Consider the following 72,089-nt stretch of genomic DNA (forward strand, 5'->3'; position numbering starts at 1 on the left):
CAGGTCTAGAACAATAAACCCAGGTTTTTAAACCTAGTATAACAAGCCTTCTGCCGGATCCCTAGTAGGAACGTTTGTTTGCATCATGTGCATTTGACTTTGGAGACTCAACACAGGGGTTGGGTCTGTCTAGGACAGGTGTACCCAAATGAAATAGACCATCCTGATGCATCTTACGTGCTACTTGCGCATCTGTTTGTTTCGGCTTGCATGTTGATCGACTTCTAGAACAGAGGAAGAAAATAAAAAGTCTTTTTTTAAACCCCAATTTTCAAAAAATCCAAAAAAAAAAATATTTTCCATTACTTTCTTCTTTAGAAACTAATTGTTTTTAAAAAAATATATATATATATACAAAAATATTTTCTTTTACTGCTTCTTTAGACCCTAATTGTTTTTATTAAAAATATATATATATATATATATATATATATATATATATATATATATATATATATATATATATATATATATATACACACACACACACACACAATTTCTTCCAAATATCCAAAAAATATTTTCATTCTTCTTTCAAAATTGAAAAGAAAATTCAAAATTCAAAAATATTTCATTTAAAAGCATTTCTTTCGTAAGAAGGGTCCAACTTCATTTTTGTAAAAGTAGCCCAAAAAGAACAATTTTTTTTTGTTTTGATTGTAAATAAGAAGATGATGTCATTCTTGTCTAAAATAGTTGAATATCCCCAAAAGGGCGCCGGAAGGCCGTTTTTGCAAGAACAACCACCTTTAGTAGTTTTTTTAAAGGTTTTGGCTGTTTAGCAAACACAGCCTTAAAATCTTCTTCCCCGAAGTGCTGAAAGGCCGTATTTGCAAAGCCGGATTCTTCATGAATTTTTTTTTAAAAAAATAAAAAATAAAAAAATAGTGATAACCTTTTCTTGAGTCAAAATGAGTCATAACCTTTTAAATTAAATCACCCTAATAAATGTGCAGGATGAGCACAGATGAAAACGAACCCTTCGCAGCTCTTGAAGAGATCCCCTTACAGCTCCACATGTGGTGGAATGACCTAGGAAAAGGTAGCCGAGGAACTGTGATAAAAGTTTTGGGTGGTCTTGTCGGACTTTTTAACATCAAGCCAAGATTGGACGTGATTGAAGCCTTGATACCTTTTTGGGATCCGACTCGCAATGTGTTTCGCTTTTCTGATTTTGAGCTCACACCCACGCTAGAGGAAATTGCGGGTTACGACGGCCTTAGCGGAAACCTTAGAAGTCGGTACCCGGTGTCACCGAGACCAGTATCTCCTCACAAGTTTCTGGATATGTTGAGTATTAGCCGGGATATTCAGGATGGGAATTTATCTGGAGGGTTTTGCACTTTCCAGTTCTTGTACCAACGCTATGGAAATCCCCATGGTTTCGAAGCACCGAATACTGGTCTGACCCATGCCGAAAATAAAGATAAATGGGAGGCAAGGCGGGGTTTAGTTTTTATAGTAGCATTCCTGGGTGTTATAATATGTCCACGAAAAGACGACAACATAGAATTGGGCCTCATGGGAATAATGGATGTCACAATAAAGAAAGCTAATGGCACATTAGTTCCCCTGATCTTATCTGAGATTTACCGAGCTTTGACCATCTGTCAAGAAGGGGGAAAATTCTTCCAAGGCTGCAACTTACTGCTACAACTGTGGATACTGGAACATCTCTGCCACCGCGTCGGGTATATGAACTACGACATGACCGGTTTGGATTGCATCGAAGAATTTGAAAGCCGAGTGGCGGGGGTTGAATTTCCAGAGGGTACCGAAGCTTGGTTTGCCCACTTGAGTTCTTTAACTTCGGATAAAATTGAGTGGACGTTCGGATGGCTCCCTGCCACCGAAGTCATATACATGTCAGCTAAAGTGTGCTACTTTCTCCTAATGGGCATCCGGAGCATCCAACCATATACTCCTCACAGGGTTTTGCGCCAACTAGGAAGATTTCAAACCGTCCCCCATGACGAAGATTTGAGTGTACATGTCGTCGAATTGGGCCCAAAGGCTGTATTTCCAGAAGGAAGAGTTCGCCAAGTTTGGAATGAGTGCAGATTTATCGAACCCAAGACTATGGTGCGGGATCTAGCTAGAGGTGAGGTGGACCCCAATTATATGGTTTGGTTTGGCAAAAGATTTCAAATTCCTCGAGAGCCCGAGAGACCTGCTAAGAGACCTCATGTCCAACAATTCACTAATGACTCATAGGAGCAGTGGGGCTGGTTGGCAAAAGAAGAAAGCTATAGGGCTAAGATAAGTAAATTAGAGGGACAAATCAGGGACCTCAAATTTGGCCACAGTATCCAAGCTGCCGCAGATGAAGGGGAAAAGAAAAGCAACTCAGGAAAACGAAGCTCTCAAAGCTCAAATCCATAAAATGAGAATAGCTGCTAGAAACCCGGAAAGAAGCCAGGCAGATGAAAGGCTTATAAGCGGTTTGAGAAAGAAAGTACTTGAGTGTCAATATGACCTAGAAAAATCTGAGGCTAGTCTAACAAAAGTCCGAGCACGATTGGCAGAGAATGCAGAAGGGCGGGCAGAGATTGAGCGACAAATGAAAAGAAAATATGAGGGGACAATCGCCAATTTAAAGAGAAAGCTAATCACCCTTGAAAATGAGGCGGACAAACAGGCCAGGAATTTTAAAGCCGATAGGGAACATTGTTATGCTTTGATAGCCCAAATGGACGAAGATATGCAATAATTGCGGAATCAAAATCATCATGACACTCAAGTGTTGGAAGCCCAGAATCAGCAAATCGGGCGTTTATTTCAGGAAAAGGGTATTGTCCGAGAGAGGGTTAGAGCCATTGCCGACTACATCGTCATGAAATGCCACGCATGTGAGGATATGACTCAGACCACTTTCTTCGCTGCTGTAATGACATTTGTCCGCCAGATAATGAGTGATTTGAAGCGGCTTCAAGGGGATCTTGCACGTAGGCCCGTGAGACCGAATGATGTCCCACGGGCCCCAGGAGTCGAAGCATTGATGTATTCATGATTTTTCACTTATTGAGTCTACATTTTGGAAATTATTTTTTTAGTCTGTTGGTAGTTTTAAAATTCCAAGAAAATGAATAGTTTGAAGTCTTTTGTAATAGAAAGTTTAGGAGTTTTATTAATGAAAATTTGAAATTCCCAAAAAATTGTTTCTTTATTTTTCGCACTTGTTTTTCTTGAAATACGTAATGATCTAATTCACGCGGCGTCGTGATACGTAGGCAATCCTCATCGGATCCGGTCACGATTTTTGTAAATAACTCAAATAAGAGAGGGATGTGAAAAAGAGAGCCAAAGAAAAACCAAAAGAAAAACGAAAAAAAAGGGCAAGGAAAGAGAGGAAAGAAAAGAGTGGAAAAAGGGAATAAAAGGAGAAGTACAAAAGCCAAAAGTGGAAAGAAAAAGAAAATTGGGAAAATAAGCAGAGCCGGGATGAAACATGCAGCCGTTGCGAAACATGTAGAAACACATTTAACTGTATAGGTGCATCACACCCCAACGTGCGATTTCCTATGTGTTAATTGCTTCAGACTAACTGGTTTGTTGTTTACTATTGTAAAGGTTCTATAGTAAGGTGGTTGGTTTTGTGGTAGTCTGGCTTCACATTCATACTTCACAAGGTCAAAAGGAAGCGTTGAAATGTCTTCTCCTCTGCCAACAGTTCCTATTCCAGAGGATAGTTCGATCTCGGCCATCCCAACTTCTGAGTCAGCAACGGCTGAAGAAAATAGAATTCTGCGTCTCTGTATGATGGAAATGTGGGACGCTTGGGCCAATGGAAAAGAACTGCCAAGTGCGATCCCTGGATTCCCTGAGCTTTTTCCCAGGGCAAGTGGGACCTCCAACATCCCCATAAGTTATCCAAATACCCCACTAGGATATCCTACCATTTCAGCCCACTTTGCTGGAACACCTTCTGAGTCTCGCCCCCAGGTGTTAGCTTTAAGTGCAGCTTCAAACATATTCACCGCGTCACCTTGTTCAGCTAAAGAATTCGATTCGCTTTGCTGATGCTCGACTCATTAGTTAAGCTCACTGTTAATTGCTTTTGTCTGGGTTTGTTTAATCCTAATATACTTACTGCTGAGTTTTAATGGATAATTGGATAGTTTTGAGTCAAGATCACACTGTGGTTGAAGTTCAGTCCAGAATTTAGGAAGTTGAATTGGTTATAGCTGCAGTTTTAATGTAGATTTTAGAGTTTAGTTTGGGATTTGAAAACCTAAAAAGGGTTTAGATTAAGTGGACTGCCAGTTGAGTATGTAGTGAACCATTAAATTAATGAATAATTTAATCAAAAGAGGGAATCTATAGTGCAAATACATCCTGGCTGACATCTTTAAGGTGGGAAGTCAGATGTAGGATGAGTTTTAATAATAAAAGTTGAGAATGCACATGAAATAGGTAGTGAAACCTGTTGTACAGTAGGATATGCATTACTTTTTGAAATTCAGGAGATTGTTAAATAAGAAAACTCATGCCTAGACAACAAAAGGTGGAAAGGACATATTAGGAACTATACTTTAAGTCTGGGCAGCCTGTTTATTTTGAAGGGGGAGGGCTCCTCTTTTCAAAAAGGCCTATAAAAATCAAACAAGAGGAGAACCCTGAAAAGGAGAACTTCAGCCATAAAAGATTCCTATTGAAAAGTCTCTCTCACTTTTCTCAAAAAAAAAATTTGAAATCTGCATTTGACATTCAAATACACAAAAAATAAAAAATAAAAATTCAAAAAAAAACCCTTCAAAACCAAACAGAAAATGAAAAATATCAGAAAACTACAAAAATAGAGTACTGTTGCATTAAAGTATTAGATCAGTTGCAGGTTAATTGTTTCATTCTGATTCCTACTGATTCTAAGGTTCGAATTCGAGCTATTTTGGGTATTAGTCAAACTGTATTGGGTAGTTTACTGGCAGAGGTAGTTCTGGGTGAAATTTCAAGTTTGCTTGGTTTTAATCGAGTCTAATTTGAGCATTCAGTTGGTCTTCTTCTCTCATTTCTGGGTCATCGAGGTTGTTCTAGAGTCGAATCTGACCCTGTGCTGCTTGAATTTGGGTTAGTGTGGCCTGCTAGTTACTGCTGTTGATACTTCATTCTCATTTTTCATATTTCCAGGTACACATTCGAATTAAGCTTTGATGTAGCTTTGACTTGAAAGATGAAAATGGAAATATTCATGCCTTGGCCTCCACATCTATGCTCATGTAGCTTACCCTGTACATGTGTTTCAAAATAGATATTAGTTGATGTGTAATTACTTAATATAGCTTAGTTTCGATTGGTATTGGTTGGGATGGTATACTGTATAATTAGAATTGTTTTGGACCGTTAATGGACTATCTAGTTGCTGAACTTTATTTAGTTAATAGCCTTAATAACGTCATTTTGTGATTAGTTTAATTGAAAGCTTTAGCAACAGAATCAACTGGTTCTAGATCTGCATTTTGAAATTAATCATTAAACAGTCGAGTAGTGGACTAATTTCAATTCATTTGTAGTTAGTCTTGGACTGTCCTGGGCTGGCGTAATTGGAAATTTGTGTCAATACAGCTGCTTAGTATAGCTTTTAGTATGATTCAAGTTCATTTAGCATTGGATACCTTATTCATAAACAGTGAGTCATAATTTAATTTGTGCTTAAAGGAATCCATCATTAACTCATGTAGTTTGTTAGTTTAATAGCATGAAGTTGAGTTTTAACTTGGATTGCCGAGTTTATACAACTATATACGTTGTGAATTCAAAAGCACTAGATACATCTCATCTCTGAAATAATACACGCTGCATTTGCATGTTGAAAGGCCATCTCATCCCCACCCCTTTATAAATGAAATTAATGTTCACGTTTACATATATGTGCACTGTTAAATGAATTGAATGGTCTGAGTGTCCATTGATTGAGGACTAGCATCAATTTGATTTAAAAAAGGGTTATTTGGGCATAAAACACTGGCATGCCTCGAAAATTGAAACCGTTGTCATGTTTCTGGGCTCACTATGGGCTCAAACCGTCCAGCCCCCTTATGAACACAATATGGGCTGTCTTGAACGAGTTGCTAAAATGATATATTTTTATTTATTTAGTTATTGGGCCTGGCTGATCTGAAATGGATTTATAAGGATTTGGCCCTTTCAAATAGGCTAAATAATTAGGGTTTCTTCTTTTATTATTAGAGACAAATTAAATAGAAAATCGTAGTTTGCTTTAGGTTGGCCTTCAAAAATAAAAAAAAAATGAAGAGACGAGCCTCGCCAAATAATAAAAAAATGCAAATTGCGGGGCCCTCAATAATTGGCCATAATAAAATACTTAGAATTCGGAATGACCGTTTAGCGAATTTCACGGCCTTCCCCAAAAATAATAATACGCTAGCCTCTTTAGGCGCGTTCTTAATAATATTACCTCCTTAAACTCGGGTGCACATTTATGTGACCCAAATCCAAATCTCAACGGAGTCGAAATGTGTCAACAACCACGGGTGCATTGATTGCGACGTGGTTCGAGACGCGTTTTCACGACGTTGCAATTCTATTAAAAATAATAATAAAAGCGGTTTAAAGTTAATAAAGTACATAAGTTATAACATGTATTAAAATCAGATATTTAGCCATTACAACAATTTAAGCGATCGTGCTAGCACCACGGGATCCGTGGGTGCCTAACACCTTCCCTCGGGTCAACAGAATTCCTTACTTAGAATTTTTGGTTCACAGACTTCATTTGGAAAGTCGAATATTTTCCTCGAATTGGGTCAAGATAAACCGGTGACTTGGGACACCAAAAGTCAAATCTATCCCAAGTGGCGACTCTGAGATAAATAAATAATCCCATTTCGAATAATGTCACTTAAATTAGAAAAAACTCCCTTGTGCATTATCCTTCGGGGTAGGTGCGCAAAAAGGAGGTGTGACAAATATGGAGAAAAAAAAATTAATGAGAAAACTATAGTACCTATATGAACGACGCCCCAAATATGTGATGAGTAATACAATTTACGGTTCTGGAGGAATTCTTGATTTTTAAAAGAAAGTTAAAAAAAAAAGAATAAAAGGTAATTGGAGCAAGTAACAAAAGAAAGTTAAAAGAAAAAAGGTAAAACAAAGTTAGAACCAAAAGAATAAAAGTAGTAGTATTTGATAAACAAAAGTCGCCAGAAAAAACTTAAAGAGCAAAATAGAGACCTGATAATTGGAGCAAAAGAAAGTTAGTGCTTGATAAATGGAGGAAAAAGTCTAGCTAGGAGCGTGAGATTCGATCTCTCGACCATAGGCTTTTAGAGCCCTTCAACACCCATCATAACCAAAGTACCCACCAAGTCTTTTGTTATTTGGGTGCTTGCTATTTTATTATATCCCTTTTATTAAATTCTCTATATAATTATACGTGTTCGGGGTCGAGGTTAATGGGTGCCCGAGCACCCTATTTTTATATATGTAGATCCGCCCCTGGATGTTATTGTTTGTTGCTTTATTTTTATCGGTCCTTAAGCCAAGGGTGCATCGAAAATAACCTCTCTGCCTTTATAGGATAGGGATAAGACTGCGTACACATGACCCTTCCCACATATGAAATTAAGCTGGGTTTGACGTTGTTGTTATTGGGTGTCGGGTATTTGCTTTGAGGCCTGACTTATTCGGATTCGTATTACGTAAACAAATTAAAGGGAAAACGTCTCATATCAGAATTTTTTCTATTCCCGAAATCTTGTGTTATCCATTATTACAAACGTGTAAATTGTAATGTTATTGTAGGAATCTTTAATTTTAGTTCGTGAAAATGCCACAAAATCATCTAACCTCACAAAAATGCTTTTAGATGTATTTTCTTGAAAGTTTTTTGTCTATCAAGATAAAATCTTTTCTTGTACTGCATGTTGGAGATATAGTCAAATCTTTCTATAACAGCCTCGTTTGTTCTGGATATTTTGGTTGTTATAGCGAAATATTATTATAGATAACATATATTATTACATAATATAAAAGTTGGTTTCGAAAAAAGCTTAGCTTTTATAGTAAAGTGTTGTTATATAGGAATGCTATTATAGAGAGTTTGAATGTATTTATTTTGAAGGCCTATGGTTCGAAGAATTCTCAATAATTCATTTTTCTATGGAAAAATGAAATGATAATACATATTACCCTATATGGTACTTCTTCCCGTTAGAATAATACAGGTTCGTTAATGATGATTAAATTGGTATATTTTCATAATTAAAGACATCATATTTGAGTCTATCAAATTTTACTACCTAAGATCCATTTCCGATGTTATTAAATTTGTTTAGCTACAAGATATTATTTTTTCATACTCTATAACTATTTGTCAGCAATCAAGAATAGAAAAGACGAAACTATCAATAAAAATATTAATGCTTCCGATGCCTAAATTTCAAACAAGTGAAGTCGGGTGTATGAATTTTCACTAACCATATTTCTTCACTCAAACTCATTTTAGGTCAAAATTATACAACATAAAAATAAATATATTAGAATTTTTCTACTAATATAAAAGTTTCTAATGTGGCTAAAAGACTCTCATTAAAATTTAATTTTTTAATTGGATTTATTTTATTTGAAATTTATAACAAAAGTCAATGAAAGAATAAGATATTTGTTTTGTCCATTTATTAAATTTAGATGTAGCTAATAAACATCCGGATCCGTGGCGCAATGGTAGCGCGTCTGACTCCAGATCAGAAGGTTGCGTGTTCGATTCACGTCGGGTTCAATCCCCCGATCCAAATCGGATCCTCCATTTTTTATTCTTTTTTTTTTAACTATTCCTTCACATTTTTTTTTTATTATTATTATTATTATTATTTATTATATATATTATATTTTTTAGCTATTGCTTTCACTGGTTCGGACGTGAATAAAGCAGGGAAAAACTGGAAAATTTTGGATTTTTTCGCCTTGTATCTAAAATTCACTATCCTATTAGCTTATGTTTTAGAGTTATAACATGTTTTATTTTGAGTGATTCAAGCAAAACTCTCATGTGAAAAAATTTGCAGAATCTTATGATTAGATTAGTTTTATTTTTCGTGTATATAAGTTTTATGCATTGACAGCTTAAAAAAAAAATTACAGTAGTAGGTCAGTTAAAAGACAAATATTAATCGGCAACCTTAAGAAATATGGAAAGCAATCTTATATAATAGGTGAAATACGTCGATACATCGATAATTTAAACTCATATTCTATTCTCCTCCTTGATTTATTTCCAACTGAAGAACCATATATTACTACATTAGTATTAGTACTAATCATAAACAGCTTAGAGGATTAAAACTTAATTATTAACTAAAGTAGGAGAAGAAACACCAAGCAGCAAGCCAATTAAGCTGACTATATTCCTTATGGTGGTGTGGTAATACCTGCAAATTTAGAGTAAGTAGTTAACAACAAAAGAAAAAATAAACGAATTTCAGCTACAACAATTATAGTCAATCAAATTATCGAGAACTTTTCAAGAAACATGCAAAATCTTGGCGTAACTAATAAAATTGTTGTCATGTGACCAAGAGGTCACGGGTTCGAGCCGTAAAAATAGTCTCTTACAGAATTACATGGTAAAACTGCATATAATAGATCTTTGTGGTCTGGCTCTTCCCCCGACCCCGCACATAACGGAAGCTTAGTGACCAAACTTTTTTTTTTAACTATTGAAGGACTTCTTAGAATATCAAAGTAAAGCTGAGCAATATTTAATCTTTACTTGTTGTAACAGTAACATTAAATCCTTAATTCTATTCGAAGATCTCAAAATTATGCTCTAGTTCAAGGAAAAGTTCGCAAAATTCCATTTCCATAAATAAAATATATATATATATATATATATATATATATATATATATATATATATATATATAACTAACAACATAGAATAAATATAATGATTGATAGATAAATGAGAGACTTTCTCAAGATTCTAATTTATCCAATAAAATAACAATAATAAATCTCACACTTAGGATTTAGAGAGGGTAAAGTGTACGCAGACCTTACCATATCCTATGAAGATAGAGAGACTGTTTCCGATAGACTCTCAACTCAATAAAGAAAATATATAAAATAAGCAGAAATAAAAAGTAGTAACAACGGAAGATAAGAAATAACAAGACAAATATGGAGATATGAGGCTAAGAAACAAATAAATACACAAAACAATTGCAAAATAAGATGATAAAATAGCAGAAGCAAAAGAAACAACATAATAGTAAAAGAAACCTACAGATAAGAAGATACTAAATCTAACTCATCCACTTGAGATTAACTTTATACATACAAAATATATACTGATTAAGTCGAAACATATATTTAAATCCTGAATTCATCTCTAACAGAAGAGAGACGAAACAGAAAAAAAGATTAACTTACTTCCACACTTGAATTTTCGAGGGACTCTTCGACCACAACCTTCAACAAGACGAATAGCACGACTGATATCAATAAGAGCAGCCAATTTAGGAGTAATAACACTACAAACACATTCAATATGAGTAACCCTAACACGTTCACAACACATAGGAGAAGGAAGTTTTCCATACAAAACAGGTTTACAAGAATTTATACCAATTCGTCTCTCTTCTTTACATGCTGTTTCACTCAATTTTGCACTTGCCATAATTTTCAATTCTAAATTATTCAACAAAAATAGGACCAATAATATGGCCATTAACATAACCCATGATTTTCCCATTTCACTTTCCACACTCTATATTCCCTATAACCATAAAGTTCCAACTCTCCTATCCTTTTTATAGTAGTTGGTTTGAACTTATGAGTTTAACTTTTAACAGTAAAATTATACTATCACGTCATTTAAAAGATAACTACATATAATTGTTCATAATACGTGAAAATGGTTACCTGGAAAATAAAGTAGATAACCTGCAAAAATTGGTTAAATTATATTAATAATTAATTTTTTTAAGCTATATAGGCTGACAATATAAAAAAGTGAAAATAGCACGGACTAGTCAGTTTTCGGGCTGAAATTTAAAAAATAGTCAGCGTTTGTAAAGTCATTAAAAAATAGTCACTATTTTGCTGAAACACGGAAAGTTCCAGTATAATATGCTGGATTATGAAGCTCCTGCGTATAAACTTCCAACATATTATGTTGGAACTCCAGCACACGTTGATAGTCTAGTTTGATGGAAAGACCATGATCTCACGTACCCCATATTTTAGGCAATAAATTTGCCCTTGTATATACCAACAATTTAAAGAATTTTTATACTATGACGTAATTTTATATGTTGTAACAAGTACCTAATTATATTTTCTTGAGATTATAAATTCTACTTATTACAGACAATTATCTGAAGTTATTTTTTAAATGGCCTAAGAGGGTATGGTTTAGGAAGTTTCCCTCTTGTTAGAGCTGGATGCACTTAATATCTTCCCCTTTTGTTATTTATTTGACTTTAAGAAAGCACGACTTGTTCTTCCATATATACAGGGCGGATGTAATGGGCTAGTTATGAGTTTAATTGAACTCATAATTTTTAACACGGAATAAAAATTCATGTACAAAAATTTATTAAAACTATAAAAATAGTAGATTTGAACCCATAATTTAAAAAATATAATGGGTTCAATTTTAAAAACTTTAAAATTAGAACTCATAGAGTTTAAATACTGGATCCGCATATGTGTATAAATAATCATTTTAGAGATAGGTATTACAAATTCAAAGCATTAACGTAAAAAACAGAATAGCTCTAGTGTAGTCGGTGAGTACGGATTCCGCGTGCCAAACACTTTGTGGGACACTACTTGTTTTTCCTTTTCTTTTTCCGGGAAAAAAATGAATTTTTTTTTTTTGAAAATTTAAGAGTTTATTAGTCTGATCAAGAGTGGACTTCGATGTTAAAGGACTCTGATTGGTATTCCGAGTCTTTGAATATGTTCATATACGTCAAATCTCGTTATAATAGTCTTATTTGTTCCAATATTTTTGAATGTTATAGTTAGAGGCGGATGTATAGGTTAGTTTACGGGGCACGTGAACCCATGATCTCTCCGGCAAATTAGATATTTTATGTATGTTTTTTCTAGAATTATTCCAATACTATTTGTTGGCACCCATGCTCCACAAAGCCTGAATGGTGCACTTGGTTGAATATTGAGTTATTTACCCAAAGGAACAAAGATCAATTCCCACTTAGTATTTTTTTTCCTTTTCTTTAGTGGTGCACCTATATTTTAAAAATCCTAGATCCGCCTCTGGTTATAGCGAAGTGTAGTTATAGAGAATATATATTACTAACTTAACATAAAAATAGGTTTCGGAAGCTTGGCTTTTATAGTGAAGTGTTGTTATACAGTCATACCTCTCTATACAGCCTCGTTTGTTCCGAATATTTTTGGATGTTATAGCGGAGTGCTGTTATAGAGAACATATATTATAACAAAACATAAAAATTGGTTCCAAAAAAGCTTGGCTTTTATAGTAAAGTGTTGTTACATAGTGATGATGTTATAGAAAGGTTTGACTGTAGTTAGATTAAGCTTGTGTGGAAAGTTTGATTGCAATCAGAGGTATTTAAGTATAATTCGAGCGCTTGATTGGAAGTATAAAAGTTTATGAACTTAAGAGAGTTTCTAAGCCCAAAGAGCAATACTTGTTCCGTTTCAAAAAGAATGAACGGGTTTTGGGTATGAAGGTCAAATTTATTCAATTTTGGTCTCCGTTCGGACAACAATTTCCTTAAAATATTTAAATAAAAAAATAAGATAATCAGAAACTACATATATTTCCTACAAATTAAATTATAAGTTTTCCTAGTGAGAAATATTTTAAAAACATATTAAAAAAGTTATGATGAATAAAAATGTTGTTTTTGACTCCACAAACAGCACTAATGTCATGCAACTTCAAGTAGATAAAGTAGCACTACTAGAAATTCGGTCAAACCTGACTGCGCCAAATCGATTTTTTCGGCAATTTATTTTTTGGCCGCTTGTGAAATTTTATTGACTGATCGAAATCGGTCAAAAATTACGATCGGCTTCTATCGCTATTATTACCGACCAACCTAATTTCGACGAATTAAAGTCGATCGAAAATCAATGAATTTTTCCTGTTTGAGTCATTTTTCTAGTAGTGATATACTTTCTCGTTGACTTGGGAAGTTTCCTTTTTTTTTTTTTTTCTATGTAAAAGAAGTAGATGTCAAGCAAGTGATGAAGACAAACAGGAATAATTGCTTCTTGTTGACTATTATTTATAGCCTACAACGTTTGATTTCAAGAACACTTTGGAGTCGTTTGGTAGGGTGTATAAGAATAATATTGCATAGGGTATATTAGTAATGTTGGTCTAGTAATGTTGAGATTAGTTATGCTAGGATTATTTTTTATCGAAACGGTTTTGTGTATTAAAGGTTTTGAAAGGGTAATTCTATCTTTATACATGCTTATCCATATATTAAAAATCATGGTCAGTGGCAGAGCCAAAATTTTCACGAAAGGATGTTAAATATAAAAATTAGATATACCGTAAAAGTTAAGGGAAGTCAACATATAGTAAATATATATGGAACAAAAAGAATTATCTACCAATAAATGTAATTTTCGGGTGAAAGAGTATTGATTGACACCCCTCCGCCACTGGCCATGGTTTACTATATATAAAAATAAAACGGAAAATACTACCAAACACGGTATTAGTAATACTAAAGCTAAAACATATATCGTTTTCCCTAATAAAATCCTACCAAACGAACCCAGTGAAACATGGGATTAATGACTTAAGTGAAGTATGGATTTCAATCTTTGACAATTGACATTATTGAATAATCAAGCCGTTATATTTGAAAAGTTTTATCAAGTAGTAATAAAGATCATTCAATCAACAATAGTAAATCCCATATTTACTAGTCATACTCAATTTATTAATCCATGTGACCTTCAGATACTACTTCTACAACAACAACAACGTCTTTATTCCGGTCAATTCGGGATCAACTATATGAATTCTCGATATTTCATATCGTTCTATTTTTAAACTCACTCTCTATGAGGATCCAAAAAATCGTCGCTTGTGTCAATTTCAGACTCGAGGTCACCCTCCGTGCCATCGACGTCTGTTGGCACGTCGGGTTTTGACACTTCTCCGGGGGTCTTAGCCTCTTGTATTATCCGCAATATTTCTTCCATGCGTTGCTGTGGTTGATCTGAAATTTCTTCAAATCTTGAATTTTCACAATCCATAAGGTCTTTTGACAGATTCTTTAGGAACCAGGAATGTTGCTTTATTTCTGGAATGGTGATCCTCTGTACATTGAAAATTGAAATGTTTTTAAAAGCTAATTTAAGCAAAGCCAAATCAATAGCACAATGTGTGTACAATCATTTGTTGTCAAAAGCAGAGACGGATTCAGGATTTGAACTTTATGAAATCGAGTTGGAATTCTAGCACAACTCATTTGATGTACTAGGTTCGAATATATTATTTGTACTTCTTTAGTGAACTTTTAACATATACCAACTCGTACATTAAGTCTGCCCTTGTCCAACTTACGACTGTCAGTGACCCTCTACCTATTGCATAGGTCCGCCTCTGCCCAATACGAATAGTTCTAGCCCCAAATAACTATGCAAAACAAAGAGAACTTACTTCTCATGTGATATGATATTCAATGAAACAACAACTACTACTACTATTACGTCTTAATCCAGTGGTGGAGACACCCTTTAGCAAGGGAAGCCATCCGACACTACGTAAAAAAAAATCATTTTGTGATATGAAGTAAAGCCTTAAAATCACGACATCCAAAACTAAACTGCTTAAACACCGAATTATGACAATAAGACGATACTGCTTGCCCAAATGTTGTGAAAGCCACTACTTATTCCAAAGCAAGTCGGGTGTTGTATGACTCTTAACCATCCATGTCGCTTCATTTAAACTCATCTTATTCCAATATTATATATGATATTCAACGAAGCGTTATTGATTACAAACAACCTAATTTATGAATCTTTCACTAAAACCTTGTACACATTTGACATATTTCAAGAAAAGAGAGTTACCTTGGAGGGGTTTGCGACAAAAATTCCAGAGATGAGGTTTCTACATTCAGCAGATATTCTTACATAATCTGGTATAGAGTACTGAGCATTCTTTATTCTCTGAAAAAGAAAAAGAAAGGATAAATCCTTAAGCTGCTAAATGACACAACAATTATATACAGTCAGACCTCTTTGATCTATAAAATAAAAGCCAAGTTTTTCTCGAACCGATTTTTTATGTTACGTTATAATATATGTCATCTATGACAACATTTCACTAAAGCATCCAAAAAATATCGAAATAAACGCGGCTGTTATAGAAAGATTTGACTGTATCAGTTAACAGAATATTAAAACATCAGTTGAGAACTCAAATCAAAAACTTCATAAACTAACCTCAATGGTTTTACGAAAATTTCTTGGATCTTCAGGATCTTCAAAAGGGTATGCTCCTACTAACATCACATATAGTGTCACCCCACATGACCACACATCTGCAATCTGTAAAATATAGAACTTTCAAATGAACAGAATGTTCCTAGTGAATTAAACAGTGGCGGATGTAGCTTATTAGCTACGGATTCAACTGAACTTGACATTTTCGACATGTAACATGTATATAAGAGCAGCCTGGTGCACTAAGCTCCCCTATATGCAGGGTCCGGAGAAGGGTCGGATCGCACGGGTCTGCCTTAACCTGCATTTTTGCAAGAGGTTGTTTCCACCGCTCGAACCCGTGACCTCCTGGTCACATGGCAGCAACTTTACCAGTTACACCAAAGCTCTCCTTCAGATACGGAACATGTATATACGTGTTGAAAACGTGAATGTAACGTGTATGAGTTGTTCTCTTCTTATATAGAACTTTCAAATGAGCATAATGTCCCCAGTGAAACAGTGGCAGATGTAGCTTATTAGTTTCGGATTCAACTAAACCCGATATTTTCAATACGAAACATGTATATGCATGTGAAAAATGTGAGTGTAACAAGAATGAGTTGTTCTCTTCTTATATGGTAAAGGCAGTCAGTCTTCGACTGTTAAGTTAAACTCAAGGTTCATTTTTTTTTTCCTGTAATAATCTAAAAAGAGTATTCGTACCTTCCCATCATATTCCTTCCGCGAGAGGACCTCAGGTGCAATATAAGCCGGTGTTCCAACAGCCGACTTGGGTTGTGAATGCAACAAACCAGACTATATGACAAAGAAAATGTATAGTTACTGCCTATTATCTTACTAAAGAAAAGATTAGCGACGAATTTCGTAACAGAAAATAAGAAACCTTGGAATAACCAAAATCGCATATTTTTACACGTGGCGTTGGACTTCCATCAAGGAGTGTATTCTCCAACTTCAAATCCCTGTGACAAATTTCCTAAAGAAAAAAAAAACTCATGAAAAAAAATAACAAACATAACAAAATTCGAAAGTACTTCAATTTATGAATTTTACCATTGAATGACAGTAACTAACTCCAGATATTAGCTGTTGGAAGAAGAAGCGAGCCTGTTTTTTTGAAAAAACAAGAATGAAGATTAGTACTATAAAAACAACACAATGGGATCCCACAAATAAAGTCTGGGGAGGGTAATATGTACGTAGACCTTACCCCTACCCTGGATGGCAGAGAGGCTGTTTAGATAGATAGTACTATTAACATTTTCATATTTTTTATACAGAAATAATATAAGGAATTTAAGATCTTTATAACCTCATCTTCACTAAATCTACCAGCACTGCATATTTTAGCAAAAAGTTCACCACCTGCTGCATATTCCATAACAATTGCTAAATGTGTTGGAGTTAACAAAACCTGCAACAAAAGCGCGCACGTTCAATAACCATACGTGAAATTAACAACGACGCAAATGGCTCCTCACAAGTGGGGTCTGGGGAGCGAAATGTGTATGCAAACCTTATCCCTACCTTAGGAAAGTAGAGAGGTTATTTCCGATAGACGCTCGACTCAGTTTAGTATTAAAAAAAATGCATTTGCATAAGTAACGGTCAAATTTGCCCAAGTACTATCTGAATTTGAGCAACTTTGTCCTCCGTTGGACTTTTGACCTAATATTACCCCACCTTATAAAAGTTTTGTTATTGCCCTTGATTCTTTTGGAGCTCGAACCTAAGTGATAATTTTAAACTATAGTCAAAAGTTGAGGGGTAAATAAAATCCTTTTTTCTCGAAGAATTTGGACACATGGAGTCCATCCATTTCACGTTTCAGCTCAAGTAATGATAATGGTCAATACAAGACGATTTGCTAATAACAAGGATATAAATTGACCAAAATTTTAAAGGATAGCAAAATTAAACAATTTGGAATAGTACAAGGGAAGATTTGGACATTTTCGTTTTAATAAAATCAAGTATTCATAGCAATAGAAGAGTAGGTATTTACCTCTTTAAATCTGACAATATTGGGATGCTTTAATGATCTATGATTTATAATTTCCCTCTGCCCATTCTTATCAATCTGAAACAAAAAAAAGAATCTGTATCTGTTTAAAAGGCTAACATAATAATTTTAAAAAAAAAACATAACAAACTCTCGTTATACAGTAAATAATAAGGGGAGATAAAGCTTAGGTATTTTTCCACTTGCAAAGTCAAGTGTTATCAAAATCCTCTTCTCCCTTTATAATACCTCAGATTGTAAACATGTAATAATCAAACTTAATACAACCTACATTTGGTCATTTGAAAGAGCAAATGGCACAAATTTCAATCTTAACCAGACACCAGTACAAGAGTACAGTAGAAAGATCAATCGAGTAAGAGTCCGCTTGGTTTAGCTGATTGGAAGTAGCGGATAAATATTAAGTGCTCAAAAACGTTTTTACATGCGGAAAAAAAGGAGCAGTCCGATACATAAAGCATCCGACATTCACGCAGGATCCGAAAAAGGGTCGAAGCCCTAACGGTGTAATGTAAACAGCCTAGCAAGCATTAGTACACATTTACATGTAGAAATTGATGTTATAAATATGCGCTTACGATGTTTAAATAGAAGTGTTGAAACAGATAATAACACAATAAATTCAGTACTTCCCCAAACAAGGGGAAAATCATTGAATTAGAAGCAAAATACTTAATAAGGAAAATTACCTTTTGTCCTCTTTCAATATATTTGACAGCAACAAGTTCCTTTGTTTTCTTGTCTTTGACAAGTCTAGCCACCCCAAAATGCCCAGAACCAAGTTTTTTCAATGGCTCATACCTCTCCTCCATTTTTCAACTCGACTCAAAATCAGCAAATAAAACAATTTTGATAGTTTGAAATGAAAAATCACTCACAAAAGACCTTTTTCTTTAACAAAGCAACTAGACTTCTTGACCAATTCCAGTTAAATGACTTTACTCAACTCTCTTTTATATATGATGAAAATTGTTTTGAAATATTAAAACAACCTTGAGAATACATGAACATTTGTATATATAATATTAAAGGACACTTATAATACTAATTATTAAGGGGTTGGCTTCAAACTTCAAAGTTCATTCAAATTATGAAGACATTTTCTTGAAAAGATTCTGTATTGTTTGTCTAGTTTAAGATTGTAATAAATGGTTGTCGGATAACCTTTTTAGTTTTCAGTATTGTTTAAGATTCCAAACGATTTGAAGTTTCATGTACTAACGATGTAAAAGTTATTTATATAATCAAGTTACTTGTAAAACAATTACGTAAATCTCTAAGATAAACAATATACTCTCTCCGGTTTCAATTTAGATGAGCTAGTTTGACTCGGTACGGAATTTAAGAAAAAAAGGAATAACTTTTGAAATTTGTGGTCTTAAAAGTTCAAGGGGTAAAAGCTTTATGGGGTCACGACATTTGTGTGGTTATAAAAGCTTCTCATTAAGGGTAAAATGAAGAGTTTAAAGTTGAATTATTTCCAAATTTAGAAATGTGTCATTTATTTTGAAATAGACTAAAGGAAAGTACCTCACCTACTTTGAAATGGAGAGAATAGTATTTAATAATCTGATCGATAAAAACAAAAACTACCTTGCTATCATAATTTAAGTATACAAATGGAGCATATTTTTTTTACATTAACAATATATATAATTTAAATTCTTTTATTAAGTATGGAGCCTTGTTATTTGTTAGTCACGTGGGGGTTGTTCTAGCTTTTTAAAGAATATTATCCATTCTTGGGTTTCTACTAAACTAAGTTTTTACCGACCAATTACTGGTGTTTTGCATCTTGTTTATATAATTCGTTGGTATGAGATTGTTCTTATGAAACTTTCAAAAATGTTTTTCTTTTCATTTTATTGTTTTTTGTTTGTTTAAACAGAATAGTTATCTGAATGGAGAGTTAACAAGTGTTGATGATGTGAATTGCACAATATAAAAGCTTAAAAGGCTAAAGATTAGACACATCACTTACTTATTTTAAGTCTTCTAACATACATTCTCATGACAAATTTTATTTTATGTGAAATACAAATACTCGATCATAATCTTTTTTAATTATCCAATATCTGGAAAACTTACTGATCCAACTAACGCTGATTCGCCATGGGTAGATCCACTAAAGGATAAAGAGCTTCCTAATAAGAAATTTTTCATTTCTCAAGTTCGAATTCAATACCTTTTATTAAGGATGTGGGATCCCAATCATCTCACGACACCATCGTATGGTAATAATTAGAAATAGATGTGTGAGGATTGCTATATTATTTGACAAGTGGAACATGTAGGTCCCACAATTCTCTACTTTTCTCTCCCATAGACTATATCTTCTTCTCCTCTTCCCATTATGAACATTGCCAGAAATGGCTGCAGTTCATGACTGTTTATATATATATGGACAGTTCAAGAGTAGGATTACAAGAGTAAAACCAAACAAACATCACATGGATTCACTAAAGGGACCTCCTTCAACCATGTAATGAAAAGAAATTAGCACCCATCATACATATATATATATACAATCACCTAAACAAATACAAAGATAACCAAAAATGACATATGTTAAGTATTTATACCATTATGAGATGTTCTTAACTGAAGGAGGCCATGACAATCTACTGTGGTTCATGCCATCAGTACCTTTTGCAATTTCACTACCTTCTTGTGGCTCACTTTCTTGCCTTCTCAAGCTTCCGACTGCTAAATCATCGAAGCTCGATTCGGTTCTCACTGGGGGAGGAGTCACACAATCAGAATCTCCAACATTTGTTTGAGAAGGATCCTTGCTCGGTACTTTAGCCAAGGAAGAAGAATGACCAACTCTCAAAGCTTGTAGCGCTGCGAATGACTCCCTCATTGCGGACATGGCTTCAAAGAATATGGTGCAAGAAGCCAAAGCAACAGGAATCGGACGAAGCATTTCCTACATTAATTGTTAAACATCAAACTCCAAAATAAATGCAAGACTTGGTATCATGTCTAGAACGTTGGAACTTCCTTTTCCTATCCAGATATGATAATTCATGAAGTTCTTTGTGGCTATTTGACAGTCGTAGGACCTGCTAACTGCAACACACTTCATTTTCGTCATTCCTTCTTATTGTGTTTCTCAATTTCTTTCCATCAATGCATATATAGAACTACAGTGACATGCCATTCCACATAAAGAAAATAACAGTTTCTTGCATCAAACAACTAGGGAATTAAAAATGAGTATCATTGATCGAACACTTACCAACTGTCACCAGGACAGATATATGCTAACATATGCTATCATGCTAGTATTATTTTTAGTACAAAATTACAAATAAAACTGCAGTAGTCAAACCACCAAAACAAATGTTTTATTTTAATAATATATATGACGATAAGGTTAATCATCAGGATTGGAAACAAGAAGTGCATACCCCCCACACTGTTGGTGGTTCTTTAAATTTCTGACTCCATTGAAAATCTTCTACAGAGGCCGTTAAAGCACCATAATCACTAGCAGCCCTCATCAGCAATTCTGAAAATTGTTTCTGCACAATTCAATAACGTTAGGCATTTATATCTATTGGCTCATCACATGGCTGAACGGTACAAAGAACATTTGAAAAAGCTAAAGACCGACATAGAAGCATCTGAGTTTCTTGCGATGACAAGTAACTAACCTGATATTCAGCTTCCACAGGAATGCAATCCAACGAATATGGTTGTTGAAGGCGAGCTATTATGCGGTCCTAAAAAACCCACACAAGATATTTATGCAAACACAGCAGCAAAATGAAGCAATTAGGGAAAGAAATGACAATGACAATGACAAAATTATTAGATAAGAGAATACTATTCATTCTGCTATTGGACGAAATTTGCTTCAGTACACATCAAATAAAGTTGTCAATACTCTTTGCTAGAAGCAACTGCAAGCTAATGCAAGTAACTTAACCAATTGACACAAGTAGGATTGATGCCTCCCACTATTGGAGGGAATTTGGTTTAGTTTCAAAAAGGTGGACGGAGGAGATCATAATGAAATATTTGAATATCACCAAATGTAAAACAAAGAAGAAAATAGAAGTTAAATTTCAGAAGGTCAATTACCTTATTCTGAATAACGTCCTTCAAAATAGTAGTAATCCTTTGCAATGTTTCGATTTTCTTTTCCATTTCACTGACATGTGTCAAATGAGCAACATTTTTGTCCTCCTAAAGTTGCACCACAGTACTGTGTTAGTTCATCATATCATCTAAAAGAGTAAAGTTGTCAGGTTACCAAAGTGATGAAAATCAAATATCGTAATTTTTAGTCCTTTTAACTCAATTTATAATGTCCTATCACTCAGGAGTCCACAAGGAAGCGAAAAGAAGTGAAAAACAAACAGAAAGTACAGTTTGAGTTAAACTTATAGGTAAGGAAGCTGCAAAACCTCTCTGCGCCCAGTCCTTAGATTCAAACTCAAGATGCTTTCTAGTGAATGTAGTAGTATTATATTTTTTTTGCAAGATGTCATCACCCGGAAGACTAAGTTATTGTGCATTTAAGGTAGACATAGACATGTTATATTAGAGGTCCAAGCTCGTCAGAGAACTCATTGCATTACTGATCACCTATCTTGACCAATTTACCAAACTATTAAATTGAGCTGCCAACCCAATATGAGCTAGTCCCTAACTATAGCACCAAAGCTCTTTATGCATTTGAATACTCGGATGACCAAATAGTAAATAGAGAACCACATCTAACAGGTATTAATTAATACCAAAACAAATAATTGTATAAGGCTCTGTGAACTTTTGTTAACATTGTTCAAAGGAAAGAATGTTCTTTTATTTTTTTTATTGGTTAAGTTCTTTCGACTGAACAATTTCAAACTCAGATTGGCCGGACAAATCATGCGCTGACCTGAATTACAGAAAACTAATTTAGGGAAGTTTTCGGATTATTTTGAACGATTTGGTACCCATCTCCTGCTGAAATGGATAGGACATCTATATACTAGGGTCAAGTGAAAAATTAAGTGATATAAAATCATACTGTCAGGAAGCGTATTCACTAGATTCAAAGCACCATTTCGTGTTGGATATTTTGAGGAACATGTAAAACCTTACAAAAATAGATGAATTTCAGTAGAATCTCAACAAATGTCACCTTTCGACCCTGAAGTTCCACTTGTAAATCTGCAATTTTCCTTTGAACAGCAGTGAGTTCCTTCAAGACCCTTATCAAGTCATCACCTTTTTCACCGCTGGTGGTGGATAAATTTTGGATCTCCTCCTAAACAAGGGGAACATTGTTTAGTTCCGCTAAATATAAGTACAAATAAAGCTCAAATAACCATCCTAAGAAAGCAAACACTACTACTACTATTACTACTTCTACAACAACAGCAACTACGACTCTTTCTTAAAGACTTAGGGTCGGTTATATGAATCCTTACGGACAAATGTTACTCCATAGAAACTCATTTCATGCCAATATTATGCACATACAAATAAAACGTAGTTGAAGTTCTCGATATTTTCTGAAAGTACAAATCTCTAAAAGGCTAAACCACTCCTAGACAACATAGGACTTACATTAAAAGTGCTAATTTGTCTAGAAAGGAAATAAAAGAGTTAAAAGAAAGAAAAGAAACCTGCAATGGGGAAGGGCTCAACCAATCATGAAAGCATAGATAAACTGCAATATTAAAAATCTCCTAAATTAAATTCAAGTATAAAACAAATTCAGAGTTGCAGCGTGGAATATTCAATCTTCATTTTTAAGGTGGTGTCGGGGCTATCTTGTCGGCACTGCGACTATTCTAATGGGTACCTGCTACCTTCCACCAGTTTATAGTACCGAATAACTCTGCCACCAAGGCTAAGGCAAATGGGAAAGAAATCATATGGTATTTTTTTTTGCCTCATCTTAAAGTGGGAATAGTCACTTTTTAGCAAGAAACATCTAGAATCTTGAGATAACCATGTAAACTCCCCCCAACCCACCCACCCACAATTTCACCCATTTCCTAGCAGCATTTTAAAGTTAAAAAAGGACAGTTCGGTGCACTAAGCTCCTGCTATGTGCGGGTTCCAAGGAAGAGCCGGACCACAAAGGTCTATTGTACGCAGTCTTACTCGTATTTCTGCAAAAGCCAGTTTCCACATTTTAAAGTCGCATCTCAATTTTAGTCAAAATTCTCTAATCATTTTCTTTTTCCTTCAGCAAAACCTAATTAAATAAATGTAACTTCCGAAACGGTTAAATTTCACGTGCATCGCAATCAGATCAATTGCAACCAAATAGGACCCAAATGCTTAGTAAAATGGGAATTCATCAACAGGTTTTCAATTATAACTATTGACAACAATAAAGTTACGAACTTGTAAAGGCATATGTTTAAAAGAAAATTATAAGTAGGATATGAAAAAATGGACCTGAGAAGAAGGAGGAGGAACAGAGAAGCCAAGTTCAGCAGCAATAGAGAGCGCATCTGACATCCCACCAATTCGTCTCATTGGTTTTCTTCCAACCCATGTTGAGTTTGTGTCGCTTCCCATCATCTCTCTCTCTCTCTTCTTTCTCTCTCTATAACGACTACAAATTTTGAACTTCAGTTCCTTCTTGTTTGGATTTTGGCCACTAAACTAACAAAATGACCCGGCCGGGTTTCATTAGCAAGTGTCAAAATAGCATAGGCTATAGGGCTAATTATCGGGTGGATTGGCGGTTATTTACTCTTAACGGTTATCCGCTTTTAAATGTATTTATCCGCTAGCCACCCAATAAGATATCGAGCGGATTGATATCGGTTTACCTCTTATCGGGTGGTTATCGGGCAATTTATCGACCTAATTCAACTTATATTGTACGCTACAGAAAAATGACAGTAGAATGGGAGATAGTAGCAAGATAACCTTTTTGGGGCATTTGCACCAATTTAAGGGCATAAATTCGAAGGTAGATGGAATCATTGGCAAGATTTAAGACTTCATGTTAGCTAGACAGTACAATTTATCCATACAGATCATATGGTTCTTCTCTGTTTGTTTTGGAAGCTTATTGTTTCCCCACAATCACGAGCATATATTAAAACAATATAATTTAATGTTAAAGTAGAGACCACAAGTTCAGATAAAATTTCCTATTTATGAATTCATAATTCCAAATTAATAAGCAATTGAAGAATATAATATTAGGTAGTGCACAAAAAAACATATCGGAATGTAAAAAAAACATCTTCATGCAGTTCATATTTTTCACATTTTCGCTGAACTTTGTCTAAACTGCTTGGAACAGATTTACAGAAGGGTCAAGGGTTTTTATTTTTTTATATTTAATACATATAAATAAAATAATATATATATTCTTAACGGGTTAACGGATTATTCGTTAAGAATATTAAATAATCGCCCCCAAACCGATAAGCCGTTAATAAAAAAATTTCAATCTGTTCCCCATCCGTTAAGCCGTTAACCCGTTACCAGTAAGCCATTAAGCTTCGGTTCGGTTCGGTTTTCGGTTTCGGATCGGTTTTGAACACCCTAATAGGCTAGCCAACTTTCGGGCTGTAATTGAAAAATAGCCAACATTATAAATTTGTTGAAAAATAGCTATTATTTTATGTAGAGGTAAAATCTGGAAAATACCCTAGCTGAAACACAAAAAAGTTCCAGTACAATATGTTGGATTATGGAGCTCCTGTGTATAAATTTCCAACATATTATGTTGGACTCGAGCATATTATGGTGGAATCTTATGTAAAAAATTTAAGCTCTAGGGGATTATGATAGAAGTTTTTCCGGATTTTTAAGGATCTTTTTGTTCAGATTTTATTTTTACAAGAAAAAGTGACAACATTTCGATTATTTTTGAAGTTGTGGCTAATTTTCAAAATTAGCCGTTCTTAATCATGCTACTTCTGATTTTTTTTTCACTTAACAAGTAGGGGTTTGGATGTTGGACCCGGAGTTAGCCCGTTAAGTATTTGAACAGGACTGACCCAGACGATGATCCACAGTTCCAAACTTTAACGGGCCAATTTGGGCCCAAGTCAGCCCATTAACGGGGCCTGCTTTCACCTATATTTGTGCTGTTCACCATTTGCACTATCCCTTTAATCTTTGAATATAATTTAGACCTTTTCTTCTTTCACTTATATATATATATATATAGTAGAGGATACAAGCTCTAATTATGTACTCATGTCGATATCGATGGCAAGTTGAGGCCAGTGGCGGATCTAGGATTTTAAAGTAATGGGTGCTCCACCATGTTGGTGGATGTACGTATGTGTAGCATATAGTTATTGAGTTCAATTAAACCCGCCCTTTTTGACACATAATGTGAGCGTGCATGTGCGTGCTATGTTGCATGAAAGATATCACCAAAATATACAACTATGTGAACCAAGTATAAATGTGCAACTATTTGTACCAGATGGTAACAATAAATAACATATAAAGTATGATAAATATTATCTTTATTTAAAATACCATTTATTCACAATTATTCTCGTTGTTTAATTTTCTAATAACATCATTTCTTCCCGAGAGTTATTTCCAAAATATTAGTCTAACATTAGCCTTGGATTGAACATAATAAATTAATAAACAAAAATTTTATAGAAAATTATGTCAAATTATATTCAGTTCAAACATTGGCGGTAAGATTTGTTGCCCATACAACCAAAGCACCCGTTTAGAATTTGGGTTCATCGGTGCTAAGTCTGTTATTTAACTTATTTTCATCAATTATCAGTAATAATATGTACGTTTAGTGTTGGAAGTAATGGTTGCTGCAACATCCATAGAGCCCTAAGTGGATCCTGTCATTGGCTGAGGCGGATTCATGATTTGAAGTTTATGAGTTCCTATGCAAACCTCAACTTAATATAAATTAATAATTTGATTTAGGCAGAATGGTTTTCTGGCCACTTAATTAAACTCGTAGGATGTTTAAAAGCCGATACATGAATTTTCGGCTCTCCCATTTGAACACTCGAACTCATTTTTTCGATAACTAATAAACACATTTGACCATTGATCATGCCCATGTGGCATTAGTTGGTCATAATCAGCAGGTCGTGTGAGAAACAAGACGCACAAGAGCGTGAAAGCCCCCTTCCCAACGTGTAACGGTACAAAATGAGTTGTATTTAAGTGTCTTCTTATTCATTCCTTCTAAAATACTCCATTCCTCCATTTTTTTAAAAATCTGAAGCTTCATTCCTCCCATTTGTAAAATCTGAAGCTCCATTTCTATTTTTTTCCGGACCGTGAAAATGATGGAATCGAAAAGAGACAAACAAACCTTTAGATCATATAACGTCACTGAAATCGAAAGCAAGGACCAAACGAAGCTCGATCAAAACGAGACTCACATATAATAAACGAAAACAAAAAAGTATGTAAGTGATTATGATCGATTTTGGAATGGGGTGAGTAATTGTTAGCCCATTGGTAACCTAGGTATATCAGGGGAGGGTTTGGTTAGAGAGAGGTTAAAATGAGGGGATGGGGTCGGTCTATGGAATAAAAGAGTGGATCCCGATCTATTGGATTAAGGTTTTTGCGGCCTTGACGTATAAGACATTCATTGGTCATTTGCTGACTGGATGGACACGTATGTGCAATACACACGCGCATGGTTAATGGTCAAATGTGTTCATTAGTTATCGAAAAACTGAGTTCGAGTGTTCAAATGAAAAAGTTGAAAGTTCATATATCGACTTTTAAAATCCCTACAAGTTTAAGTGGCTAGGAAGCTATTATGTCTTTTGCCATTGAACACTCTTCCATTTCAAAGACTAATAGTAGATTTTGTTAAGAGTTTTTGCATCTTCCATTTGCCAACTTATTTGAACATATTCTTTTCTTGACCATATGCTTTTGAAATCAGAAGAATATAAATATACCTGGTCTATCAAAAAAGGCCATCTCTAACCGTTTTGTTTTGACCAAAAAAGGTCATTGGGAGTCTGTGAGAAAACGTGTCTGTCTTTCCTTTTTCTTTTCTCGGATTTGGACGTCAAAGGAATATCCTTTTCTTGGGTTTGGACCTCATTTTTTTGATTTTTGGGTGTCCGAAATTCGTATTAGGTTCCCGATTACTCTGGATTTGCATCGCATAAGATTCACTAAAAAAAGAAGTGCTTCATGTAAGAACTTTTTTCATACCCAAAACTCGAAACGAAAACCTCTAATTAAGAATGGAGAAATACTATCGGATCTAAATTTAATTACAAAGCACAGACTTTTTCACCACAAATGATCTTTCACATAATAAAATCAATTTTATACCGCTAGTATAATTTAACCTATTATTAGTTGCATTTTCTACTAGGTTAATATTTAATATTAAAATTGTTTTATCTCTAATACTTGATACGTAACCTGATTTTATGGGAAGACAAAATTTACACCATCTATGAGTATAATTTAAACTCTTTATAACTAGGGTTGGAATTTGGAAATGAATTAATTCAACCGCATGCAGTCAATGGGACTATATATAGAAGAGTCAAAATGCATGTTCTAAAAATATATTCACACGTGAACCACATTAAACCTACTTTTCACTACCAAAAAATTACTTATCTCCATTCTCCAACTGCAATGGAAAAGGACATGTGATTCTTCTTTTCCTATGAAATATGTAACTGCCTAAAATAGAATGAGACTCCAGAATCATCTTTCTATTCAACGACGATATCACAAGGGATTATCAAATTTAGAAGTGACAAAGTATAGAGTGAAAAAAGAATGGAATTCCCTAAATGACAATTATTGGCTAGGCAATGAATAAATGCATTATGCATAACTGAAAATATAAGTAAGTTTTACACTATTAATATAGAGGGGCAGCCCGATACAAAGTATCCGGCATTCACGCTGGGTCCGGGAAAGGTCGCATCCCAAGAGATGTGATATAGACAGTCTACCCTAATGCAAGCATTAGTGGCTGTTTCAACGGCTTGAACCAGTGACCTACATGTCACACGGAGAAAACTTTACCGTTGCTCTAAAGAGTGGGGGGGGAGGAGGGGGAGGGGGATGTTAGGATCGAAAAAAATCAGGTGACATGCGGAAGTTAGTAAAGCAAACATTGAACGACGATAAATCAGATAACAAAAGAGAAATTTACCAAAAGAGACACAAACATTTAACGTGGTTCGATCAACTAACTTACGTCCACAACGGAGATGAGCAATCCATTATAATAAAAGGAGAGTACAAAATATCGAGAGAACAACCTCACAAAGAGGCAAACACAAGTGACACACTAACAGTTGTCCCGTAAAGTTCTCCCCCTAAACACGACTCTCACACCCTATATGGTTACATTGTGGATGCTATTGAATAAGAAGGAAGGATCCTTAATTTATAGAAGTTCAAACCTCTTCCTACCAGAAAAAAGACTAGCCAAATATGGAAGATTTATAATTTCTTTCTACAAGAAGGAAAACCCTATCAAGGTAAATATGTTGCCCTTTCCTTCAACAAATAGGAAAACCAAATATGGTAAGAAAATTATGGCAACACTTAACAATTCTCCCCCTTTGCCTGAATTTTCTGATAAAATAAACTTGATCCACCTTCTTCACATAGCCTTCAACAGGTCGCATCTCCAATCTCCACCACAAAGTTTGTCTCAACGTGCGTAGCACACCGGTCAAATTTCTCAGACAAAAATCATGATTATCGTCAAATATGTTGCGGCTAGAACTGAACCCGCCAAGATGAACCTGTCGTGTACCTCGCTTTGATACCACTTGTTAGGATCGAAAAAAGTCAGGTATCATGCGGATGCTAGTAAAGCAAACCTTGAACGACGATAAATCAGATAACAAAAGAGAAATCCACCAAAAGAGACACAAACATTTAACGTGGTTCGGTCACCTGACCTACGTCTACAACGGAGATAAGCAATCCACTATACTAAAAAGAGAGTACAAAATATCGAGAGAACAACCTCACAAAGAGGCAAACACAAGTGACACACTAACACTTGTCCCGTAAAGTTCTCCCCCTAAACACGACTCTCATACCCCATATGACTACATTGTGGATGCTACTGAATAAGAAGGAAGGATCCTTAATTTATAGAAGTTCAAACCTCTTCCTACCAGAAAAAAGACTAGCCAAATATGGAAGATTTATAATTTCCTTCTACAAGAAGGAAAACCCAATCAAGGTAAATATGTTGCACTTTCCTTCAACAAATAGGAAAACCAAATATGGTAAGAAATTATGGCAACACCTAACAATTCTCCCCCTTGGCCTGAATTTTCTGATAAAATAAACTTGATCCACCTTCTTCACATAGCCTTCAACAGGTCGCATCTACAAATCTCCACTATAAAGTTTGTCTCAACGTGCATAGCACACTAGTCAAATTTCTCAAACAAAAATCACGATTATCGTCAAATATGTTGCGGCTAGAACTGAACCCGCCAAGATGAACCTGTCTTGAACCTCGCTCTGATACCACTTGTTAGGATCGAAAAAAGTCAGGTGTCATGCGGAAGCTAGTAAAGCAAACCTTGAACGACGATAAATTAGATAACAAAAGAGAAATCTACCAAAAGAGACACAAACATTTAACGTGGTTCGGCTAACTGACCTACGTCCACAAGGAAGACAAGCAATTCACTATAATAAAAAGAGAGTACAAAATATCGAGAGAACAACCTCACGAAGAGGCAAATACAAGTGACACACTAACACGTAAAATTCTCCCCTTAAACTCGACTTTCACATCCCATATGGCTACATTGTGGATGCTACTGAATAAGAAGGAATGATCCTTAATTTATAGAAGTTCAAACCTCTTCCTACTAGAAAAAGGACTAGCCAAATATGGAAGATTTATAATTTCCTTCTACAAGAAGGAAAACTCAATCAAAGTAAATATGTTATCCTTTCCTTCAACAAATAGGAAAACCAAATATGATAAGAAAATTATGACAACACCTAATAGGGAAGGCACGCAAAATTGGTCCGCTCCGAAAAGCTGAGTTTTTCGGTTCGCACCTCCCTGGAAACGAAAACCTTCGAGAACAAATATTGGACCGGGGATTCTTTCACACTATTAATTTAACGTATATATGCTTTCACTATTATTTTCAAGTAATTAATTTAATACTCATATTCAAGCAGACACGGCAAAGACTTATATATAACTATTACAGAACTAGGCATTGAAATGAATTTGGAGTATTATTCATGTATTCGCCCTCATGCACAGTCAATATTGGAATTATGAAAGAGTCAAAATGATTACAAATGCATTCACATGTGAAGATTAAACCCTACTTCATTACCTACTAGTCTACTTCTTACTTTTATTTACCAGCAATGGGAAATTAAAGGACATGTGATTCCTCTCCTTCTGTGAAGTATGTAACTACTTAAAATAGAACTAGACTTCATAATTGTTTATCCTAAAATCCGATAACAATTGAATTTATATGCAGTTTAAGGATACGTGATATAACTTGGTACAAATCAAGAAGAATAAGCTAATATTGAAATAGACAATTAAAGAATAAATGCAAACCACACAAATTGAACAGCCTTGGCCCTCGAGTTCGGTCAACCTTGAACCAAATATGTATCAACCGGCTTAAAAACAGAACAACAAGACAATGATAACTAGAGAATGACAGTATATTGCTTTTTATACTGTGTGAATATAATGTCTTTACAAATGATCAGACTCCCTTTTATATAGTAGGAGAGTCTTACTCTAAGTACAATTCTATATAAGGTAAGAAATCTCATGATTGGCTAAATTAATCGGCCTCTTTTTGATATGTGTCGGGATTCGCGCCGTGATCTTCGCCCGATTGGGGATATTTTATCTTTCCGTTATTCGACTCGGTAAGCTTCCCTCGTTCTCCATCTTATTTGGTTTCGATCTTGGTCGATTTCGATCTGAATCGGTCTCAGGGCCTCGAGCTCAGCAACCTAACTTTGCACCATAGTTCGATATAATACGAGGTTGATCCTTGGTTTATCGCGCGCCATTCTCGATCAGTCACACGAATAGAGCAAGCCCGAATTGACCGTATACAATAATCATCTTTCTTTAATTTAACAAATATCACAAGCGATTAGCAAAATTTGAAGTGACAAAGTACATAGGAAAGAACTAAGGAATTCCCTTAATTACAATTATTAGCTAGCAAAAGAAAGGTCCGATGCACAAGGCATCCCGTATTCATGCAAGATCGGAAAAGGGACAACACCCCAAAGGGTGGAATTTCTAGACCGTCTAATCTAATACAAGCATTAGTGGTTATTTTCGCGGCTCGAACCTGTAACCTATAGGTGATACGGAAGCAACTTTACCATGCCTTCAAAGCTCCCCTTCAATTATAATTATTAGCTAACAAATGAATAAATTCATTGTATGTATTATACCTAACTACTGATTAAACATCAATCCTATATTAAGAAGAAACGGATTCAAGATTTTATATTATATCAGCAGCGCTAGCTAGGTAGATAGCAGTGTAGCACCACAACGCTCGTCAAGTAAATCTAGAGGTAACAAAGTAAGGAGAAAATAACCATGCAAATTTCCTAAATAACTATTACTATTAGCTAGCCAATTGAATAAACTATACGTCGGCAGATAAGGGTGATTTTAGTGTTGTTAAAACTATTTCTGAAAAGTATTGTAGAAATCTTGCTACATTTGGTAATCGGCATGCTATGAATGGATTATCAGTAACTGATCCTCAGGATCGGTCTTTTATTTGTACTAGTTAGTTTAATATTATGAAATAAATATCTTTTCTGTCAAAAAAAAAAAAAAACTATATGTCAACCATTTTAGCGGGGGCGGTTCAAGAAGATTGGGAGCCTAAAGCCAAACTATAACGAGAGGCCTCAAATTGCGTACACACTACCTTTCCCAGACTCTGCAGTGTGGAATAATACTGGGTATGTTATTGTTATTGTTGTTGTTGTAGCTTTTGTAGATGCAAAAGTCATTAATAATTCCTTTTCCATTAATAATACAACAATTCTATTTAATTTCTCTTGAATCGTTTTTTATCTTAGGTAAAATTTTATTAATTTTAATTTTCTTCTTTTCGCTGAGAAAATTAAACCATTACATGAAATTTAAAATTATTCTATAAGCAATATAGGCCTTTAGAAAATAATCAACATTAATGGTAATTTTTTTCACATGATCTGCGGATCTCAATATGCACATTCAAAGTTGCAAATTATTTTTCTCTAAATTTTTAGGGATAAGAAAAATAAACCATACCTCTTAACGGTCTATTGGCAACATCAATATACATATATGTTGATGCTAAACTTTTGCTAACTGAACTAGCTGCAATCAGTATATTATATATACCAAATAGTCATACCCAATAAAAACTCAAAAATTTCAAGATCATATGTTGAACAAATAGCTTCATTTTTTAAAATTGGATCCTAACAAGCTTCTACTATTTTCAATAAAATATCAAGTATTTTTGGAGTTTGAAATCTTATGCTTTAATACTTTTTATACGACTTTTCGACATGTTTGATACAATGATTTAAGAGTTAGGTTGGATACACTATTTTGTAAAATATTTCATCGCTTATTAGAAGAAGAAAAATAGTGGATACATATGTTGTACTATTCAAAAATTTATATAGGTTTTGTACAAGAATTAACCATGTCGCACAATACCAATTTAAATTATAACAATTTTTATAAAAAAATAATATATATTAATATAAAAAATTGGGGCTCCCAAAATTTTGGGACCTAAAGCACTTGCTTTTGCTGCTTTAGGCTTCAGCTGCCCCTGCATTTTAGAAGAAAAACTAACATATTCAAGATTTTATGACAGTACGAACCTGCACCAAATGTTTATACTAAATTAATTAATTCAATCTAAATAAATAAAATTAAAGTGAAAAAACATATCCTTTAACTATGATGCGAGTAAAATTTTACCGTAAATATAGAACCATAAATTCGCTACCGCCAACCAATCGTTGATATAGAAAGACTTTTCCAAAGAAATTAAAATCACCTAATTAATATTTTTTTTTACTAATTCTTGCAATTCATGATCAGCATTTTTAGACGAAGAAACCAAGAAACAGCAATAGCAGTGGTCACAATGTCATTGATTTAGGTTATGTAGATTTTGGACCACGGCTAGTTAATTGGAATTTTCTAGTTTCCTCTTGTCCTTCTAAAATAATGTATGATTTGTCAAAATACTCGTAGACAATATATAGCTATTTTAAAACCTAAACCTAAATAGCATATATTGCATGACTTTAAGTTGAGTTATGTTTTTGCCTAGTTTCTCAACTATATTTGACCAGTCCATTTTTTTGTTTTTTATACGGTATTCGATATATGTATAGGAATTCGACAAAATTTGGATTCGCTTAAGAAAATCTTATATTTAGGAGAAAAACGCTCCTTAATCTGGGACATCTGATTAAGGATAAATGAGTATTTATCAGTTAACACTCTACTATAACTGTACCCTTGTTGATAAGACTTATTATTAAGTCTTCGCTATTTTAATTAAATGTTAAGTTTTATGCCTTGATAATATAACAATATAAAATATGCTTTAACACCATTATCAGTTTTTCCATGTTAATATTTTCAACAGTTGTAACTAAGGAATATTGTGGAATTTCAGAAAGAATATTCTATTAATTAAAAGAAAAACAGTTGATGTAATTATAACTTTCTTTTGCTTTTTTCTCAACTTGATACTACATAATATTAATTCTCTAAACACTTAATAAAATTTAGATATCGTCCTAGCAAATTATTATTAATTTCTCTAACACTTAAAAAAATTAAAATACATTTCCTAGCAACACAAGATGTATTATTGGTAAAATCGCTGATCTAGCTAGATTACGCCGCAATCTCAAACCGACCAAGGTATTTTGTTCTAAAAGTAATCATATTAAAAAATAAAAATAAAAATAAAAATTAAATGGCAAATCCAAAAACTAAAGTGCATAAAAGTTAGGAGTAGTATAGTTTTTTCCTAAGCCTTCAAGCACAAGCAATAAAAAAGTTTAAAGAAGAACTAAGGAGAAGGAAAACGATAATTATATATAGTTGATTAACTATTAAAATTGCATTTAAGTTATATGCATCGGTAATATAAATTTTTTTTATATTGTTTATATGTATTAATCTAGTATACTAGGTTGTATTAATTATCATTTTTAATAAGTAATCAATTATTAATGTTTATCATGAAATTTTCTTATAAATGGCTTTATTGGATATATACTTTTTGTCACTGTTAATGTATAAAACTTAAACTCATTTAAATTAGAAATTTCTAATTTTTAACTTCTCACTCGTTGTCAGGTATGTACTTAGTTTGGGCCAGACTAATTTCGATTCACGTCAAAAAATCTCACATTATGAGTAAAGCGTTTCTTATCAAAGACGATTTTATTCTCAAAATCTCTTATATATTAAGGATGACGGGATACTTGTATTTACTATCCTACCATAACCGTTGGTGGTGTAATTATAATTAACGATCACCATATGCATATTTATATTTGAATTTGGACGTTAAAGTTTGAGCCTTTACGTATTTTTCACCTAACTGCCGACACATTGAACGTTATTATTACGAATTATTATCCTGTGTTCTCTTTGACTTAACACAAAAGAAAAAACAGACGAAATGAGATTGATTTATTATGAAAAATAATTCTTTTCTTTGTCTATTATTTTTCAAACAAATTTAGTTTTGACTTTCAGAAAGTGAAATCGTCAATTTTATTGTTGTATTACTGCCTCTCATATCAGAAGAATAAACAATAATTGTTTGGTCAACCAGGCTACAGGACCAGGCCAATCACTCGATAGAATTTCTAGAGCAATACTTATTTTATATATCTATTACCTTATCCATGAAAATATTTGAGATAATGTTACAAATTCGATGGAAGAATATGGGATAATGTTATTTATTCAATAAAAATAAGCCAATCGTAAAAAGAAGTAAAAAAACGAAAAAGGAAAAATAGTAGATTGTTACTTATGGAGTTAAAATATATACCTCGAGGAAAAAATAAATTAAGGAAAAAAATATATCCCCATATCAAATATGTTGTGTTTGTCTCCCTCACCCCTCTCCTTCCCAAGGTTTTCTTTTTCTTCTTCTTCTTTATTCAAAAATAAAAAAAATAATAAAAAAAAATTTATCAACTTCTCATCCTTTCTTTTCCATATATTGTCTGGCATCCACTTTGAGGTCCAACTTATCCCGACCACGCTGGGAAGTCTCACTTTGGAAGTAAAAATATTCCAAACTAAATCATTCCTCGAGTTCGAATTGAATCTGAATCCTCAGATTAAGGATGAATGAATGTTTATCATTTCATCGGTACTTCTCATCTTATTGATAAGCCAACATGAAAATACATGTGGAAAAGCATATGTACTTAAAATTTTCAAATAGAAGAATTAACCCAAATAGCCGCTCACTTAACCGCTTAAACTAAAAATAGTTCACTGATATATAATATACATATAATCAATATATATTATGTGTATAATCATGTATAAATAACTTAGGCCAAAAGAGAACTAAATGAGTTCTTTCCTTTAATTTATTTATATATTATTTTTCCACGTAGCTATATGTATAAAGACAAAAATCCAACGAGTCTTATAATACGTTAATCCTTTCTTAGAGATAACAAAATACTTTATTAATCAGACTCTTCTCATATTACTTAAAGAATTATGGAATTCATGTAACACAAAGTTTTAATTACACTGATTTTATTATCTAAGGTAGCGTATAAGCTACTAAAGCAGTGATCAGTATCTTCAATTTATGCTATAAGACAAAAGGATGATTATTATGATCCAAACAAAATTAGTACTATAGTTTTTTAAATACGTATCATTATTAACATTATTATTCTATTTCCTTAAATTTTGATCCAATTTAATTAAGAACCATGAAATTTAAAAGGCAAAAAGAATATAATAAGGTATCACGGACACCACACAAGTGTTAGAAGATTAAACAAAGAAATGCGTCTGTCTTACTTAATTCTTGTTTTTTTTCCTTTTGTTTTGTTGCACGAATTTTTTTTAAAAAATATTAGAAATGATAGTTTAATTGGACAACAAATAATGTTCGATAGACAATTCAAATTAATCGAAATCCGACAAGTGAGGCTTGCTCAGTTGGTAAAAGCACCTCCATCTACGACCGTTAGGTCTTGGGTTCGAGTCACCATGGAGGGGAAGTGTGAAAACACTATAGATCCTCCTCTCTTGACTACAGAATATTCCATTAATATGACAAATAATTAAGATCATGTGACTGGTCGGACCAATCGTTAACATCTTTAATTAGAATAATAAACACTCAAATTAATGATACCCTAATTACTTCATATATTTTTCTAATATACGCAAAGTAAGTGGAGATTAAGTCAATCTAATTGACTTCTCTAGGGGACATATTCCACGGGACATTGAGGTTATTCCCAAGGGCGGCGAATCTTCTACATCGGAAAATTATATTATTTATACAAGGTTAAAATTATTATTTTTGAATATTTTTTAGATACTGAATTCTTTTGGCTTTTTCATGTGTTTACTTTTTTATATTTTGAATTCCTTTTAAAAATATTCTGGCTTTGCCGCTAGTTGTTACTTTACTATGATACCTTGGAGGTGCAAAAATCACATACATTAATTCGCGGAGATAACTTTAAATTGAAAAATTAATAAGCGTGTTAGCATAATTCTTCATTTCTTTAAATTGTATTTCTTTTTTATATTTTTGTTTTGGCGTAGAAACATTAGTGGTTGCACCTTTACAATTTTAATTTTCCATTGCATTTATATACATACAGTTAAACCTATCTATAACAGTTTCGTTTGTCCTGAATTTTTTTTGGCTACTATAGTAAAGTATTATTATAGAGAACATATTATAACATAAAATCAAAAGTTGATTTCAAAAAAAAAACATGACCGTTATAATGAAGTATTGTTATATATAGAGATTTACTGTTATAGGAAGCTCCGAGAGTACATATTCAAAACTGTTCCCAATATACAAACCTCAATTAAGCAAAGGAAATTCAGAAAAAGATTTTATATAGATACATACTTTGTGTGTGTGTGTGTTTGTTCGAATTATGAGGTGGCTTGTGCTAGTTTTGAAATTACGAATTTGAATAATGGATTATACTTTCAATTTATGGATTGAAACTACTAGGGAAATGTAAAAAAAAAAATATAACACCTAGGAAAATCAGTTATGTTACCACGTTGATTTATCTAGAAAATAATAATAACGTCTCAATTTCAAGCAAGTTAAGATTAATTATATTATATGAATCCTCACTATTAATATCGTTTTGGTTTTGCTTTTCCAATTCAATATTTTAAAAACTAGTTTCTTTAATTGCTAGAGTAAGATTAATTTCTTGCCAAACAAGATGTATTATTGGTATAGTCGCTGATCTAGCTAAGAGAGGCGGATCCAGAATTTTAAGTTTATGGGTTCCTGTTGCAATTTTAAATTAATATATAATAATAACTGGGTTCATAAATAGATATTTATAGATATTTAATAAAATTTTTAACAAAAATACAGAATCTACGCAAAAGTTATTGGGTTCCCGGGAACCCGTATACTACACGCTAGATCCGGCCCTGCCTAAGATTACGCCATAATCTCAAACCGACAAAGGCATTTTATTCTAAAAGTAATCATAAAAAAATTAGGTGGACAAATCCAAAAGAAACTAAAGTGCATAGGAGTTAGTAGTTTTTTCCTAAGCCTTCCATCACAAACAATAAAAAACTTTAAAGAACTAAGTAGAAAGAATCTAGGAAGATGATTTTCTTTAGGTTTCTCATCCGGTGTTTTATATTTGTATTGCGGTCCTGATTAATTTAGATTCATGTCGTTAGTGGCGAAGACAAAATTGTCGCTAAGGAAAATTATTTTAGAAAAAAAAGTTAAAAAATTCAAGGTTTTGAACTCTCTTGACCACTGAACTATGTTTTTAGGCTGTGTCATCAAGATGATTCAAAATATAAAATATAAAAGTATAAATCAAATTTTGCCGTATATATACAGTGTAATTTTTTAATAAAAGGGACCCACTTTCGCCCCCTAAATCCGCCCTTGTATGTCGCGTAAGGTCATTAAAGTGAAAAAACGTTTGAATCAAGTTTTTTTTTTCATTTTCATGTATTCAAACCTGATCAAGACTTCTAGTTAAGGCTAGAGAAATTCTATCCATTCCACCATGGGCATAGACACTTTACCCCAAGCGGCCGGTATCACGTGACACCGTCAATGTTTTTCATAAATATGTATATATAGATAATAAGAAAAATAAAAATATTGGATATAAATATAAAAAATGACAATGTTTGTTGTTATAATAATTTATTTATTTGTTCAATTTTTCAAAATACTGACACTGCTTAATAAAAAAAGCTCTTGCATATGCCATTGTATCCCACTATAATTCTTGGTGTTAGAAAGATAATCAATATAGCTAGTTATAAGTTACAAGAAATAACAAAGACACAACGTATAATAATAATAATAATAATAATAATAATAATAATAATAATAATAATAATAATAATAATAATAATAATAATAATAATAATCACCACATGCATGCATTGTCTAGTTGAATTTGGACGTTGAAGTTTTGAGCCTTTATGTCTTTTCTTCTAACTGCCGACGCATTGGACGTTATTATTGCGAATTATTATAACGTTGCTAGTTGACTTATAACAAAAGAAAAATGAACAAAATTAAATAAATCCTTTTTCCTCAATTATTTTTCAAACAATGTTAGATTTGACTTTCAGAGAAATAAAATCGTCAACATTACTATTGCATTAATGCTTCTCATATCTGAGATGATAATAAACAAATAATTGTTTGATCTTTCAGGCTACCACCAGTCATTTAGTAGAATTTTTCAAGTAAAATATATACTTATTTTATACTATATCTATTACCTTATCCATCAAATATTTGAGATAATGTTATTTATTCCAAAAAATACCTGCCAGTAATAAAAACAAGTCAAAAAGAAAATAATATAATGTTATTTAAGGAGTTAAAATATCAATTTCCCTATATCAGATAATTAAGTTGTATAGATCATATCAGATAAGTATTAAAAAAAAAAAAAAAAAGAGTTATCGACTTCTCGTCTTATTGAAAAGCCAATCACAAAATACTCTCGAGAAGATGAGGGAAGGATTGGGTACCCAAAATTTTGCTTTAAAAAAGAAAAAATATAAAAAATTGTAACGTGGCACTTAAATAATGATTTAGCAATTTTTTTACAAGGTTAATGTGAAGCATTTTTTTTTTTTTTGCTAAACAAGATTGTGCCACGTAGTTAAAGTGGTGTTTATCATACATAATTCAGAAAAAAAAATTGGTGTATAAAAGTTTTTCCGGAAAGTAGGAGTGTGTAGAAGGAATTTGTACAAATTAAGGGTCAAACTATGTATTAAGCCTTTAAATACCTATAATTATCTTATAAGTTATTTAATTGTATAAATATTTACACTAATAGCACATAAAGCTTAAACTCTTTTTAAATATGCTTTGATTTAGTTAGACAAGAAAAGAACATTTTTTTTTTTGGTAAGGTACACCACTTAGTATTTCTTCACGTAGATGCATTAAGACAAAAATCCAAACAATTCTAATAAAATGCTAATCCTTTCCTAGAGATAATAGAATAAATTATTAATCATAATCCTTTTCATATTCTAATATTGGTGTCATTATCTTTTAAATATGGTATGAGACAAAAAAGATAATCAATAATCATGATCCAAACAAATTTAGTACTATTTTCTTCGCATATATCGTTAGTAACGTATTTATTCCATTTCCTTAAACTTTGCTCCAATTTAATTAAGGATCATAGGCTGGGAAAAGCAAAAAGAATAAGGTATCATAAACACCACACAACAAGTGTTAGAAGATTAAACAAGGGAATGTGTTTTGTTTTTCCTAATCCTTTTGTTTCTTTCTTTGTTTTGTGGCTCGCATTGAACAAGAATATTTGTGATGACCCAAAAGGTCATCTTATGATTTAAAATTTAATTCTACGTTCCGAGGCCTTAAAAACCTCCTTTTATTTCTTCAGGACTTGCGCGCGCAATTCGGGCGTACTTCCGAAAAGCCTTTATGTTAAAAGTTGAGGAAAATAATAATTTTTGCTTTTAAAAGTTAATTTAGTTGACTTCGGTCAACATATTGAGCAAACGGACCCGGATTCGTAGTTTGACGGTCTCGGTTGGTCCATATCGAAATATGGGACCTGGGCGTATTGATAATAGGCTAAATCTAGGTAATTTGGCGATTGTTTATGCTTCCACTTGATTATATTCCAATATCATAATATGGTTAATTGATGAAAAATAGACTCTAATTGTGAATTGTATACATTTCAGGTTGAGGAGCCTATGTGATGCCTTAAAAGTGTGATTGGAACCATTTTGGAGCAAGAAAGACTCCTCGGAGCTGAGTACGCTTGAAGATGAGGAAAAGAAACGATGAAACAGAAAACTGGACATGCGCGCCCAGGTGCGCGCCCGCGCTACTTTTAGCGCGTCCAAGACAGAATCCTCAGCCAACTAGCGCGGCCAGATGTGCGGTCGCGCTAGTCCAAATTTCGGGAAGAATTATTTAGGGGCAAAATTGAAAATCTGGAGGAAACCCCACTTAACCTATATAAAGTCAAGCTCGCCCAAGGAAGTTTTGGGAGAGTCGAGTGCAAGAAATAGAGAGGCAAGAGGCAAGGAGGAGATTTAACCATCAAGTTCTTCTTTTCTTCTCTTGGTTTTTGCTAATTGGAATGAAATTGAACCTATTTGTGATGAACACTAGTATGAGTAGCTAAAACCCATTGTTCTAGGGTCATGGGTGAAACATGAATGTTGTTGTTTGAAGTTTAATTTGACAAAGTTGGTTTATCATCTTGGGTTGTTTATTTAATTCTGCTTTTAATTATTTTACTGAGTAGCTAACAGTGAAATACTATCTACGAATCTTTAGTTGAACTCGAAAGTGGGATCTTTAGATTGCATATAGAATTAAATAGAGCAAGTTCTTGAACCCGGGCCTCGGGGAACGGATTAGCAATTGGGATAGACATATACCCAATTGCCTTGTTTGGTTGAAATACAGGAATTGTAAATGCATTCTTGTTAATCTTAATTCCATAGACATATAGGCATTGAGTTAACTTGAATAGGCGAGTAAGAACTCGACAGATTCTTATGAGTAACATTAACCCTGTCAATCAACAATCCAGGTAAATCGATTAGTCATTTTAAGCTAAGAACATAACACGATTGTTAATTAGCCTGTGACCCTGGAATATCCTCTCTTACTGTTTGTTACTCGGAACTGTTATTTGTTTGGTTAATTGCTCTAGTTAGATTATTGCTTGGTAATTAGGTAGTAAAACAATTACATCTCTATTTTGTGAAAAAAAACTCTTGAATAGACAAATTAATTGAGTTTGAATTAGTCAACAGTTAATCATAAGTCTTCGTGGGAACGATACTCTACTCACTACTCTATTACTTGACGATCACGTGCACTTGCGTGAGTGTTTTTGGTCGCAACAAGTTTTTGGCGCCGTTGCCGGGGACTTAGAAATTAGCTACTTGACTGAATTGAGCCTTTATTATTTATTTATTCGAGTTTTAACTTTCAGTTCACTTTGTTTGTGCTAATACAGGATTTTCTATTGAATGCGAAGAAGTAGAAGCGCAAACAATCTCCTTCCTCTCGATCCCGAAATTGAACGAACACTTCACAGATTGAGGATGGTGGTGGACGCTAGAACCAGAATTGAAAGAGAGTTGGACATCGTAGTTCAACCACAACCAATTGAAATGGCAGGGAATGAGGAACGCGCGGTGATCGAAGCCGCAAGGCCCAGTCTGGCTAATATGACTCAGGCTATTGTGAAGTCTGATATCACTGGGCATTTTGAGCTAAAACAATACATGGTGCAGCTGATCTAGTCCACAACGCTATTTGTGGGCTTACCTCATGAAGACCTGCAGAGGCACATTCAGAATTTCTTGGAAATTACAGATACTTACAATTATCCGAATGTTTCCAAGGACTATGTCAGACTGACACTTTTCCCCTTTTCACTGATTGGGGAAGCTAAGGAGTGGTTGAATAAAGAGCCAGCTAATTCAATCCGCACCTGGGATGATCTGGCAAGGAAATTCTTAATCAAGTTTTTCCCCACTAAGAAAACAAAAGTATTGAGGAGTCAAATTCTTGGGTTCGAACAACAAGCTGGCGAGACACTTCGTCAAGCATGGGAAAGGTACAAGAAGATGCTCAGAGACTGTCCTCATTATTGCCAGACGGACGAGGTATTGGGTCACACTTTTGTAGATGGGTTAGATGATGCTTCAAAGATGAATCTTGATTCAGCTTGTGGGGGCAGTTGCATGGCCAGACCGTACAGTGAAATCCAAATCTTGCTGAATAAATTCATTGCTAATGATAATAACTGGCAAGGTGAGGGTGATTCACGAAAGGCAGTTAAGCAAAAATCAGCTGGATTACTTGAGCTCGACGACGTGTCATCCATGAGAGTCGATATTGCAAAGCTGGCCAATCAGATGACTAGGATGACAATGCAGCAACCACAGACAATGCAACATGTACAACAAATGACTATTTGTTGCGAACTCTGTGGCGACAGTCATATGAGTGATATGTTCCCCACGAACCCGGAATCCATCTATTATGTAGGGCAACAGAACAGAGGTCCACCGAATCAGCATGCATAATATGGGAATTCTTACAATCCAAATTGGAGGAATCATCCCAACTTCTCATGGGGTGGAAATCAGCAGAATCAGAATCAGAATCAGCATAGACCCCAAGGGAGTTTCAATCAACCTCAGAGACCACCCCAACAAATGGAAGAAAATACCAATGATTTGCTAAAGAAGTTGTTGATTGTCAGGACCGACTTCAGAAATCTTAAAAGGCAAATGGGGCAGTTAGTAACAAATCAAAACACTAGAGTAACAAATCAAAACACTAGATTAGTCAACAGTTAATCATAAGTCTTCGTGGGAACGATACTCTACTCACTACTCTATTACTTGACGATCACGTGCACTTGCGTGAGTGTTTTTGGTCGCAACAAGTTTTTGGCGCCGTTGCCGGGGACTTAGAAATTAGCTACTTGACTGAATTGAGCCTTTATTATTTATTTATTCGAGTTTTAACTTTCAGTTCACTTTGTTTGTGCTAATACAGGATTTTCTATTGAATGCGAAGAAGTAGAAGCGCAAACAATCTCCTTCCTCTCAATCCCGAAATTGAACGAACACTTCACAGATTGAGGATGGTGGTGGACGCTAGAACCAGAATTGAAAGAGAGATGGACATCGTAGTTCAACCACAACCAATTGAAATGGCATGGAATGAGGAACGCGCAGTGCTCGAAGCCGCAAGGCCCAGTCTGGCTAATATGACTCAGGCTATTGTGAAGTCTGATATCACTGGGCATTTTGAGCTAAAACAATACATGGTGCAGCTGATCTAGTCCACAACGCTATTTGTGGGCTTACCTTATGAAGACCTGCAGAGGCACATTCAGAATTTCTTGGAAATTACGGATACTTACAATTATCCGAACGTTTCCAAGGACTATGTCAGGCTGACACTTTTCCCCTTTTCACTGATTGGGGAAGCTAAGGAGTGGTTGAATAAAGAGCCAGCTAATTCAATCCGCACCTGGGATGATCTGGCAAGGAAATTCTTAATCAAGTTTTTCCCCACTAAGAAAACAAAAGTATTGAGGAGTCAAATTCTTGGGTTCGAACAACGAGCTGGCGAGACACTTCGTCAAGCATGGGAAAGGTACAAGAAGATGCTCAGAGACTGTCCTCATTATTGCCAGACGGACGAGGTATTGGGTCACACTTTTGTAGATGGGTTAGATGATGCTTCAAAGATGAATCTTGATTCAGCTTGTGGGGGCAGTTGCATGGCCAGACCGTACAGTAAAATCCAAATCTTGCTGAATAAATTCATTGCTAATGATAATAACTGGCAAGGTGAGGGTGATTCACGAAAGGCAGTTAAGCAAAAATCAGCTGGATTACTTGAGCTCGACGACGTGTCAGCCATGAGAGCCGATATTGCAAAGCTGGCCAATCAGATGACTAGGATGACAATGCAGCAACCACAGACAATGCAACATGTACAACAAATGACTATTTGTTGCGAACTCTGTGGCGACAGTCATATGAGTGATATGTTCCCCACGAACCCGGAATCCATCTATTATGTAGGGCAACAGAACAGAGGTCTACCGAATCAGCATGCATAATATGGGAATTCTTACAATCCAAATTGGAGGAATCATCCCAACTTCTCATGGGGTGGAAATCAGCAGAATCAAAATCAGAATCAGCATAGACCCCAAGGGAGTTTCAATCAACCTCAGAGACAACCCCAACAAATGGAAGAAAATACCAATGATTTGCTAAAGAAGTTGTTGATTGACAATCAGCAACTCAGGACCGACTTCAGAAATCTTAAAAGGCAAATGGGGCAGTTAGTAACAAATCAAAACACTAGACCTGCAGGCGCTCTCCCCAGTGATACAGAAAAGAACCCTCAAGTGAATACAGTTACACTTAGAAACGGGAGGGAGCTAGAGGAAGTGCCAAAGAAAAAGAGAGACAAGCCCATATCTGAGGGAAAGTTGATCCCTAAGGTGACTCACGAGCCAAAGAATGATGCTGAAATTTCAGAACCAGTGGAGGCCCCAAGGCCACCACCACCTTTTCCCCAGAGATTGCAGAAAAAGAATGATGATCGCATGTTCACAAAATTTCTCTCTATGTTGAGCCAGGTTCAATTGAATATCCCACTTGTTGATGTGCTTCGTGAAATTCCAAAGTATGCTAAGTACATAAAAGATATAGTGGCTCGCAAGAGAAGATTAACTAAATTTGAGACAGTGTCACTTACTGAGGAGTGCACTTCAAGGGTCCAAAATAAGCTCCCTCAAAAGCTTAAGGATCCTGGCAGTTTCACGATTCCTGTACGCATTGGTAATATTGATGTGGGTCGTGCTCTTTACGATTTGGGGGTGAGCATAAATCTGATGCCCCTGTCTTTGTTCAAGCAATTAGGCCTGGGAGCTCCAAGGCCCACTACTGTGATGTTGCAGCTGGCTGATAGAAAGATAGCACACCCTGAAGGGGTGATTGAAGATGTGTTGCTGCAGATTGGGAAGTTCATATTTCCTGTTGATTTCATTATCCTCGATTATGAGGCTGATGAACTGGTTCTAATAATATTGGGTCGACCTCTCTTATCTACTGCTGATGCAATTATCAAAGTGAGAGAGGGAAAGATGATTTTGAGGGTAGATGACGAGGAAGCAGTTTTTAATGTCTAAAAAGCAATCCAACTTCCCCGCCACTATGAGGAGCTCTCAATGATATCTGTTGTTGAGGTTGATGAGCAAATTCAATCTCCGAGTGTATATCTAGACGATTCTCTGGAGAACTTGATAGCCTGGGGGTTGATGAGGAGGTTGAGGAGATGATGCACATCCTTGATACATCTTGTGTGTGCATGCAAGGGATACACCCCTTTGAGCCTTTGAATAGGCCAGAGGGACCTCCTCCAAAGCTGTCAATTGAGGAAGCCCTAAAATTGGAGCTTAAACCTCTCCCACCTCACCTGCAATATACTTATTTGGGTGACTATGACACTTTACCCGTTATTGTTTCTTCTGACTTGTCTAAATTGCAGGAAGAAAAGCTGTTGAGAGTGCTACGTGAGCACAAGCGAGCACTTGGGTGGACGATGTCTGACATTAAGGACATTAGCCCAGCCTTTTGCATGCACAAATACTCATGGAGGACGGACACAAGCCAAGTGTAGAGCAACAACGCCGACTCAATCCAATCATGAAAGAGGTGGTAAGAAAAGAAGTGATTAAGTGGCTTGATGTAGGTATTGTATTTCCTATCTCAGACAGCAAATGGGTAAGCCCCGTCCAATGTGTACCCAAGAAAGGGGGGATGACTGTAGTAGTTAATGAGAATAATGATTTAATCCCTACAAGAACTGTCACCGGGTGGAGAATTTGCATTGACTATAGAAAATTGAACAATGCCACCCAGAAGGACCACTTTTCCCTCCCCTTTATTGACCAAATGCTTGATAGATTAGCTGGCTAGGAGTACTACTACTTTTTAGATGGTTACTGGGGTATAATCAGATTGCTATAGCCCTAGGGGACTAAGAGAAGACCATTTTTACGTATCCTTATGGCACGTATGCGTTCAAGAGAATGCCTTTTGGTCTTTGTAATGCACCTGCGACTTTTCAAAGGTGTATGATTGCCATTTTTACTGACATGGTTGAGAGGTTTGTGGAAGTGTTCATGGACGATTTTTCTGTATTTGGATGTTCTTTTGATAACTGCTTGATGAACCTTGATAAAGTACTTGCTAGGTGTAAAGAAACTAATTTGGTGCTAAATTGGGAAAAGTGCCATTTCATGGTACGTGAAGGTATAGTTTTGGGGCACAAGGTGTCCAAAGATGGTTTGCAGGTGGACAAGGCAAAGGTGGAAGCGATTGAAAAATTGCCTCCACCGATATCTGTCAAAGGCATTCGCAGTTTCTTGGGCCATGCAGGTTTTTATCGTCGTTTCATTAAAGATTTCTTGAAAGTTTCCTCTCCCTTGTGCAGGTTGCTTGAGAAAGATGTCGCCTTCAAATTTGATGATGCCTGTCTTAAGGCATTTGAGGAGCTGAAGGGAATGTTGGTGACTGCACCAATCATAATTGCTCTGGATTGGGAGCAGCCATTTGAGTTGATGTGCAATGCGAGCGACTTGGCTGTTGGTGCTGTCTTGGGGCAAAGGAGAAATAAAATCTTCCACTCCATCAACTATGCGAGCAAAACTCTGAATCCAGCTCAAATGAACCATACAGTCAATGCAAAAGAGTTGTTTGCAGTAGTGTGAGCGTTTGACAAGTTCAGGTCATATCTTGTGGGGACCAAAGTCATTGCCTACACAGATCATTTAGCTATCAGATACCTGTTTGAGAAGAAGGATGCCAAGCCAAGACTGATTCGGTGGGTCATACTCTTGCGGGAGTTTGATTTAGAGATCCGAGATCGTAAAGGAACAGAGAATCAAGTGGCTGATCACTTGTCCAGATTAGAAAATCGGAATCATGCAGCTGGAGGGGGTGTAATTAAAGAAACATTCCCTGATGAGCAGTTATTGGCAATCACCTCAAGCACAGCCCCGTGGTATGCAGATTATGTGAACTTTATTGCAAGTGGGGTGACGCCACCAGAATTGACACCCGATAATAGAAGAAGGTTCCTGCATGATGTGAGGCTTTACATGTGGGATGAGCCATTCTTATACAGGCTCTGTGCAGATCAGTTGGTGCGGAGATATGTTCCTGAGGAGGAGATGAATGTCATACTTCATAGCTGTCACACCTCGCCATACGGAGGTCATTATGGTGGAGATAGGACCGCCCAGAAAGTTTTACAATCAGGTTTCTATTGGCCCAAATTGTTTAGGGATGCACATGCCTTTGTTAAAATGTGTGACAGGTGCCAAAGAATCGGAACGATCACAAAGAAGCACGAGATGCCACTGCAAAATATTCTGGTAGTGGAACTTTTTGATGTGTGGGGAATTGACTTTATGGGACCGTTTCCGTACTCCAATGGTCATAGGTACATCTTGGTGGCAGTCGATTATGTATCTAAGTGGGTGGAGTCCATTGCTCTTCCTACTAATGATGCAAAGGTGGTGGTAAGCTTTGTTAAGAAGCACATCTTCATACGCTTTGGAACTCCCAGAGTGTTGATCAGTGATGGAGGAATGCATTTCGACAACAAACTGCTAAATAATGTTCTTGCAAAGTACGGAGTCAAGCACAAAGTTTCCACTGCCTATCACCCCTAGACGAGTGGTCAAGTGGAAGTATCAAACAGAGAGGTGAAGCAGATTCTTGAGAAAACAGTGAGTGCAAATAGAAAAGACTGGGCAGGGAAGTTAGATGACGCATTGTGGGCATATCGAACTGCATACAAAACTCCCATAGGTGCTTCTCCGTATAAGTTAGTTTATGGGAAGGCATGTCACTTGCCCGTCGAACTTGAACACAAGGCCTATTGGGCAATTAAAAAGCTGAGTATGGATGGGGACTTGGCTGGTGAGAAATGGTTGCTGCAACTCAACGAGCTTGATGAGTTTCGTTTGCACGCATATGAGAATGCCAAATTGTATAAAGAGAAGACTAAGAGGTGGCATGACAAGCACATTCAACATCGAGAGTTAGAGCCAGGGCAAGAAGTTCTTTTGTTCAATTCGAGGTTGAAGCTTTTTCCGGGAAAGCTTAAATCTCGGTGGTCAGGCCCTTTTGTTGTGGTAAGTGTGAAGCCTCATGGAGCTGTGGAATTGCGGGATATGAGTTCAACTGGTACTTTCTTGGTGAATGGTCAAAGTATAAAACATTACTGGGGTGGTGACTTTGCACGTCACAAGACCTCGGTGGACTTAACGGATGCTTGAGAACGTGTTGAGTCGTGCCGCGACGTTAAATCAGGCGCTAGATGGGAGGCAACCCATTGAATTGTTGTAACCGTCGTGCCACGACGTTAAATAAGGTGCTAGTTGGGAGGCAACCCAACGATAGTAGTAGTGTTAATTTTTTGTTTTAGGACGAGCTAACCAATGCAGGTGACAAAGGGTAGGTGCTAAGGCAAATGAACGAGGTAAGAACAGGTGAGAAGTTGAAGAAAAATATCGCCCAGATGCGCGCTCGTGCTACTGGGCGCGCTAAATTGCAAAATTTCTGCCTTGGCCGCGCTAAAATGAGCGCGCTCGTGCATCTGAACGCGCTACTAGCGCAACCGCGCTACTGAACGCGCACATGGGCGCGCTTGTTGCTCAACGTTTCTGTGTTGACCGCGCTAAAATGAGAGCGCTCGCGCACCTGGGCGCGCTAGTCCCGTCAACAATCTGGCGTTTTGTGTAAATTTCTTAGTTTTTTTTATTTGTTTAATCTTTAGACTAAATTACCCCCTCTACTAACCCTCTCCCCGTCTCTTCTTAACCCTTCAAACAAACCCCCCCCCTTCGTCTACCCCCAGTCAAACACACAAAAAATCAAAATCCTCTTCCCCCATTCTTCCTATCGAACCCCACCAACAAAAAAATCCCTTCCCCCATATCACGACTCCCCCCCCCCCGAGTTCACTAGCATCTTCCCCATTCTCCTTCACCACAGGTATGAGCCCTAGTTTCTTTCTTCTCTTTTTCTCTCTTTATTTTTCAGATTTGTTTGTTGTATTCTTATGCTTATGTTGTAGTAGTTGTACTTAGATTTTGTGTAGAAATTGGTGCAATGTGTTTTGGTGTTGGTGGAGGATTAGTGTGGGGTGGAATCCCACTTGATTTGTGTTATTGGTGAATGTATGTGGGTGGTTCTTGTTCTAAAAAGCTTAAAAGGTGTTGTGATTGCCTAATGCCCACAAGGTGGTTGTGGAAAGGTCTCAATGAGCATGATTATGTAATTGTAACCACTTATGCATGTGAAGTCTGAGTAACCGTATTAAGTTACAATATTTTTGTTGGGCTGGGCTAATGTGTTCCCATTTTGCAGGCATCATGACTCTATCTAGGAAATGACGCGCCACAGAAGCCTCGTTGAGCAGCCAGGCTGGTTCATCTAGGTCACGAGGGGCTGCACCTGCACAGGCAAATGCTTAGGTCCGCTTTGCGGAAAAGGCTCATAAAAAGCCAATTCCGAAAATCTAGTTGTGGATGGGTTGGTAAAAAGGGAAACGTTGATAAGGTGACCACGGGCAAGGAGCCGGAAGTAGTAGAGGAGGAGGTGAAAGGTGGACAGTCTGCAAGTGGTAGATCTGATGATTCTCATGACGGAGAGGATGTTGAGGTGCACATGGGGACAACACCACAGGCTCAGGAGCAAAATGTGGCAGCATCAGGACCATCTGGGACGACAACATCTTCAGGAGCTGCCCGGGTGTCCCGTTTTACTGCGATGGAGGCGGAGATGGCTGGTTTGCGCACCTCCATGACTGATTTGGGCACTCGAGTAGACGTAGTAGCTGACCGACAAGTGAAGTCGGAAAAGAAATTCATGGGCTGGCTGCGAGCTCTGGGGCGTGCGTGCAACGTAAACCCGAAAACCGTCTCCGACCAGGAGTGAACCCTCAAGGAAGTTCCTTTACCTCACTGCTCTTTCAAATTATAAGCCATGGGGACATGTCTTCATTTTTAAGTGTGGGGTGGGGATTTCTTCAATGTATGTTGTATGTAGTTGTATCGATTGACTGTTTGTTTTGTTCTGTTTCATTCTACTTTGATAATTTTGATGTTGTTAAGTAGGAATCGTTAGTTCAAAATAGATATATGGCTCGTCCCGACGATGGATCCCTATCGACGGGGTTCTTGAGGGACTGAATCGAGAGAAAAAAATTGGAAAATATATAGACTCCTCCTGATGACGGATCTTTTAGACGATTTTCTTGAGGGAAGTTAGGCTAGAGAAAACACCAAAAAGATTTTTTATTTTTTTCTTAGGTAGTGTAGCAACTCCCCTTTGATTTTTCTTTAGGCCACGGTTCTTTTCCAAGGGTTTAGCTTGAACCGGGTATAGGTAGTTTTTTATTTTATTTTCTTTTTGATTTGTAGATTAGGTTAATGGGCTACGAGCTAGAGAATCAAAAGAAAACCCATAGCGTTGACACACCTGAACATAATAGACCCTAGAGTGTAATGCTTAGTCTTATTTGTTGAATCTCACTAAAAGTGCCTTAATCTGTATGTTTGTTACTGAATTGAATGCTCGTAACAGAGCGTCTTGATGAGCTGATCTGAATGAGTTATATGCCATGTATGGTGAGTTTTTGTGTAGTCCATGTATTGTACGTGTGTCTAGAACTTGCCCGGTATGTGAGTTGAAGCGAAATTTTAGGTGATACTCGGTTTGAAAAATGATTTTAGGCTTTCTTTGACCTTTTTTTAGCTTAATTGCTTATCACAAATAAAATTTATCCCTAGTTAACCTTTTGAGCCTATAGACTTTTGTTTGGCACCCACATTACAAGCCTATACCCTTTGTTCTTAATTGACATTATTTTGATCCTTTTACCTCTTAAAGCACTTTAATTGTGAATGAGCGCTAAAAGAAGTAAGAAGGAAAGTGTGAGGTGGCTTTTGAGTGGAACCAATAAAAGGAAGAAAGGTGCACTTGTTTTGTAGAATAATACACCTTTAGCGGAAAGTGAAAAGAAAAAGAAGAATAAACTAAAAAAAGAAAAGAGATGAATACATTGTGTCTTGTTCCAGCTAGTGGGTATGAATTAATATAGTGCTTAAAGAAGAAAGGGAGTATTTGTAGGGTGATATTGTTTGTGAAAGTGAAGTGGGTTGAAGAAGTTGCGCGAAAATTGCTCTTGTGATGTGTTAAAGTGCTTAGGAGGGTTAGTCACTATTCCTAATTATATCCTACCCGTCCCTTAGCCCACATTACAACCATGAAAAAGTCTGATTTTGGGTCGAGCAAGCCTACATTAGTAGAGATTTACATTAAGGGCAAGCTTATGGTACCAATTGCATGAATGTGACTTCTTTTGTAAGGGTGAGTGATTTCTTTGATATATGTGAGTATATGACTCGAATGTGTGGATTGATTTCAATTTGCGTTGATGTGATTGTGAGGGCATATGATTCGTGACGGAAAAGCAAGTCTTGACTTCTGTGTAGAGTATGTTGAGGAAGTATGAAATGGCACTTGGGAGTCAACCTTTGAGGCTAGGATTGTTTACTGCTAGGCGTAATGTATGTAAATTGTTCTAGGTGTAAAGCGTTAGGGGAGATGGTTGAGTGGAGAAACCTTTAGAATGCATAGTTTGATTGCTCGAGGACTAGCAATGAATTAAGTGTGGGTGTTGATAATAGGCTAAATCTAGGTAATTTGGCGATTGTTTATGCTTCCACTTGATTATATTCCAATATCATAATATGGTTAATTGATGAAAAATAGGCTCTAATTGTGAATTGTATACATTTCAGGTTGAGGAGCCTATGTGATGCCTTAAAAGTGTGATTGGAACCATTTTGGAGCAAGAAAGACTCCTCGGAGCTGAGTACGCTTGAAGACGAGGAAAAGAAACGATGAAATAGAAAATTGGACATGCGCGCCCGCGCTACTTTTAGCGCGTCCAAGATAGAATCCTCAGCCAACTAGCGTGGCTAGATGCGCGACCAGGTGCACGGTCGCACTAGTCCAAATTTTGGGAAGAATTATTTAGGGGCAAAATTGGAAATCTGAAGGAAAACCCACTTAACCTATATAAAGTCAAGCTCGCCCAAGGAAGTTTTGGGAGAGTCGAGTGCAAGAAATACAGAGGCAAGAGGCAAGGAGGAGATTTGACCATCAAGTTCTTATTTTCTTCTCTTGGTTTTTGCTAATTGGGATGAAATTGAACCTATTTGTGATGAACACTAGTATGAGTAGCTAAAACCCATTGTTCTAGGGTCATGGGTGAAACATGAATGTTATTGTTTGAAGTTTAATTTGACAAAGTTGGTTTATCATCTTGGGTTGTGTATTTAATTCTGCTTTTAATTATTTTGCTGAGTAACTAACAGTGAAATACTATCTACGAATCTTTAATTGAACTCGAAAGTGGGAACTTTAGATTGCATATAGAATTAAATAGAGCAAGTTCTTGAACCCGAGCCTCGGGGAACAGGTTAGCAATTGGGATAGACATATACCCAATTGCCTTGTTTGGTTGAAATACAGGAATTGTAAATGCATTCTTGTTAATCTTAATTCCATAGACATATAGGCATTGTGTTAACTTGAATAGGCCAGTAAGAACTCGACAGATTTTTATGAGTAACATTAACCCTGTCAATCAACAATCCAGGTAAATCGATTAGTCATTTTAAGCTAAGAACATAACACGATTGTTAATTAGCCTGTGACCTTGGAATATCCTCTCCTACTGTTTGTTACTCGGAATTGTTACTTATTTGGTTAATTACTCTAGTTAGATTATTGCTTGGTAATTAGGTAGTAAAACAATTACATCTCTATTTTGTGAAAAAAAAAACCTCTTGAATAGACAAATTAATTGAGTTTGAATTAATCAACAGTTAATCATAAGTCTTCGTGGGAATGATACTCTACTTACTACTCTATTACTTGACGATCACGTGCACTTGCGTGAGTGTTTTTGGTCGCAACACGTATGCCCGAAATTGAATTCCGAGGTCCCTAGCCCGAGAAATGAATTTTTGATGAAAATTGAAATACTAAAAATTAAATGGTTTTAAGAATTTGATTAATGTTTGATCTTGTTGGTATCTGACCCGTATTTTGATTTCGAAGCCCGGTACAGGTCCAAAATGATATTTATACCTTATCCGTAAAATTTGGATAGAAACAGATCTAGATTGACGTGATTCAGACGTCCGGTTGAGAAAATAGAAGTTTTAAAACTTTCTTGAAAATTTCATTCAATTTGGTGTTAAATTCATAGTTCTAGGTGTTATTTTGGCAATTTGATCGCGCAAGCAAGTTCGTATGTTTTAAGGCTTGTGCGCATGATTGGTTTGGAGCCCCGAGGGCTCGGATGAGTTTCGAATAGGCTACGAAGTGATTTGGACTTAAGAAAATTGCTGGTGTGCTTCAGGTCTGCAGGTCTCGGAAACGCGAGGTCTGGCTCGCAAATGCGAGCCTTGCATTTGCGAAGAAAGTTCATATTTGCGAGCAATGGATTGGGAGGGGACCTTTGCAATTGCGAAGCTCAGGATCGCAATCGCGATCAACAATGACCGCATTTGCGAACAATTGTTCGCGTTTGCCATGATAGCAGGGCCAGACCATTCTTCGCATTTGCGAAGTAAAGTTCGCATTTGCAGGGTTCGCAATTGCAAACCTCAGATCGCAAATGTGATACTTGCAACTGTTCAAAAATAATTTTGGACGGGATTTTTCATTCATTCTCCCATTTTTCAAAACATAAACCTCAAGAGGCGATTTTCCAAAGACCACTTCTTCCCTAAATCATATATAAGTGATTCTTAGCTCATTTTTTCAATCTTTTACTTCTTTTTACAAGATTTCATCCTAGAATCTAGGGTTTTTCATGGTGGAATTGGGGATTTTTGGGTAGAACTTAGGAATTTCGAATTTTGGGGATTTAGACCTCAAATTTAGGTCAGATTCCAAAACCAATTGTATATTCGGGCTCGGGGGTGAATGGCTAATCGGGTTTTGGTCCGAATTCCGAGTCTTGACCAAGCGGGCCGGGGGTCGATTTTTGACTTTTGCGGGGAAATGTTTGGAAACTTATAATTATGTATTGGAATTGATTTCTTTAGCGATAATTGATGTTATTAAGTTAATTATGACTAGATACGAGTGGTTTGGAGGTGGAATCTAGAGGAAACGTGGTAATTGAGCGTTGAGTTGGCCATTGGATTGAGGTAAGTGTTGTGCCTAACTTTGACTCGAGGAATTAGAGATCTTTGGCTTAATTGCTATGTAAAAATCTATGTGAGTGGCGTATAAGTGAGGTGACGAGTACCTATGCGCCACCAATTTATCTATTTCACCTGTTTTCTTCCTGTTCTTATTATATTGTCTTCCCTGCATTGTTTTCTACATGCTTTACTGGTATTTCCATGTTTAATTGCTACTTGTCATATATTATTTTTCTTTGTTGAAGGTATTAGCTATTCTGTAGTTTCATTATCTCATATTATTGGCTTAAGCGGGTTTAGCGGTGTTTATGGTGTATTTTCGATTGGTCTCGCTGAGTAGTATTATTTGTGTGAAGTTTCATAATGTACAAGCTTTCCGTTTGCTTTGGTTTGAGGTTTAAATATCGTGGAGAATTTTGAGTTAAATTGTGAAATTCCTGTTCTTAGTGTGTAACTGGTACTGATATGGTAGGATTGGGTTGTGCGTATTGAGGATGAATAAGGGTGAAATGCTATTATATGGTAGGATCGGGTTGCGCGCTGCAACAGGAGGAATAAGGGTGATATTTTAAGGAGGAATAAGGGTGAAATGCTATTGTACGGTAGGATCGGATTGCACGCCGCAATAGGAGGAATAAGGGTGGATTGATATGGAGTAATAAGGGTGAATATTTATATTGATATTGATATATGGTGGAATTTGGATGCGCGCCGCATCAGTTTATGTGTTTATGTATTTTCTTCTACAGTGTAAGTTATTTGCTAGCTTCGCATTTCACTTAAGGATTGGTTATAGCTGGATACTGATAAAGCACATGAGTTTTATATTCATTCCTTGCAAGTTACTTCTTTATTTTATCCTGCCATTCTTTCTACTTTTATTATAAATTGTATGCAGGTTATATTGTAATTGCCCCGCCTTAGCCTCGTCGCTACCTCGTCGAGGTTAGGATCGACACTTACCAGTACATGGGGTCGGTTGTACTGATACTGCACTCTGCACTCTCTATGCAGATTTTGGAGCTGGTAGTGGTTGATCGAGAGGTCAGTTGTAGATATTTCAACTAGGAGACCTAAGATAGTCCTGCTGGCATCCGTAGGCCCTGGCGTCCCCTTCTACATCTCTACGTTACTGTTTTCTTTATTTCCAGAACAGTTGTCATTTCTTTCAGACCGATGTTTGTAGAAAATCATAGTATGTTCGTGGATTGTGACACCAGATTCTGGGTAGTAATAGCAATGGTATTGGTTATCGCATATAGACAAAAAGGTTATTTACTTACTTCAGCATTTGTTTCTGCTTGTTTTAGCTTGTTAATTTTTAATCAATGAAATGTAAAGGAAAATGGTTAATATAAACTCTAACATTGGCTTGTCTAGCAAGTGTGATGTTAGGTACCATCACGGTCCCGATGGTGGGAATTCTGGGTCGTGACAAGTTGGTATAAAAGCACTAGGTTACTTTGGTCTCACGATTCACGAACAGGCTTAGTAGAGCTTGGGGATTGGTACGGACATCTGTACTTATCTTCTAGAGGCTATAGAGTTTATGAACAATTACTAATCTATTCTTCTCTATCGTGTGATGGTGTTCTCTCATTACTAATTGAGCTCTTCTATTCTTTTTCACTCGCAGATGGCGAGAACACGTACCGCATCTTTAGCTGAGCAGCACCCAGAGCCCCCAGTAGAAGCTCCTATGAGGGGCAGATGTCGAGGTCGAGGTCGTGCCAGAGGCCGAGGTAGGGGCAGGGCTCAGCCAAGAGCTCGAGCAGCAGCACTAGTAGTAGAGCCTCAATGGAGTTTGACGCTGAGGTTTCGGTCCAGACTGCTCCTGCCGGACTAGCTCAGATCCTGCAGGGGTTTATAGCCACCCCAGTGCTTTAGGATGCTTTGGTCTGTCTTGTGGGCCTTAGGGAGAGTGTAGCTCAAACCGACACATTTCCTGTAGCACCAGCTGTTTCTCAGGCTGGGGGAGGAGCCCAAACTCTCGCTACCCACACTCCTGAGCAGATGACTCCCCAGTTTCAAACTCTAAGAGCTCAGCCAGTCAGGGTAGTTCTGTCGGGTGTTGCAGTACAGACTGGTGATGGATCAACTATGTTTTTTGAGGCCTTGTGGAGATTGGTTAGGTTTACCAAGCTTTTCACCACTACTTATGGCGGTACATATTCAGAGGATCCCCAGGACTATCTGGATAGTTGTCACGAGGTGTTACAAAACATGGGGATAGTGGAGACCAATGAAGTCGACTTTGTTGCTTTTTGTCTTTCAGGTTCCGCCAAGAAATGGTGAAGGGATTTTTGTTTGGCCAGACCGGCTGGGTCACCAGCTCTCACTTGGGACCAGTTCTCTCAGCTATTTTTGGAGAAGTATCTTCCTATCACTTTTAGATAGGACTATCGGAGGCAGTTCGAGCGCCTTCAACAAGGTTCTATAACTATCACTCAGTACGAGACTAGATTTGTTGATTTAGCCCGGCATGCTCTTCTTATACTTCCTACCGAGAGAAAGGGTAAAGAGGTTTATTGAGGGACTTCTCAGCCTATCAGATTGCAGATGGCTAAGGAGACTGTGAACGAGATTTCTTTTCAGTATGCAGCCAATGTTGCCAGGCGAGTTGAGATGGTTTTAGCTCAAGGGAGTGGTCAGGGGCCTAACAAGAGGCCTCGTCACTCTGGTGGATTCAGTAGGGCCTCATTTGGAGGCCGTGGTACTTTTGGTATAGGCCATCCTCCCAGGCTATTTTATTAAGCACTCTATGCATCCCATGGAGCTTTAGGGAGTTGTGTTCCCTATGTACCTTCTTCGGGGCAACCAGCTTATAGTGCACCACTAGCTCCTATCAGAGCACCTCCTCTTCAGAGTTATTATCATAGTCAGTCGGCTTGTACGGGTCAGTATCAGTTTCCCCAGCCACAATATCAGGATGAATGTTTTGAGTGTGGTGATTATGGGCATATACAGAGGACATGTCCGAGATTATTGGGTGTTCAGCCACTGCATCAGGGTTCTCGTGCCATGGTTCCGGCACTAGTGGCTGCACCACCTGCTCAGCCAGCCAGAGGCAAGGGTCAGGTAGCCAGAGGTAGGGGCCAGACTATTAGAGGTAGAGGTCAGACCGTTAGAGGTAGAGGCTCACTAGCTAGAGGTCGTCCTAGGGATATGGTTCAGAGTGGTGAGGCCTAGCCTCGATGCTATGCTATTCCAGCCAGACCTAAGGCTGAGTCATTGAATGCGGTTATCACAGGTACAGTTTCCGTTTGTAGTAGAGATGCCTCAATTTTATTTGATCCGAGTTATACTTATTTATATGTGTCATCCTATTTTGCTCCCTATTTGGTTATACCTCGTGGTTCTTTGAGTGCTCCGGTGTATGTGTCCACACCTTTAAGAGATTCTATCATTGTATATCGTGTCTATTATTTGTGTGTGGTTGTCATTGGAGGTCTTGAGACCAGCGTAGATCTTTTGCTTCTCGATATGGTTGATTTTGATGTCATTTTGGGTATGGATTGGATGTCACCTTATCATGGTATATTGGACTGTCACGCCAAGATAGTGACCTTAGCTTTGCCGGGGTTGCCTCGATTAAAGTGGAGAAGGACTCCTGGTCATTCTACCAGTAGGGTTATCTCTTATATGAAGGCTCAGCATATGGTCGAGAAGGGGTATTTGGCTTATTTGGCTTATGTTCGTGATTCTAGTGTGGATGTTCCTTCCATGGATTCTGTACTAGTTGTTCGGGAGTTTCCAGAGGTATTTCCTGTAGACCTGCCGTGGATGCCACCCGACAGGGATATCGACTTTTGCATTGATTTGGCTCCGGGCACTCAGCCCATTTCCATTCCGCCATACCATATGGCCCCGCCAGAGTTGAAAGAATTGAAGGAGCAGTTGCAAGATTTTCTTGATAAGGGCTTTATTAGACCTAGTGTCTCGCCCTGGAGTGCGTCAGTTTTGTTTGTAAAGACGAAGGATGGATCGATGAGGATGTGCATAGATTATCGGTAGTTGAACAAAGTCACCATCAAGAAGAAGTATCCATTGTCGATGATTGATGATTTATTTGATCAGCTTCAGGGTGCCAAAGTGTTTTCGAAGATTGATTTGAGATCTGATTACTATCAGTTGAGGATTAGGGCGTTTGATATCCCTAAGACAACTTTTCGAACTATGTGTGGGCATTATGAGTTCTTAGTGATGTCATTTGGGCTGACAAATGCCCCCAACAACGTTCATGGATTTGATGAACCTAGTATTCAGGCCCTATTTGGATTCCTTTGCGATTGTCTTCATTGATGATATCTTGGTATATTCCCGCACCCGGGAGGAGCATGAGTAGCATCTTCAGACCGTTCTTTAGACTTTGAGCGACAACCAGTTATATCCTAAGTTTTTGAAATGTGAGTTTTGGTTGAGTTCAGTTGCTTTCTTGGGTCATGTCGTATCGAAAGAGGGTATTCAGATGGATCCAAAGAAGATTGAGGCAGTCAAGAACTGGACCAGACCTATGTCAGCTACAGAGATCCACAATTTCTTGGGATTGGCAGGCTATTACTGCTGGTTTATAGAGGGATTTTCATCTATAACAGCCCCGATGACCAAGTTGACCCAGAAGGGTGCCCCGTTCAGATGGTCAGACGAGTGTGAGGTGATCTTTCAAAAGCTCAAGACTGCTTTGACTACGGCGCAAGAGTTAGCGTTGCCCACAAGTTCAGGATCTTATACCGTATATTGTGATTCATCTCGGGTTGGAATTGGTGCGGTATTGATGCAGAATGGCAAGGTTATTGCATATTCTTTGCGACAGATAAAGATTCATGAGATGAATTATCCAGTTCATGACTTAGAGTTGACAGCCATTGTTCACGCGCTGAAGATTTGGAGGCACAATCTATATGGCGTGTCATATTAGGTGTTCACAGATCATAAGAGTTTGCAGTATTTGTTCAAACAAAAGGAGCTCAATTTGAGGCAGACGAGGTGGTTGGAGTTATTGAAAGACTATGATATCACCATTTTGTATCATCCCGGAAAGGCCAATGTAGTGGCCTATGCTTTGAGTAGGAAGTCACCTAGTATGGGCAACCTTGCGTATATTTCAGTAGGTGAGAGACTGCTTGCATTAGATGTTCAGGCTTTGGCCAATCAGTTCGTGAGATTTGATGTTTCTGAGCCCTGTCGTGTTTTAGCTTGCACAGTCGCTTGGTCTTCTTTATTTGAGCGCATCAGGGAGTGGCAGTATGATGACCCTCATTTCCTTGTCCTTAGGGACACAGTGCAGCACGGAGATGCCAAACAGGTTACAGTGGGAGATGATGGAGTTTTGAGGATACATGGTCGTGTTTCTGTGCTTAATGTGGATGGACTTCGTGAGTTGATTCTAGAGGAGGCCTACAGTTACCGATATTCTATTCATCCGGGAGCCGCCAAGATGTATCAGGACTTGCGGTATCACTATTGGTGGAGGAGGATGAAAAAGGATATAGTTGCTTATATGGCTCGATGTCTAAATTGTCAGCAAGTAAAGTACGAGCATCAGAGGCCTGGTGGTTTGTTTTAGAGGATATAAATTCCCGAGTGGAAGTGGGAGCGTATCACTATGGATTTTGTTGTTAGACTCCCATGGACTTAGAGGAAATTCGATGTAGTTTGGGTCATTATGGACAGGCTGACCAAGTCAGCGCATTTCATTCTTGTAGCAGCTTCATATTCTTCAGAGTGGCTGGCAGAGATTTATATCCTTGAGATCGTTCGTCTTCACGGTGTTCCCGTGTCTATCATTTCTGATCGAGGTACACAATTCACCTCACATTTTTGAAGGGCGGTGCATCACGAGTTAGGTACACAAGTTGAGTTGAGCACAACATTTCACCCTCAGACGAAGGGAGAGTCCGAGCGTACTATTCATATCTTAGAGGATATGCTCCGCGCTTTGTTATTAACTTCGGAGGCTCTTGGGATCAGTTATTGCTGTTAGCAGAGTTTGCTGACAACAACAGTTATCATTCGAGCATCTATATGGCTTCCTATGAGGCATTATATGGTAGACGGTGTGGATCGCCGATCGGATAGTTTGAGCCGGGAGAGGCTCGGTTATTGGGTACAGATTTAGTACAAGATGTCTTGGATAAGGCAACGATCATTCAGGATAGACTTCGCGCAGCTCAGTCCAGGCAGAAGAGTTATGCCGACGTAAGGTTTGTGATGTTGTATTCATGGTCGGAGAGAGAGTGTTACTCTGTGTGCCACCCATGAAGGGTGTAATGAGATTTGGAAACAAGGGCAAGTTGAACCCTAGGTATATCAGGCCTTTTGAGATTCTCTAGAGAGTGGGTGAGGTGGCTTACAAGCTCGCATTGCCACCCAGTTTATCAGCAGTTCATCCGACATTTCATGTATCCATACTCTGGAAGTATCACAGTGATCCATCCCACATGTTAGATTTTAGCTCTGTCCAGTTGGACAAAGATTTGAGTTATGAGGAGGAGCCGGTGGCTATTCTAGACCGACAGGTTCGTCAGTTGAGATCAAAGAGTTATCCTTCAGTTCGTGTGCAGTGGATGGGTTAGCCTGTTGAGGCAGCTACCTGGGAGTCCGAGTATGATATGCAGAGTAGATATCCCCACCTTTTTTCGAGCTCAAGTATTTTTCTATGTCCGTTCGAGGACGAACGATTGTTTTAGAGGTGGAGAATGTGATGACCTAAAAGGTCATATTATGATTTAAAATTTAATTCTGCGTTCTGAGGCCTTAAAAACCTCCTTTTATTCCTTCTTGATTTGCGTGTGCAGCCCGTGCATGCTTCCGGAAAGCCTTTATGTTAAAAGTTGATTTAGCTGACTTCGGTCAACGTTGAGTAAACGGACCCAGACTCGTATTTTGACAGTCCCAGTGGGTCTGTATCAAAATATGGGACCTGGGCGTATGCCCAAAATCGAATTCCGAGATCTCTAGCTCGAAAAATGAATTTTTGATAAAAATTGAAAGACTAAAAATTAAATGTTTTTAAGAATTTGATTAATATTTGATCTTGTTGGTATCAGGCCCGTATTTTGATTCCAGAGTCTAGTACAGGTCAAAATGATATTTATACCTTATATGTAAAATTTGGTGAGAAACAGAGTTGGATTGACGTGATTCGGATGTCCGGTTGAGAAAATAGAAATTTAAAACTTTCTTGAAAATTTCATTCAATTTGGTGTTAGATTCGTAATTCTAGGTGTTATTTTGGTGATTTGATCGCGCGAGCAAGTTCGTATGATGTTTTAAGACTTGTGTGCATGTTTGGTTTGGAGCCCCGAGGGCTCGAGTGAGTTTCAGATAGGCTACAGAGTGATTTGGACTTAAGAAAATTACTGGTGTGCTTCAGGTCTGCAGGTCTCGCAAATGCGAGGTCTGGCTCGCAAATGCGAGCCTCGCATTTGCGAGCAATGGGCTGGGAGGAGATCTTCGCAATTGCGAAGCTTAGGATCGCAATTACGATCAACAGTGACCGCATTTGCGAACAATTGTTCGCATTTGCGATGATAGCAGGGCCAGACCATTCTTCGCATTTGCGAAGTAAAGTTCGCATCTGCGGGGTTCACAATTATGAACCCCTGATCGCAAATGCGATAATTGCAACTATTCAAAAACGATTTTGGACAGAATTTTTCATTCATTCCCATATTTTTCAAAACCTAAACCTCAAGAGGCGATTTTCCAAAGACCACTTCTTCCCCAAATCATATGTAAGTGATTCTTAGCTCATTTCTTTCAATCGTTTACTTCTTTTTACAAGATTTCATCCTAGAATCTAGGGCTTTTCATGGTGGAATTGGGGATTTTTGAGTAGAACTTAGGAATTTTGAAATTTGGGAATTTAGACCTCAAATTGAGGTCGGATTCCATAACCAATTGTATATCCGGGCTCGGGGGTGAATGGGTAATCGAGTTTTGGTCCAAATTTCGAGTTTTGACCAAGCGGGACGGGGGTCGATTTTTGACTTTTGGGGGAAAATGTTGGGAAACTTATAATTATGTATAGGAATTGATTTTTAGTGATAATCGATGTTATTAAGTTATTTGTGGCTAGATATAAGTGGTTTGGAGATGGAATCTAGAGGAAAAACTGTAATTGAGCGTTGAGTTGGTCGTTGGATCGAGGTAAGTGTTATGCCTAACTTTGACTCGAGGGATTAGGGATTCTTGACTTAATTGCTATGTAAAAATCTATGTGAGTGGCGTATAGGTGAGGTGATGAGTACCTATGCGCCGCCAATTTATCTATTTTACTTGTTTTCTTCCCGTTCTTATTATATATTGTCTTCCTTGCCTTAATCGCTACATGCTTTACTGGTATTTTCATGTTTAATTGCTAGTTGTCATATATTATTTTTCTTTGTTGAAGGTATTAGATATCCCGTAGTTTCATTGTCTCATATTATTGGCTTAAGCTGGTTTATGGTGTTTTATGGTGTATTTTGGATTGATCTCGCTGAGTAGTATTATTTGTGTGAAGTTTCATAATATACAAGCTTTCTGTTTGTTTTGGTTTGAGGTTTAAATATTGTGGAGAATTTTGAGTTAAATTGTGAAATTCCTGTTCTTAGTGTGTAACTGGTACTGATATGGTGGGATCAGGTTATGCGCCGCAACATGAGGAATACGGGTGATATATTGAGGAGGAATTAGGGTGAAATGCTATTATATGATAGGATCGGGTTGCGCGCTGCAACAGGAGGAATAAAGGTGATATATTGAGGAGGAATAAAGGTGAAATGCTATTTTACGGTGGGATCGGATTGCACTTCGCAACAGGAGAAATAAGAGTGGATTGATATGGAGTAATAAGGGTGAATATTTATATTGATATTGATATATGGTGGAATCCGGATGCGTGCCGCATCAGTTTATATGTTTTTGTATTTTCTTCTACGGTGTAAGTTATTTGGTAGCTTCGCATTTCACTTAAGGATTGGTTATAGCTGGAAGCACATGAGTTCTATATTCATTCCTTGCAAGTTACTGCTTTATTTTATCCTGGCCTTCTTTCTGCTTTTATTATAAATTGTATGCAGGTTATATTGTAATTGCCCCGCTGTAGCCTCGTCATTTCCTCAACGAGGTTAGGTTCGACACTTACCAGTATATGGGGTCGGTTGTACTAATACTGTACTTTGCACTCTCTGTGTAGATTTTAGAGTTGGTAGTGGCTGATCGAGAGGTCGGTTGCAAATATTTCAACTAGGAGACCCAAGGTAGTCCTGCTGGTGTCCGTAGGCCCTGCGTCCCCTTTTATATCTCTACATATTTTTTTCTTTATTTCCAGAATAGTTGTAATTTTTTCCAGACCTATGTTTGTAGAAAATCATAGTATGTTCGTGGATTGTGACACCGAATTCTGGGTTGTAATAGCAATGATATTGGTAATCATATATAGACAAAAATGTTATTTACTTACTTCCGCATTTATTTTTACTTGTTTTAGCTTGTTAATTTTTAATCAATGAAACATAAAGAAAAATGGTTAATATAAACTCCAACGTTGGCTTGTCTAGCAAGTGTGATGTTAGACGTCATTACGGTTCCGTTGATGAGAATTCCGGGTCGTGACAATATTAGAAAATGGTAATATTGTTAAACAACAATATTCAAGATGCAACAAATGTAGCATGTTTCTTACGGGTTTGATCGAATCCAATATTTTCTTGTTATACAATATTAAATTCCGAACTTATAATTCCGAAGATATATATACAACATGTTCAACAATGAGATTTTCGTCCCTTAGCCCCTCTCCCACATGTTCTATCTATCATTAGAATTAGGGCAGATGGCTTACCTCATTAAGCTATTGATCACCGAAGCTATCGTCCGATTCAACCAACCGTCCATGTCCTGATGCTTTTTCATAGGTGGAAATCCATTAATTTTAAATCTTGGATCCACCTCTATTGTGTGTGACAAACAAGAACATGTGATTGGTCGAATGTATCGATAACATCTTTAATTTAGAATAGTGACAACCCTAATATGCCAAATACGGATATCCTGAATACTTAATATTTAATTAACAAAACCAACAAACTAAATGGAGATTAAGTCAATCTAATTACCTCTCTAGGGGGCATATTCCACAGAACATTGCAATTGTTCCTCTACTAGGGTACCTTGGAGGTGCAAAAATCATATACATAAATCAGTTGAGACCTGTTTAGTTAATATTTAATCAAGAAGATTACCCAACTATAAGTCTAGATTAAACTAAGTCAAGATTAAGTTAATCTAATGTACCTCTCTAGGGGGCATATTCCACAGGACATTGAACTTGTTGCTTTACTATGGTATCTTAAAGGTGCAAAATCACATGCATACCATAATTATGAACTTGCAAAATAGATATCTTTATAAAAAAATTCGTCGTTTCTGATCCTGCTTCATCTTAATTGTTATTTGTTTATGTATAAGTTATATCTTGGTTCGAGTGGAGATATCATATTTCTAAATTAAATTAGCTAAGGTTCACTTTGCAATTAAATAAGGTTCACTTTTGCAAAGAAAATTCAAAAAGGATCTTATATACCAACACCTATTGTGGTAGTTTATAATTTATGAATTTCAATAATGGAATATTATAGCTTTATTTGGGTAAGCTTGCTCACACTGTCTCTCTCACACCCTAATAATATAAAAACCAATTTATTTAGAGTTGAGGCATATGTTTACAATAAGTAAATGACATACTTTCAATTTATTGGATGTTACTATTGAAGAAAGGGTAATAACAACAAGAACAATAACAATATATTCGGTAAAATTTTACAAGTCGGGTCTGAGGAGGGTAGCGCATACGCAACCTAACCCCTTTCTTTGTAAAGGTAAAAAGACTATTTCCGATAGATTCTCGGCTCAAAAAAGCATAATCCCAACAATTATTAAAAGGACAAACAAAGTAGTAACAACAATAAGAAAATAAGATAACCGAAACAAAGAACTATTAGATAATAATAGAAAATTAAGAACTAGTACACTAATAAAAGAGAAACACGCGAAGGGTCCATATTTTATTTTCCTTTTAAGTTATAGAATCAACTTGTGCATTCAATTTTATAAATTTATATGTTGAAAAAGTTGATTTTATACTTGAAATGTATGCATGCATCTAATTACCAATATTTTTCCTAATTTCACTCTTTTCTATAAAAGGAAAATAGACATTGAACAAGTTGATTTTATATTTGAAACGTAATTCATAAAAATTTAATCAATAATAGAAACCCTTTTGGTCATATTTCAATAACTTTTCCTAATTTTACTTCTTTCCTATGAAACAAAACAAAATTATTTTGACCAAACTTTTATCCAAAAATAGCATCAAAAGTCAAATTCTTGAAAGTAAAAGGAAACCTCCTAGAATATAGGTAATACTAAACCCCACTCCAGTAACTCAAATCTTACCGTGGTTAAACCGCGGAGCATAGAACCACGCTCTTATGTCACGCGTGAACGACACGCGCCATGCGAATATATTTCCCCTTGTTCGTTCTTCTTCTTTGGGGTCTCCAAAATTTTGGCTTCTCCCACTGTTCCTCTCTCTGTTCTCTCTCTTTAGCTCTCTCCTATATATACATACATTTTTTATATGTATATGTGCATGTAAAATTATACATACACATCAATCTTGAAACACTCCATTTCCCTCTTTGAAGCTCTTTGGGCAATTTTGCCGAGGACCTCAATAATCTGTATGTTTAATTTTCTTGTTCCCCATTTTCTTTTTTATGGGTTTTATATTATTTATTTTTTTCATTTTCAAGATTTGTTGGTATTTGTTTCTGTGTTTTTTGGGTTATGTTCTATAAAATTCATGATGTTTTTAGATGATGGTATTTGGTTTCTTTCAAATTGGAAATGAAATTTGAGGTTTTTCATGTTAAAGTTTTGATCTTTATTATATTTTTCTGGGTTTTTATGCATTTTCATGTTAAAGTTTTGATCTTTTTTGAGAATCAAGTAATGATCTTTCTGCAAATTTTAGAGGGGGTTTGTAGGGTGGGGGGGATTAAGGCTAGTAGACAAATTCAACAATCAATAATGTAATATAGTATGGCTCAATTCATATTAATTGAGGTGCCAGGTGTTTGAATCATTTGTATTTATTTATAGGCCGGTTGGCCAAGCTTCTTTTTGGGCAAAAATTGTCCAAAGCACTTTTGGCCAAAAATTAAGGTGTTTGGCCAAGCTTTTGGAAGGAAAAAAAGTGCTTTTGAGGAGAAACACAAGCAGATAAGCAGAAAAAACTAGCTTCTCTCCAAAATCACTTTTTTGAGAAGCACTTTTGAAAAAAATACACTTAGAAGCAGTTTTTTAAAGCTTGGTCAAACACTAATTGCTGCTCAGAAATGCTTTTCAAACTAATTAGCCAAACACAAATTGTTTCTCACCAATAGTACTTTTGAGAAAAACACTTTAAAAAAAAACACTCCTCAAAATAAGCTGATTTTTGCAGCTTAGCCAAACGGGTTATTACTCAATTTGATTCGAATTGTTTAGAAAATTAAATAATTCTTAATGATTGTTAACTTATATTAACCCTCCTCGTTTATCTGAGCTTGAGACAAGGCTGGTAGACAGTTAAGAAGAATGAAAAACTAGTTTTTTTCTTGTCTTTTGACTTTTTAATGGCAAAATCGTGTGCTTGACATGTGCCATTAGTCAAAGAAGTAGCTTGTCATTTCTTATTGTTAATTCTCCATTTACTTCATTTTCTCCCCCTAGTTTTTATGGTTTTATTTGGTAGGTATGGCACTACTGCTTTCTTTTCATATTTTCTTGAGCCGAGGGTCTATCGGAATCAGCCTCTCTACCTTCACTAGGTAGGGGTAAGGTTTGCGTACACACTACCTCCCTAGACTCCACTTGTGAGATTATACTAGATTTATTGTTGTTGGTGGTGGTGGTGTGTATGGTTGTAAATGAAGTTGATGAAGAGAGAACATTATGAGTTTGTATAGTATCATAAAGTTTGTTACAGTTCAGTGATTTTTGATAATGAAGTTTCCTATATGTTGTTATGGGAAATGAGTAATCCATAGTGGTTTTATGTTCTGTATTTGAGAGTTGACAAGTTAGTTATACTATATATTGTTATGTGAATTTGTGTCTTGTGATTTGTGAGGTGTTATAATGGTTTTGATGATATATTGTAGTGAAGCTGGTCGTTTGACGCGAATCTAGTTGTGTGCTTCCTCCTCGGTCTCCATTAATTGGAAGATGGGCTGTTTTAGTTCTACAGCAAGACAGCAGTTTCAAGGATACGAAGATCCTATATTCCTAGCATCCCAAACAGCATGTGAGTTCATAATGATCTTGGTATAATGACGTTTTACTGTTTTAGTATGTTACGATTGATTTGATAAAGTTGAACTTGTTTTGTGAAGTTGAAAATTTTGAGATGAACAAATGGAGAAACTGTGAGGGTGAGGTTAAAGTAATGATCTTTTTGGACTGGAACACAAGATTCCGCCTTTTCTGTACCAATAATTCTGATTTTACGTATGGAAAATCCCTCGATATCTTGTTCCTTTTTGGTGGAGAGATACTATCGAGTCACTTGTATTTAACATAACCGTGCCTAATGTTTTTCCAAAAAGTGGTGACGAAACGTACAACTTGTACAAATTTCCTTGTTATTTTTTAAGGTGCTAAATACATTTACAACAGGAAGAAATTTTAGAGTTTGATCTGATGTTAGAACACAGTTAAACAGTGAATTTTCATCATTTATGCAAAAGAAAGTAGTCTTTCTGAGTTGTGCTGAAAATCATTCAAAAGAGTAGCGAGGTTTATTATCTTTCGATTTACTCTTACAATTGAAATTCTTATGTAGTATACAACCCTCCTCCACGTGTCTTATTTGGTTTCCTTTCTGTTATTCTCCTCTTTTTGCAGTTACCGTAAGTGAAGTTCAGGCATTATTTGAGATGTTCAAGACTATTAGCAGTACAGTAATTGACGACGGGTTGATAAGCAAGGTAGGCTCTATTGAACTGGTGAAATTGGATTCGGTGGTGCTTATGATTTCTTGTTGCATAATTCCAGATGGATAGTTTAAGTTTAAAACTAGACTATGTTACCTGTGTCCGGGGCCTAAAACAGAACATTCATGTTGGATGTGCAGGAAGAGTTCCAGTTGGCATTATTCGAGAATAGAAAAAAAGAAGACCTTCTTGCAAATCGGGTATGGTATTTCATTGGTATATTTGGTTTTGTTCTACATAATGCTTATTAGTTCGTTCTGAACCTATGTTGCTCAGACTCCCCAAAAATGTTGTCGGGTGCGTATTGGATCCTCCAAAAGTAGTGTATTTTTGGAGGATCTAATATGGGTGCAACATTATTTTGGAAAGTTCGTGCAACATAGCTGAGAATTGGAACATGTTATATAAGAATTGCTCAAGTAAACATGCCATTAGGGTTAATGTGTCAAAGAACACACATAAGTGGTTCACCAAAATATGGATGTTTAACTTATGGAATGCATTGAGTTTATGTTGTGCGGACTCTCCAAAATGATGCAGCACTCGTGTTGCATCCTCCAAAAATATACTACTTTTGGAGGATCCGACACACACTCAGCAACTTCTTTGGAGAGTCCAAGAAAAACATAGCATTGACGTGGCAAGCATGCTAATATTATATATTTACTTATCTTTATTGCCTTGGTGGGATATTAATTTCTTCTAGGAACTTTCCATTGCAGATTTTTGATCTATTTGATCTAAAGCAAAGAGGAGTCGTCGATTTTGAGGATTTTGTTAGGGTAATGAATGTATTCCACCCAAATTCCCCCCAGGAAGATAAAATCACTTGTAAGTAAAGAAAAAATGATATAGCTATGTGCTTCTTATTAATTGTTTCTAGTTTAATGATTAATTGCATGCGAACAATCACACGGAACTCCATCTTTTGTGCTATTGCAGTTTCATTTAGGCTTTATGATCTGGACGGCTCAGGGTATATTGAACGGCAAGAGGTATGATATATTTATGTATATTTTGTTTCTCTTTCGTGTTATGTTGAGAGTCACCTATGTGGTTCTCGTTATGTTTTGTTTATTGTAGGCTTCATTATTTTGTGGTTTTACATAGGTTAAACAAATGTTGATTGCGCTTCTACGCGAGTCTGATATGAAGTTGGCTGACGAAACCATCGAGATAATACTTGATAAGGTAATTTTACTGATGATAACCCATCAAATTTCATGATCAGATGGTTTTTCTTTTTTCGGGAAAATGCATCATCGCTCTAGGTTATTGTCCACTTCGCATTAAGATAACCTTTTCACTTGCTTTTTTTTTTTTCTGGAAATTTGCGGTCCTAATGGTAGTCTCAACGAACTTGAATAATTAGTGATTTTATTTCAATATGCAGACATTTTCAGAGGCAGATTCAAATCAGGATGGGAAGATTGACAAATCTGAATGGCGAAGTTTTGTGGCTCGAAATCCTTCATTATTAAAGATAATGACACTTCCATATCTAAGGTATAGCATTTGATCACTCATATATGTTTGCACCATTAAAAGATGAGTTTAACTCAGGTCCATCAACAGACGACAATATATAGAATTTTTACAGTATACAAGTCACATTTACCTATACCTATTGCAATATATTTTAGGTCGCCTGATAGTGTAATTTTTTTACTGTCGTTGTATACAAGTTAAAAAAAAAGGGTAGCCCGATGCACTAAGCTCCCGCTATGCGCGGGGTCAGGTTAACGGCCGAACTACAAGGGTCTATTGTACGCAGTATTACCCTACATTTCTACAAGAGGCCGTTTATACGGCTCGAACCTGTGACTTCTGGTCACAGAGACAGTAACTTTACCCGTTACGCCAAGGCTCCCCATCTTCGGTGTATATAAGTTAAACTCTTAAAAAAGATTGGACGAGGAATATATCGGCTGATGAGATTTGTACATGTTTTAATGCAGGGATGTAACAACTACTTTTCCAAGTTTTGTATTTCATTCAGAAGTTGATGAAGTAGCTACTTGATAATAGGAAATGCTAGTTCAAAATTAGTTCTTTCTCCTCCACATTTTCTTTTGTATTTTTCCCCTAATATATTAAATGTATGTAAATTTGTTGGGGAAAATGCGAAAGATATATCTATATTGTGTGAGGAGGTTTTGGTAGCCTCCCTTTTTGTAAAGTGATTATACTTTTGCCAATTTGGCCGATTAATAGTGAGTTTAGATTGGCTTTTTGTTTTTATTTACAGAGATAATTGTTCCAAATCTGTGTAGATGATTGATTTTTCACAAGAAATCACATTTTATTTTGATGTTTTTTTTTTACGTATAGAATCACGTTTTATGTAAAAATTTCGACTTTTTGGTATACATCTTGTATGCGGAGTTCTCATGCTACTGCTTTGTTAGGGTCATATTTTGTAATGGCTAGTTAATACTTAATATATATAATAATGTCATCCAACGCAAAAAATAAAAATAAAATAAATAAATAAATAAAATGAAGAGTGACAGAAACATTCAAACAAGAAACTGGTTGAGATTTCTATTATTAGAACCTAATAGTATTAAGATTTAAGTGCACTTGTCCATAGGTGTTCAGTCTAATAGCAACCCACCAAAATTCTTGTCAATTTTCAAGTTTCAACTTCTTTAATACTATGAATTACTTTCTAAATATTGTAATGACTTCTTATTTTTAAGGGATGATAATGATATTTCCGCATTCAGAGGCGGAGCTAGGATTTAAAGTTTATGGGTTTTGATATTGTCATCAAACGCATTGCTTGTTTAGGTACTGAGTTCGCAATTAAATATTTATACATATGTAGTAAATTTTTTAATACAAATGCAAGGTCTACGCAAAAGCTACTGGGTTTGCCCGAACCCGTATCTAGCAACCCACCCCTGTTCGCTTTGAGTCTAGGCACATACAACTTTAAAATAATCACTAAAGTTCTAAGTATTATTTTCATATATACGTAACATCTCTCCCTTGTTTTGTTAATGTGA

At 36.2% G+C, this 72,089-nt stretch overlaps 4 protein-coding genes, 1 long non-coding RNA gene and 1 other non-coding gene across 6 annotated transcripts; 3 read left to right on the forward strand and 3 right to left on the reverse strand.

Moving 5' to 3' along the window:
* Nucleotides 1-8,668: 8,668 nt before the first annotated feature.
* Nucleotides 8,669-8,740, forward strand: TRNAW-CCA (transfer RNA tryptophan (anticodon CCA)). Its single transcript has one exon. It is a non-coding gene; the product is annotated as a tRNA-Trp (tRNA).
* A 455-nt stretch (nt 8,741-9,195) lies between these two features.
* LOC107815087 (uncharacterized) lies at nt 9,196-11,285 on the reverse strand. The gene is made up of 2 exons (XR_012709366.1): nt 10,393-11,285; nt 9,196-9,389 (listed from the first exon to the last, which is right to left on the reverse strand). It is a non-coding gene; the product is annotated as an uncharacterized LOC107815087 (long non-coding RNA).
* A 2,547-nt stretch (nt 11,286-13,832) lies between these two features.
* On the reverse strand, nt 13,833-18,439 carry LOC107815088 (serine/threonine-protein kinase SAPK3-like). Its single transcript, XM_075253294.1, has 9 exons — nt 18,148-18,439; nt 17,441-17,515; nt 16,748-16,849; nt 16,489-16,542; nt 16,319-16,411; nt 16,138-16,230; nt 15,433-15,537; nt 15,058-15,156; nt 13,833-14,298 (listed from the first exon to the last, which is right to left on the reverse strand). Exons 1-9 carry the CDS (start codon nt 18,268-18,270, stop codon nt 14,032-14,034), a joined length of 1,011 nt encoding a protein of 336 aa, XP_075109395.1. The 5' UTR covers nt 18,271-18,439; the 3' UTR covers nt 13,833-14,031.
* A 1,393-nt stretch (nt 18,440-19,832) lies between these two features.
* Nucleotides 19,833-24,071, reverse strand: LOC107815089 (AUGMIN subunit 2). Its single transcript, XM_016640606.2, has 6 exons — nt 23,867-24,071; nt 22,596-22,721; nt 21,548-21,652; nt 21,118-21,186; nt 20,872-20,985; nt 19,833-20,387 (listed from the first exon to the last, which is right to left on the reverse strand). The coding sequence occupies exons 1-6, from the start codon at nt 23,990-23,992 to the stop codon at nt 20,043-20,045; spliced, it is 885 nt and encodes a 294-aa protein (XP_016496092.1). The 5' UTR covers nt 23,993-24,071; the 3' UTR covers nt 19,833-20,042.
* A 21,905-nt stretch (nt 24,072-45,976) lies between these two features.
* On the forward strand, nt 45,977-48,487 carry LOC142180679 (uncharacterized). Its single transcript, XM_075252724.1, has 4 exons — nt 45,977-46,074; nt 47,245-47,517; nt 47,719-47,886; nt 48,130-48,487. The coding sequence occupies exons 1-4, from the start codon at nt 45,977-45,979 to the stop codon at nt 48,485-48,487; spliced, it is 897 nt and encodes a 298-aa protein (XP_075108825.1).
* An 18,153-nt stretch (nt 48,488-66,640) lies between these two features.
* On the forward strand, nt 66,641-71,323 carry LOC107810670 (calcineurin B-like protein 1). The gene is made up of 9 exons (XM_016635471.2): nt 66,641-66,783; nt 68,248-68,390; nt 68,990-69,072; nt 69,219-69,278; nt 69,801-69,909; nt 70,021-70,073; nt 70,189-70,269; nt 70,472-70,584; nt 71,037-71,323. Exons 2-9 carry the CDS (start codon nt 68,312-68,314, stop codon nt 71,098-71,100), a joined length of 642 nt encoding a protein of 213 aa, XP_016490957.1. The 5' UTR covers nt 66,641-66,783; nt 68,248-68,311; the 3' UTR covers nt 71,101-71,323.
* The last annotated feature ends 766 nt before the right edge of the window (nt 71,324-72,089 follow it).

The sequence above is a fragment of the Nicotiana tabacum genome, chromosome 5, assembly GCF_000715075.1.
Source record: "Nicotiana tabacum cultivar K326 chromosome 5, ASM71507v2, whole genome shotgun sequence".
In the NCBI taxonomy this organism is placed as follows: Eukaryota; Viridiplantae; Streptophyta; class Magnoliopsida; order Solanales; family Solanaceae; genus Nicotiana; species Nicotiana tabacum.

Excerpts from the sequence above, each read along its gene's own strand:
- LOC107815088 (XM_075253294.1), bottom strand. The coding sequence starts at position 18,270 with ATGGAGGAGAGGTATGAGCCATTGAAAAAACTTGGTTCTGGGCATTTT. Across the intron at positions 16,543-16,747 it reads GTAGATTTAGTGAAGATGAG|GCTCGCTTCTTCTTCCAACA; the intron begins GTTATAAAGATC and ends TCAAAAAAACAG. Across the intron at positions 15,538-16,137 it reads GGAAGGAATATGATGGGAAG|ATTGCAGATGTGTGGTCATG; the intron begins GTACGAATACTC and ends TATATTTTACAG.
- LOC142180679 (XM_075252724.1), top strand. The coding sequence starts at position 45,977 with ATGATATCTGTTGTTGAGGTTGATGAGCAAATTCAATCTCCGAGTGTA. Across the intron at positions 46,075-47,244 it reads GCCTGGGGGTTGATGAGGAG|GTTGCTTGAGAAAGATGTCG; the intron begins GTTGAGGAGATG and ends TCCCTTGTGCAG. Across the intron at positions 47,518-47,718 it reads AAAGAGTTGTTTGCAGTAGT|ATTAGAAAATCGGAATCATG; the intron begins GTGAGCGTTTGA and ends TCACTTGTCCAG.
- LOC107810670 (XM_016635471.2), top strand. The coding sequence starts at position 68,312 with ATGGGCTGTTTTAGTTCTACAGCAAGACAGCAGTTTCAAGGATACGAA. Across the intron at positions 69,910-70,020 it reads CCAGGAAGATAAAATCACTT|TTTCATTTAGGCTTTATGAT; the intron begins GTAAGTAAAGAA and ends GTGCTATTGCAG. Across the intron at positions 70,270-70,471 it reads TCGAGATAATACTTGATAAG|ACATTTTCAGAGGCAGATTC; the intron begins GTAATTTTACTG and ends TTCAATATGCAG.
- LOC107815089 (XM_016640606.2), bottom strand. The coding sequence starts at position 23,992 with ATGATGGGAAGCGACACAAACTCAACATGGGTTGGAAGAAAACCAATG. Across the intron at positions 21,653-22,595 it reads TGGAACTTCAGGGTCGAAAG|GAGGACAAAAATGTTGCTCA; the intron begins GTGACATTTGTT and ends GTGCAACTTTAG. Across the intron at positions 20,986-21,117 it reads CTGTGGAAGCTGAATATCAG|AAACAATTTTCAGAATTGCT; the intron begins GTTAGTTACTTG and ends TGAATTGTGCAG.